The 72,089-nt window shown below is 34.3% G+C and overlaps 4 protein-coding genes across 8 annotated transcripts; 1 reads left to right on the top strand and 3 right to left on the bottom strand.

Annotated features, from left to right (window-relative positions):
• Nucleotides 1-22,861: 22,861 nt before the first annotated feature.
• LOC115954835 (protein WHAT'S THIS FACTOR 9, mitochondrial) lies at nucleotides 22,862-24,784 on the top strand. The gene has a single exon (XM_031072791.1). It carries the CDS (start codon nucleotides 23,135-23,137, stop codon nucleotides 24,389-24,391), a length of 1,257 nt encoding a protein of 418 aa, XP_030928651.1. The 5' UTR covers nucleotides 22,862-23,134; the 3' UTR covers nucleotides 24,392-24,784.
• A 369-nt stretch (nucleotides 24,785-25,153) lies between these two features.
• On the bottom strand, nucleotides 25,154-34,042 carry LOC115958292 (pumilio homolog 4). 2 transcript variants are annotated; one of them, XM_031076695.1, is made up of 12 exons: nucleotides 33,757-34,042; nucleotides 33,605-33,655; nucleotides 32,456-33,119; nucleotides 31,366-32,221; nucleotides 30,678-31,260; nucleotides 30,445-30,586; nucleotides 30,254-30,361; nucleotides 29,500-29,712; nucleotides 29,265-29,375; nucleotides 28,094-28,288; nucleotides 25,808-25,982; nucleotides 25,154-25,716 (listed from the first exon to the last, which is right to left on the bottom strand). In XM_031076695.1, the coding sequence occupies exons 3-12, from the start codon at nucleotides 33,107-33,109 to the stop codon at nucleotides 25,667-25,669; spliced, it is 3,087 nt and encodes a 1,028-aa protein (XP_030932555.1). In that variant the 5' UTR covers nucleotides 33,110-33,119; nucleotides 33,605-33,655; nucleotides 33,757-34,042; the 3' UTR covers nucleotides 25,154-25,666. The 2 variants fall into 2 exon arrangements, with proteins under 2 accessions (XP_030932555.1, XP_030932556.1); XM_031076696.1 differs by having other exon boundaries at nucleotides 32,456-33,110; nucleotides 33,757-33,783.
• Nucleotides 34,043-36,917: 2,875 nt separating this feature from the next.
• Nucleotides 36,918-41,086, bottom strand: LOC115954925 (thioredoxin-like 3-2, chloroplastic). 3 transcript variants are annotated; one of them, XM_031072928.1, is made up of 6 exons: nucleotides 40,646-41,086; nucleotides 39,848-39,922; nucleotides 38,226-38,292; nucleotides 37,629-37,646; nucleotides 37,435-37,545; nucleotides 36,918-36,981 (listed from the first exon to the last, which is right to left on the bottom strand). In XM_031072928.1, the coding sequence occupies exons 1-5, from the start codon at nucleotides 40,996-40,998 to the stop codon at nucleotides 37,441-37,443; spliced, it is 618 nt and encodes a 205-aa protein (XP_030928788.1). In that variant the 5' UTR covers nucleotides 40,999-41,086; the 3' UTR covers nucleotides 36,918-36,981; nucleotides 37,435-37,440. The 3 variants fall into 3 exon arrangements, with proteins under 3 accessions (XP_030928788.1, XP_030928789.1, XP_030928787.1); XM_031072929.1 differs by lacking the exon at nucleotides 36,918-36,981 and having other exon boundaries at nucleotides 37,467-37,545; nucleotides 37,629-37,677; XM_031072927.1 differs by lacking the exons at nucleotides 36,918-36,981; nucleotides 37,435-37,545; nucleotides 37,629-37,646 and adding an exon at nucleotides 37,688-38,077.
• Nucleotides 41,087-55,080: 13,994 nt separating this feature from the next.
• LOC115954924 (amino acid transporter AVT1C) lies at nucleotides 55,081-67,875 on the bottom strand. 2 transcript variants are annotated; one of them, XM_031072926.1, is made up of 13 exons: nucleotides 67,848-67,875; nucleotides 66,633-66,863; nucleotides 64,072-64,379; nucleotides 62,314-62,528; nucleotides 61,511-61,534; nucleotides 59,215-59,395; nucleotides 58,337-58,556; nucleotides 57,799-57,934; nucleotides 57,233-57,252; nucleotides 56,341-56,486; nucleotides 55,989-56,032; nucleotides 55,798-55,860; nucleotides 55,081-55,435 (listed from the first exon to the last, which is right to left on the bottom strand). In XM_031072926.1, the coding sequence occupies exons 2-13, from the start codon at nucleotides 66,821-66,823 to the stop codon at nucleotides 55,337-55,339; spliced, it is 1,647 nt and encodes a 548-aa protein (XP_030928786.1). In that variant the 5' UTR covers nucleotides 66,824-66,863; nucleotides 67,848-67,875; the 3' UTR covers nucleotides 55,081-55,336. The 2 variants fall into 2 exon arrangements, with proteins under 2 accessions (XP_030928786.1, XP_030928785.1); XM_031072925.1 differs by lacking the exon at nucleotides 67,848-67,875 and adding an exon at nucleotides 67,668-67,841 and having other exon boundaries at nucleotides 66,633-66,873.
• Nucleotides 67,876-72,089: the final 4,214 nt, after the last annotated feature.

The raw sequence follows: 72,089 nt of genomic DNA, 5'->3' as shown, positions 1-72,089 counted from the left end.
TCTTTTATCACTTTGATTCCCAAAGTAAAAAAATCCTAAATATGTTTCACAATATCACCATATTAGTCTCAGCAATGTTTTATACAGAGTATTTTTCAAGGTTCTGGCGAACAGGTTAAGATAGAATTTTTCCACATCTTATTTCTGAACATCAAAGCACTTTCATGACTGAACACTTAATTTCAGACAATATCATAGTGGCTTTTGAAACTTTACATTTTATAAGAAATCACTCTACGGGTAACACAGGTTATATGATATTGGATATGAGCAAGGCTTACAATAGAGTGAAATTGGAGTACATGGAAAAGTTTATGAAAAAAAAAAGGGATTTGCTAATACCTGGAAAAAATTAATGATGAAGTGTATTTCTATAGCGACTTAATCAATTTTGATCAATGGGGAACCACATGAGCATATTACACCAACTAGAGGTCTTTGCCAAGGTGACTCTCTCTCACCATATTTATTCCTCTTGTGCACAGAAGGATTTCATGGGCTGTTGAAAAGAGCTAAGACACTGGGAGACATAAGGGGTGTTTTTATTTACCGGAATGGACCTCGACTAACACATCTCTTTTTTGCAGACAGATCAATAGAGCAAAACCCTTTTCTTTTTCTTTTTTTTTTCAGCAAGTCAACACCACAGGATTTGCAGGATACAATTAAAATAGCTCTTGGGGTGTCAATGGTCCAACAATATGAAAAATATTTAGGTCTATCGTCTTTTATTGGTAGAAAAAAGAAAGAGAGCTTTGAGAACATCAAACAAAGGGTGTGGAAGAAGTTGCAAGGATGGGAGAGGAAACTATTATCTCAAGCAGGACGAGAGGTTTTAATGAAGGCGGTGGCTCAAGCATTACCTACTTATATGGTGTCATGCTTCAAATTACCTACTGGATTGTGCCATGATATAGAAGCTCTAATCCGAAATTTTTTTTAGGGACAGAATCTAGTAGATGAACAAAGAGTGAAAGTGAAGGAGCTAGAGAAAGAAGTAGATAGCAAGATAGTTCTCATCTCAGATGGGGCTGAGGAGAAAAGAGAGGTGATACGGCAGCTTTGTTTCTCACTGGAGCATTATAGAAGTTGGTATAAAGAACTTCGTCAAGCATTTATTAGGCACACATGCAACATGCAGTTCTATTCTTCTTAAGCGAACTTGGTTGCAGTAATTGAAGGGAATTTAACCGAAATCCCAACCTGTGAGAAACAAAAAATAGAGAAAACACATGCCAAAGAAACCAATCACACAGACAAGACAATATTTACGTGGTTCGGCAATTTGCCTACGTCCACGGAGTTGCAGGAATTTCACTATTATCAGGGAAAAGTACAAAGTGCGGCTACAGTTTTTCTCTCACTAAAAACACGGCAACAACACAAACCCTAATCACACAATTGCGTTTTATACACAAAACAAGCCAAAAAAAATTTTCCCGAGGGCGTTGCCCCCGAACCTCTAGGAGGCTTGTCCATGAGTGCTTCAACTTGGGCCTATTGGCCCAAGCCTTCGCTCCATGGACTAAGCCTCAATAAATCTCTCATTAAAAACCACGCAACATTATTCGAGTCGGGTCGAGTCGTCAATCGAATCAAACACAACTAGGCTCCACAAAACCCAACAAATCTCCCACTTAGAGACTAGTTCAATCACCAACATCAAACTGCAATCCTCCAAAAACAATCCCTCATCCCTGCAACTCATCCTCTTGTCCTCAAGCTAGAAGGCTAACTGAAACTGCACACAGCTTCAACTTCTCAATACTGACACCCTTAGTCAACATGTTTGCCGGGTTTTTAGATCCACAAATCTTCTCAAGTATCACTAGCTTATCTTCAACAAGGTAACGGATAAAAGTGGTATTTTATCTGTATATGCTTTGACTTTGAATGAAAAGCTAAATTTTTGGCAAGAAAGATTGCACTCTAACTATTACTGTGTAGAATGCCCATCTCCTACTTCTTACCCAATTCATCTAAGAAACCATGTAGCCAAATCATCTCCTTTCCAGCTTCAGTTGTTGTAACATACTTAGCTTCTGTAGTAGACAAAGTGACAATCTTTTGTAGATTTGAAGCCCATGATATAACTGTACCATCTAGAGTAAAAACAAACCCAGTAGTACTTTTTCTACTGTCAATATCACCAGCAAAATCGGCATCTATATAACCTTGCAGTTTCAAACTTGCACCTGTGAAGAAAAGACATGTATCTGATAAACCCTTCAGATATCTCAAAATCCACTTGACTGCCTCCCAGTGCTGCTTTCCAGGCCTACTCATGAATCTGCTCACAACTCCCACTGCATGTGCAATGTCTAGCCTTGTACACACCAAAGCATACATCAAGCTGCCAATAGTTGAGGCATAGGGCACCTTGCTCATATTTTCCCTTTCTTCTTCTGTCTTCGGTGACTGTTCTTTGCTTAGTTTGAAGTGACTACCCAAAGGTGTGCTTACTGGTTTAACTTCATTCATGTTGAATCTACTAAGAACTTTCTTCACATACTCTGATTGTGAAAGTTTCAATGTACCATTAGCCTTTTCTCTAATGATTCTCATACCAAGGATTTGCTTTACAGTTCCCAAATCCTTCATTGCAAACTGTTTGGATAATTGCTTCTTCATATTATTAATCTCCTCAATGCTAGACCCTACAATAAGCATATCATCCACATACAACAGTAATATGATGTAAGAATTGTCAAAAGACTTAACATAGCAACAGTGATCAACTTCACATCTCTTGAACCCAATTCTATGCATGTAACTGTCGAATTTCTTGTACAACTATCTAGGAGCTTGTTTTAGGCCATACAAGCTCTTTCTCAGTTTGCAGACTAGATTCTCTTGTCCCTGAACAATGAACCCTTCTGGCTGAATCATGTAAAGGTCTTCCTCTAAGTCACCATGAAGGAATGTTGTCTTTACATCTAACTGCTCAAGATGTAAGTTTTCTGCAGCCACCATTCCCAATACCAGTCTGATTGTTGACATCTTCACAACTGGAGAAAATATCATTGTGTAGTCAATGCCCTCATTCTGTTAGAACCTTTTAACAACTAATCTGGCCTTGTAATGTTTGTTACCATCATGCTCATTCTTTATTCTGTATACGCACTTGTTGTGCAAAGCCTTCTTTCCTACTGGCAATTTAGTCAGTTCTCATGTCTAATTCCCCAACAAGGAATCTATCTCATCCTTCATGGCTAACTCCTACTTGCTTGAATTCTCATCTTGCAAGGCTTCATCACTCTAACTCACCACCATCAGTCAAAAGGAGATAATTTAAAACAAGTGAATAACGCTGTGGAGGTCTAATGTTCCTGAAAGATCTGCGAACTTTGGCTACAAGTGTACTCAGATCTACCTGTGAATTTACATTCTCCTTATCTTCTTCACCCCTTCTCTGGACAGTACTTTCAGTCAATTTATCTAAATTGACATACTCAGATTTCTTTTGATCTATCTCTATAACATCTGACATTACAGTTGACCTGTCCTTGTACATAACTTGTTCATTAAATATCACATTTCTACTTCTGATGATTTTCCTGTTTTGTTCATCCCAAAACCTATAACCAAATTTCTTATCACCAATGAAAAAACATATTTTAGACTTTGCATCAAGTTTACTAAGAGCATCAGAATCAATATGAACATAAGAAATATAACCAAAAACTTTTAAGTTTGAAAACTTTACCTCTTTACCACTCCAAACCTCCTCAGGAAGTCTGAACTCCATAGGAATTGATGGTCCTCAGTTTATCAGGTAAGCTACAGTGCTAACAGCATCAGCCCAGAAAATTTTTGGTAGTTCAGCATGCAACCTCATACTTCTAGCACGCTCATTAAGAGTTCTGTTCATGCGCTCAGCCACACCATTCTGCTGTGGTGTCCCAGAAATGGTCTTCCCTGTGCAGTACAATACTCACTGAACCCTCCATCTATGTACTCTCCTCCATTATCTGACCTCAAATATTTTACTTTCAAACCTGTTTCTATCTCAACCATGGCTTTCCACTTCTTAAAAGTTTCAAATACATCATATTTATTTTTCAGAAAATAAACCCATACCGTTCTGCTTGAGTCATCAATGAAAGTGATGTAGTACCTTGAACCTCTAAGGGATGCAACTAGAGAAGGCCCCCACAAATCAGTATGTACTAATTCCAATTTTTCAGCCTTTGGTGTCCTGCCAGTTTTCAAGAAGCTCGCATTTTTCTGCTTTCTTAAGATGCAACTTTCACACAGGTCAAAATCAATGGACTTCAATTCTAGTAGTTTTCCTTTTGACAGCAGCATCTTCATCCCTTTCTCACTCATGTGACCAAGTCTACGGTGCCATAAGCTTGTATCAGTACTTGCATCAGCAACTGCAATTGTGTCTCTTGGACTTGAGGTCATATATAGAGTACCAGTTTTCTTTCCATGAGCCAATAATCTGGCTCCCTTTGTAACCTTCCAAGTACCACCAACAAATAGTATTACATGCCCTTCATCATCAAGTTGTCCAACAGAAATCATATTCCTCCTCAGGTCAGGAATATGTTGAACCTTCTCCAGTAACCAAACAGATCCATTGGACAACAATATCCGGACGTCTCCCATACCTACAGCATCCAAGGTTGAAGACCCCATTATATTAAAATATAAATTCTAATAATATTTTAATATTATCTAATTAAAACGTTAAACAAAGAGAAAAAAATTAAAGCTTATACCTTCCTTGAAGCCCAAAAACTCAGATTCTACCTGAATATTACCTCACTTCATCTCAGTTAAAGTCTAAACCTATTTTAATGGGTTTTGGGGGTGTAGAGCATGAATCAAGTATTTCATTAATTCATCCAACAATTTGAGTGAGAGTAATGATACAATACAATTAGAGATAGAGGTGATTCCATTCAAATATTGTAAACAATCCGAATTACTCTAAACTTCAAGGGACAATCATCTATAAATTTAAGCAAATATTGTGATGCAAAGATGATACCTGAGTCCAGGGGCGGAGCCAGAGGGGGGGCGAGGGGGGGCACCTGCCCCCTCTGACTCCTAAAACATCCTTGCATAGTCTACTCTAGTTAGTCCCTGAGACATTGAGAAAAAAAAAAAAAAAAAAAAAAAAAAAGGACACCCACTTGAAAGTGACCTAGGAAAAAGAAAGGAAGAAAAGGTTATTCTCCCGAACCATGTAACCTCTTCACCATTTTACTATTCTCATAAGCAGTTTTTGTCTGTCTTGCACCTATTTCACTACTTTTTATTTTTTATTTAATATCTTTATTTTTACCATTTTCACTGTGATACATTTCATAGCATTTTATTATTAAGTGATGCTAGAAATATTATAAATTTTACAACTTACGTCTTACAAATTAGTATCTCACCAATCACAAAAAATAATTTCAAACATATATTCATTATATTGTTCAAGTAACACTACTCACATTTTTACCACATCAATTTGTAAAATTTGTTGTAGCTATGACTATGAATTGGTTATTTTTGTTTGTTTTTTTTTTTTTTAATACTATGAAATATATTCATATTTTCTTACCATTGTTTTGTTATTATTATTGATTAATATTTTTTAGATTAATTTTACTTTTAATATATTTTTTTAATTTTGCCCCCTCTAGACTAAAATTCTAGCTCCGCCACTGCCTGATTCTTTTCCAATTCTAGACGGATGTGGTTTTCAACTCTATAAGTGAAGAACATAATAAATTATATTACATTTAAGTGAAGAATGGAATGTGTAATTGGAGGTTTTAGGGGTTACAATGGGAATTTGAAATGGCAACAAACCTTAATGAATCACACCCTAATGGCAATGCGATTATTATAATAGTATAAATTCATTACAAATTTACAATATTATCTTAACCAAAATTAAGATGAAACAAAAGGAATAAAAGATAGACTTTATAATAATTTATCACCCAAAAAATTGGTAGGCATTTTTAGGTGCTTTGAATTGTTTTTCTATCATTGAGTTTCTTTCTACTCTTAGAATTGTCCCTTGGGTTATTTTTTCTTTGATATTGTTTGTTGTTGTTTTGTTTTTTCTTTGGTTTTTTTTTTTTTTTTTCATCATGATAATATTACTCTTATTACCTAAAAAAAAACTAAGTATTAACCCAAATCAAAATTCAAGTGAAACTATATAAAAGGGAGAGAGAAGACTTTGTAATGAGAAATTAAAATAACATAATATCATAACACATTTTTTTTTTAAAAAAAGCCATCAACCTTAAATAGAATTATAAGAAAGAAAAAAATCCGAGAGAGAGAGAGAGAGAGAAGAAAATATAGTTCACCTTAGAAAAATATTAATCAAACATACAAAAAATAATAATATGATATATTTGTAGATATAAAAAGAAAAAAAATACTTTATAGATTTTTTTTTTTTTTTGTAAAGATAATACTTGAATTAATTATTACTTTTCATATACTACACCCAATCATATAATATTTATATATTCCCACGCATTGGTGGGTCTATGGCTAGTTTCTTTTAAAGCTAAAACTCGGGGGTATTTTCAGCTAAAATGCTTTTTAGTTTCTATTTCATTCTCAATCTCCAAAACTTTGCTAACAAATACGTTGTTTCTTGGCTGTGAATCTAGCAATTTGATTATTGGTATTTAAAAATTGAATACGCCCAATGTATAAATCAAGGGATGTTCTCAAAAAAAAAAAATCAAGGGATGTTGATATAACTTTAATATGCAATCATTATGCCTACAATATGAGACTTGACTCATATATTTTTGAAAATATATACACGTAAATTCCATCAAATCATTGACATACGAATGTGTGCTTTGCTCTAACTGGAACATGACACACTTATATACCCAAATCGAAAATGTTAATGCTACCATAAATTTTAACACAAAAAAACGTACAAATTGATGTGACAAGAATATAATTGTACAACTTAAATAACATAATAAATGAATATTTGAATTATTTTTGTGATTGGTAGCATGTTAGTTTGTAAAGTTTATGTTTGTAGCATCCTAGAATTACTCTAACCAATTGGTGTTTATTTTGGGAGTGATGTTAAGGATCCCTCCTTCTCATGCTGAGCCACCCAGCAGATCATAAGTTTTTAGATTGTAAATCTACCAATCATGTTTATTTCACATTAGTTTGTAAATATATTTGTAGTAAAATTGTTGTAGCTTTAGCAGTATTCAATTTCAATCACCTCTCTCCCTCACTGGATGAATGACGTCAAAACTTGTATAATAATCTGGATAGGTTAAAGAGGCTCCAAAGCCATCTGCTACCGCGCGCAAAACAGAGCTGGGAATCTTTCCAGTCAAAGAAAAAAATAGCAGCTCGTTGGTTTTCCTTGTGAAAAACATGGCTAATACGCCAAAAAGGAAAAGAAATTAGCACCATCCTAATTAATGTCAACCAAAATCGCATCAACATTAGGCCTGTGTGGCTGTGTGGTTGTGGTTGAGATGTTAAAGAACTTAAAGAGGATCAATAGCGCCAAGGGCATCACTACTTTTGTCTTTTAATCCATCCAATTCCAAATGAGTATAGATCAACCTTTATTTTCTTTTTGTCTGAACTTTGAAGGTCAACCTTTAATTGAAACTCTAGTAAACTTACTATTCCTGAATACCAAGACCCGAAATTCTGACCTCTTAAAAACTTCTTGTATCTTAGGTGACCCTATGGTCCTTGTAGCAGCATTCTGTTTGATCCAAAAAGAAGATTCCCAGTAACCCGGTTGTTTGCCCCTACAAATGGATGCTTAAAACATTGCTAGTTTAATAGCATTCAACTGGAGAATTTTATAGATTGGCAACAATTGGTGAAAAGGCATTCAAGAGGAAGAAAAAGAAAAGAAATATATTTATAATCTACCATAATTTTACCATTAGCTGTTCATCAAAATTCATGGGACTTTTGGTGGGTTAAGTGTAAGTTTTTCATTGCAGGCCAGACATAATTGCTTGTGGTTTGACTTTCACAGTTTCACTCTTTAAGTTTTTGGCAAGAGGGAAGAAATTTCTTATGGTCCATGACCGGAAGTCATTTATTTGTGTTCCTACTTCCTACATGGTTTATTCTATTTTCAACCTTTTCAATTTCTTATAAAAGTTTCTTAAAATGAATGATTAATGTATACATATACATTAACCAGATCCAATAAAGTTAAGCTCAAACTGAACGAACAAAACAAAACAAAACAATCATAGACGACACAAGAAGTTTGGTCAAAATGGCCATATAGCACTTTTTGGCAAAATATCTAACAATATACCATTGTTTGTGAAATATGTTAGTGTATAGCGTATAGCTTAGACTAGTTTAGCCCATTGGGCTTAGCCCAGTATACTGTACTTGTAGTTTACTCCATTTACTTGTACTGCACACATATCTAGCCTATATAAGGCTCTCTATTGTACATTATTTCATACATATTAATATACAGACTATTCAGTCTTTCTCTCTCACTTTACATTGTTAACATGGTATCAGAGCCAATCCTCTGACTTTCTGGTTCCTGTGGACATCTCCGGCGTTCTTCCGCTGCCCTCGCCTTCATCCAGTAGCCACTGTCAGAAGCGAGTCACCGCCGTCACGCCCACAGTCCAGCAACTCTCGGATCTCATTGTTCTGCTCATCCAACTGTCAAAGCAAAGGCATTGAGTGACAGAACAGACAATCCCGAGCAAAACCCAACCAAGAACGGCCAAAAAACACTTCACACGCGCCCCCACGCACCGCCTGAAGTTTCTGCCTCACGAGCACGCGCCGCCACGCGCCGTCTCTCTCACTCACGCGCCTCACGCGCCAGACCAAACGTTCTACACGCGCCCCACGCGCCAGCTGCGTTTCGCAAACTGCCACGTCAGCCCTAGTGTGACGTCACCCTGCCACGTCAGCACACGTCAGCCGTTGACTGGATCAGACCTGCCCGTTGACTTTGACCGTTGACTCTGACCGTTGACCGTTGACCAAGTCAAAAATTTTCAACAGGACCTGTCTTGCTCAGTTTTTCGCGTAGATTCTGATTTTGGGCTCCGTTTCTGTATTTGAGGTATCTAAATCTCACTTTTTGGTCATTTTCTTCATTATGGCTCAACAAAGTGAACGAGATATCATACGTCCTATCACCATCATGTTGGATGGTCCTACTAGCTATCATGCATGGTCTCAGAATATGACCGTCTTTCTCAAGGGTCGTAAACTGTGGAGATATGTGACTGGTTCAATTCCTAAGCCAGTACCAAACCCTAAGTCCAAAGCCACAGCTACTGAAGAGTCTTCCAAGACTGCTGTTCCAACAGATGATTATGAAGAACGTATAGAAGAATGGGAGAGTATTCAGAGTAAGATCTTATCTGGGTTTATCAATACCTCTATTCCCTCCATTCATAATCTTCTTCCTCGTCTTGAAACTGCTGAGGCTGCTTGGAAATTTTTGGCCGATCGTTATAACTGCACTAATGATTCAAGCTTGGAGTTTCACATTGAATCAAAACTTTATCAAATGCGCCAAGAGACAGGTCAGTCTATTTCTGATTTTTATTCTCAGACTTCTACTATGTGGGAACAACTCTCTGCTGCAGATCCTCCACTGGTGTGTTCTAAGGACATTGAGCTCTTTGTCAAATATCGGGATCGCCATAGATTTATGCACTTCATGATGGGTTTACGTGAGGATTTTGAGCCTACTCAAGCTTCTCTAATTAGCCGGTCTCCTACTCCTTCTCTTGATGCTGCAATAAAGGAGCTCATTTTTTAGGAGAATCGTCGGCCCACTTATCACATGACATCATCTGATCATGTCTTAGCTACACCCTCACCACAGCCTCCCATTGTTGCATTCACTGCTCCTCCGCGAATAAACTTCGGACGTCCCACCTCTCAGTCTTCCAAAGGTGCTCATTGCAAGTTTTGTCGTGCCAAAGGCCATGACATCTCTGTTTGTCGTAAGCTACAGAAATTTGTGCAAGAGCAGAATAAAGCTTCTCTTCCTCAGGCAGCTGCTGTATGTCCTTCAGATCCATCGGTTCCTACAGGTCCATCTTTGGCTTCCTCACTTACTACGGCTGATATTGAGGCAGTTGTTCAACAGGTTTTATCCCGCACTTCCACTGCCCTTTCTGTCACCTCAGGTAAACAACCTTGGTTTTTTGATACTGCATGTTGTAACCATATGACTCCTGATGAATCCCAATTTTCTGATAAGGCACCCTTAGAACAACCAATCACCATTTACACTGCTGATGGAACTCCTATGCCTGTTAGTCATAAAGGAACAATCTCTTCTCCTTGTTTATCCCTTAGTGACACTTTTCATATTCCAAAGTTATCCCTTAATTTGCTTTCTGTTGGTCAACTTTGCGAATTAGGCGTAGATCTTCTATTTACTAATCATGGTGTGGATGCGCAGGATCCCCGTACGGGTCAAGTGCTTGGGACAGGCCGTAAGGTTGGTCGCATGTTTGAGGTTCATGACTTGAAGATTCCTTCACAAGTTGTTTCTGCAGCTGCTACCACTGTCACCTCCTCACCTGATCTATGGCATGCTCGTCTTGGTCATCCATCCTTATCTCGTCTTCAATTGTTAGTTTCTCAAGGTCATTTAGGTTCAATTCAGTTTTCAAAATTTGATTGTACTTCCTGTCATTTTGGCAAACAAACAAAATTGCCATTTAATAAAAGTGACTCCTTTTCTTCTGCCCCTTTTGATCTTATACATTCTGATATTTGGGGTCCTACACCTGTTCCCACTGAGGGGGGATCTAAGTATTTTGTCATATTTGTGGATGATTTTTCTCGGTATACTTGGATTTAGCTGCTTCACCATAGGTCTGAACTTGTGTCTATTTACCAAACATTTCATAAAATGATTGAAACACAGTTCAATCGCACAGTTAAAATTTTTCGATCAGATAATGCTCAAGAATATAATGATAAATCTTTCCTATCCTTTTTAGACAGACATAGTACTCTTCCTCAGCGGTCTTGTCCTTACACCTCTCAACAAAATGGTCGTGCAGAACGAAAACATCGTCACATTCTTGATATTGTCCGCACCCTTCTCATTTCTGCCTCTCTTCCTGAGCGATTTTGGGGTGAGGCCGCACTCACTACTGTGCACACTATTAATCGTATTCCTTCACCAACTACACACAACAAATCACCATTTGAGCTTCTCTATGGTCAAACTCCTGACTACTCCTCTCTTCGGGTTTTTAGTTGTGCTTGTTTTGTCTCTCTTCCTCCTCATGAATGAACAAAGCTCCAACCTCGTACTCGTCTCTGTTGTTTCCTTGGTTATGGTGTGTTTCAAAAGGGATTTCGCTGCTATGATCCCATTTCTCATCGCCTTCGTGTCTCCCGTCATGTTGAGTTTTGGGAACATCGTCCTTTCACGAGTCTTCAGCAGTTTCCTACATCTTCTTCCTCAGAGTCTCCCATTTTTACTGATCTTTTCCTCCCTCTATATCCTGAACTTGTGGAGGATTCTTCAGCATCGACTGCCTCTCCAGACGACTCATCTCCGGTTCTGTCTCCGGCATATGACCCGCCTGTCTTGGATCCTATGGCACCACCCTCTCCTGAGTCTCCTATTGGTCCTGAACTTCGTCGTTCCACTTGGGTAAGCATTCCTCCCCCTTATCTCACTGATTACCATTGCTCTTTTGCCCTTGCCACTCTCTATGAACCTCACACCTATCGTGAGGCTCATACTGACCCTCTTTGGCAGCAAGCTATGAATGAAGAACTAGATGCCCTTCATAAGAATTACACGTGGGATATGGTTGATTTGCCTCCTGGTCAGTCTGTAGTAGGTTGTAGGTAGGTTTACAAGATCAAGACCAAGGCTGATGGATCTGTTGAACGATACAAGGCTCGCCTAGTTGCCAAGGACTTTACTCAGGAGTATGGTATTGACAATGAGGAAACATTTGCTCCTGTTGCTCGTCTTACATCTGTTAGATGTCTCATTGCTGTGGCTGCTGTTCGCCGTTGGCCTCTTTATCAAATGGATGTGAAGAATGCTTTCCTCAATGGAGACCTCCATGAAGAAGTGTACATGCAACCACCCCCTGGCTATCCACACTCAGGCAATCAAGTTTGCCGCCTTCGCCGTGCTCTTTATGGCCTCAAGCAGGCTTCTCGAGCTTGGTTTGAAAAGTTTAGCTCAGTTGTTGCTCAGTAGGGTTTCACTTCGAGTCCTCATGACACTGCTCTCTTTGTTCGAAGATCCTCTGCTGGTATCACTCTTATTCTTCTTTATATTGATGATATGATTATTACTGGAGATGATTCTGCAGGTATCTACTCTCTTCAGAACTTCCTTAGTCAGCATTTTGAGATGAAAGATCTGGGCACTCTCAGCTATTTTCTTGGGCTTGAGGTTACCTCATCCTCTAATGGATACTATCTTTCCCAGGCTAAATATGCTTCTGATCTTCTCTCCAAAGCCAGTGTCACTGATAACAAGACTGTTTCCACTCCTTTGGAATACAATGCAAAGCTCACACCCTTGGACGGTGAACCTATATCCGATGCTACTCGCTATCGTCAGTTGGTTGGCAGTTTGATCTATCTCACTGTTACTCGTCCAGATATTTCACATGCCGTGGGTATGGTTAGTAAGTTCATGGATGCACCTCGTTCTGTCCACTATGCTGCTGTTCTTCGGATTCTTCGATATGTCAAAGGCACACTTTATCATGGTCTGCATTACTCCTCTCGATCTTCTCTCGAGCTTCATGCTTATTCAGATGCTGACTGGGCAGGTGATCCGACTGATCGATGCTCTATCACAGGTTTCTGTTTCCTGTTAGGTACTTCTCTGGTCTCGTGGCGCAGCAAGAAGCAGGATGTGGTTTCCCGTTCTAGTACTGAGGCTAAGTATCGTGCTCTTGCCGACACCACTTGTGAGCTTGTTTGGCTTCGCTGGCTCTTGGCTGACATGGATGCTCCACAGCCCACTGCCACTCCTCTTTATTGTGACAATCGTAGTGCTATCTACATTGCTCATAATGATGTCTTCCATGAACGCACTAAGCATATTGAGATCGACTGCCACATCACTCGCCAGCATCTTAAGAAAGGAAATCTCCAGTTATTCTCCATCTCCTCTGCTGACCAGCCTGCTGATATCTTTACCAAGACTCACCCGCCTGGTCGTCTTCGAGATCTTATATCCAAACTCCAGTTGGCTTCCTCCTTGCCACCTCGAGTTTGAGGGGGGATGTTAGTGTATGGCGTATAGCTTAGACTAGTTTAGCTCATTGGGCTTAGCCCAGTATACTGTACTTGTAGTTTACTCCATTTACTTGTACTGCACACATATCTAGCCTATATAAGGCTCTCTATTGTACATTATTTCATACATATTAATATACAAACTATTCAGTCTTTCTCTCTCACTTTACATTGTTAACAAAATATTTAGTAATCTACCACTTTTTTGAAACTCAAATTTGCCATGTAACTCAAGTTTCAAAAACTCGAGTTCTTTGAAAAAATAGTTTTCATATTTGTCATGGTATTTTTTTATGGAACTCGAATTCCTAGAACTTGAGATACATCAAAATTTTTCCATGGAACTCGAGTTTTACAATCTCGAGTTTAAAAAAAGTGGTAGATCCCTAATTATTTCACAAACAATGGTAAATCTATATATTTTGCCAAACAATGATACTTGGTCATATTGGCACAAGAAGTTTATAATAGTCTATAAACCCAGTAATAAAATACAAATCTCATAAAATATAATATATAAAAATAAAAAATAAAAAAAAAGTACAAGTGATTAGAATACACCCACACTAACATGGGATCCGTTCAACTATGTCAAGCACAACAAAATTCACTGGCCAACAGCAATGCTATCAGTCCAAATGAACTAAAACCTACATAACTTTGTGAATTGAAGCCGTTAAAACTACTGAAGCAAAAGCCATTAAGACTATAAATTGTCAAAAGACTATTTTAGAGAAGCGTTACGTTTACAATATCTTCATAACATTTTCATAACAAATCATACGTAGTAAGTTGTTATCAATTCTAATTTAAATTTCAAAACCTAAATTACTTTTTTGTCCATCCGTAACAACAAATAATAATATATCACCTAATATTTGTTGCGAAAGTATTATGAAAATGTTGTGAACATAACATTCCTCATGTTTTTCCACGCTAAAATTTAAAGGCCAAAATTTTTTAGATTTTTTTTTAAATTTTTATAAAAAAATCAAAAATCAAAAATCAAAAATCAAAAATCAAAATGTATCATTATGGGTCAACATGCTTGATGCTTTCTAACCCGTTTATTAAGACAACCTGGCCCGACCCAAGCCGTTCGTCATGTGTACTTCCCAACCCAAAATGGAAACAGGGTTTGGGTAATAGAATATACAAAGATTCCAAAACTATACAACACCAACTATAAACAAAGTTTCTTTCCCTCTCATTATCAACGTATATACATGAACTCCTTTTTCCCTCTCAACCTTGCCTCTTTAAATTTGCTCTCTCAGTCTTGGGTTTGCAGCCAAATACTAGCTTTTTGAAGCCAATCAAAACCACTGATTCACCGTGAGAGGTATGTGCAGCTCACTGTTATCTCTATAATGTGCATTTTAAGGCTTTGTGTTGCTCTGTTCTCAAGAATTTGGAAATGGAATCTTTCTGTATCTGTGGGGTTCTTTATTGAATCTTGATGTGTTTCATTTTCTCTTTTGATTTGGGTAAAACTTTATTCATCCTTTGAGTGAGGAAAAGATTTTTTTTTAGTGGGAGTTTTTTAACTAACTGTACATTTCAGCCTTTAGGAAGAATTTGGTTATGCTGGGAATAAACATCCTTTTGTGTTGTAAGTAGTGTTCTACTTTATAGTTTATATTCTATCAATTGCAAGATGCCCACGATGATGCTATGGACAGAAGAGCTTTAACTCATACTGCATTTATGTTCCTCAAGAGAAATGGATTTGCATCTTGGATTTTTGCATCATTACCTCTCATGCATTTGTCTCTGTTCAGTATTCTAAAGAAGGATCATACTAGAATAATATGATTGAAATTCCATGATAAAAAGCCATACTCCTCTCTTTCTCTCACTTTCTGGAGAAGTGGGTTCCAACCTAATAGTGTTATAATAAGCTCTCCCTTCTTCTCCCGCTAACGGTGACACTAAATACCAACTCCTCCTTTTGTGTGTAAGTACAAAACAAATTGAATTAAGGGCTGAATAATGCCCAAAGTTTTAATCCTAACACAGTAACACAGGCTAAAAGAAACTACGTAGATTGCAGACACACACACACACATATGCTCATGGTTTTGCATATAAAACATCAACTTTCTCAAAGTATCTGACAACAGAACATACCACATACTATATGCCTAATTGGTATGGCGTACTTATCATGGTGACTATTCCCTTTATATGTAGTGCCCCTATTCCCTTCATAATGCTGCTGCCTCTTAATAATGCAAACTATAACTCAACTCTCTCTCTCTCTCTCTCTCTCTCTCTCTCTCTCTTCATAATTCCATAGTAGGCGAGAGATAATTTGACCCATAAATGTGTTTATTTGAAACAACTGGAGGGCCTAATTAATTATAAATTTAAACTCCTGGAAATCAAGCCCCCTAAATCAAATTTGAAGAGTTCAGGGTTTAAATTTATACAATGTACCACCGCGCACCCTTGATGCAATGGTTACTCTACAAGTATAAATGCTTGTGGGTGTAATGGGTAAGGGTCAGGTTTCAAGTCTCTAAGAGAAAGCTTCATACACATATACACTTAAATTAGACAAAAGTAAAAATTTTATCTTGTATAAAAAAAAAAATTAATACGATGTTGAAAATTCAAGATCGATTTGAATTTAGTGACACTATAAGATTTAATTTACAACAATCTTAAATTCAGGATTTAATTTGAAACTTCCAAAATTGTGCGTTTAGTTTGGCTCATTTGTAGAGTCTGTTTATTTATTTATGCGTCTCTCTCTCTCTCTCTCTCTCTCTCTCTCTCTCTCTCTCTCTCTCTCTCTCTCTCTCTCTCTCTCTCTCTCTCTCTCTCTCTCTCTCTCGTCCTATTGGATTTAACTAGTTGGCAAGGCAATCAATCAACCAATCATCAATATCAATATATATAAAAGCAGAGACCTCATGTTAAAGAGTATGAGATTATGTCATGTGGCGCATTTTTTGAAGTTCTTTTTATTTAGTTTTCTACTTCAACAAAGTTTGCATTTATATTAAAGTATTAGTTCATTGAATTAGCCAATAGAGTAAATGCATATATTAATTATTTATTGTTGTGCATTAATTATTTATATTAAATGAATTTATATGATTATTTTCATAAACTCTATATAGAAAATAATTTTTAGTTGGAATAATAATAATAAATTTAAAATATGACATTCTTACTCATGTTTAGTTGTTTTGACAACAATTTTCATTAAAGCCATAAAAAATAAATAAATATTTGTGAATCCACTAAAATTAATCTTAATCCTTTAAATTTCCTAACTTCTTTGTGTAAAACTAACACTGTAGTATGTATTCTATGTAATTAGAAAGATTACTAATATAATAAATATGTTTATTTTGTTATATTAATTATTTTAAGCATAATGAAGTTTTAATATCATTATTTTAAGATCTATATGAGAAACAATTAGTTTTTTTTATTTGAGAAACAATTGATTTGAAATATGGTATTTTTACACAAATTTAGTTGTTTTTGCAACAATTGAAACCATGTCCAACAAAAAGGGAAAAAAGAAATTTAGTAACACACAATCAATAATACAATTGAAAGATATATACATTTTTAAGTAGACATGAAACATGTCTATCTATATTAGCTACTATATCATGCAATTTTCAATTTATAAACACATATATATATAGAATGATCAAATCACCACTATACTACTCTTAGTGTATTTCTATTTTGTCTATATATAAAATAACTAAAGATTACAATTTTTACAATGAAATTTATTGAAATATCTTTTTTATATATCGATAGTTGGGGGTAGGGATCTGAATCCTGAATATTTTTATTGGAAATTGAGGTGTCAATCAGTTGAGTTACAAGATTTTTGGAAAAACTTATCGAAATATTGGAGAAAACTAATAATAAGTTGCACTGCACCTCGTACGGAAACTCAACTAGTTTATCTAATGTTTAATGATGCCCAGTTCAGCAGATATGGATCGAATAAGGAAGAGGAAAAAGGATTGATTCAAATTTGTATGCTGCATATGAATCCTTTTCGCATCCCAACTATGAGTTAACGTCAAAGAACTAGTTGGAGGAGAACACAGACAACTGGTTGAAAACGTATAATGCCTGGGGTGCAAATCGTCCCCATCACAGTGCATGTAAACTAATCAAAGCAGTTATTATGTTTGTTTCTGAGTTCCATGCTTCTAGGAGGAGGATTCACAGTTCACATAAGTTTGAAGAAAATTACTTATTACATAAGGATCTTGGAGGAAATTTCAATGTAATGCTGGTTCATAAGATAGTGGATGGTGACATTTCCACTAAAACACAGAAAGGGGACATTAAAGATATGCTGAGTATCATTTTTGACAAAATTTTAGCTGGTGTGCCTCAACAACATTATGCACATGATCTCGAGTTTTTGTGTGCTCTAATTGGAAATTGTGATGGGAGCGTTTCTAATTGGTTACATATTATCAAACATCCTTCTTTGTGGCATTACGAGAAAATGGTAGAATTTATTTTCTGGCTTCATAGGCTTTTGGAGAATGATCATGTTGATTACTACATTAGCTTGAAACTCATGGAGATGAATGGAAGTTTGGGGGATTGGAGAGAACTTCTTCCTTCTAATGGTCCCTTTCATAACTTTCTCCACACAGATGATGAGGGAAATTATTACATCCATCCAAAATTTGGAAAAGCAGCAAGGGAGCATCTCAGGGTCTTTAGAAACTTCCTTTCGCATTTCAGGAAGTATCACTATGATACACTAAAGAAAAGGAGACATTGTTATGCTTCAGATTGGAATGAAATGTATGTTGAGTTTCAGCTCTCAGAGATATGTACTAATTTTGTGCTGGAGATATTTGAAATGGTGTACAGCATGGCAGACACAGATTTAAGGGGAGTTTTCCTTTTTTTAAATAATCAAATTCATGTATATTAAGTTCAAGCTAGTTTAGATTCCTACAAATTTTAGTTTGAAAATGTATATTGCAGATTGGAACGAAATATATGTTGAGTTTTAGCTCTCATAGATACACACTAATGTTGTGGTGGAGCTATTTGAAATGGTATACAGCATGGCAAACACAGATTTAAGAGGAGTTTACATTTTTTTAAAGATCCAAATTCATGTATATTGAGTTCAAGCTAGTTTAGATTCTTACAAATTTTAGTATGAAAGTGTATAATGCAAACAAAGATTACATTTTACTATGCAAATGTCTATGGTGGTTTTCATTTTTGTTTTTAAATTCTTGGATTGTTTTGTTAGTAATTCTTGTAAATGCTTGCTTGTGTTTCAGATATCTAGCTACCAAATAGTTATAATGATGTACTCCTTTTTTTTTTTTTTGATACTAATGCTATAAGCATACAAAAAGGCAAGCATTACAAAGTTCTGGGTGACCCCAATTGTGATTAATTGGAGTTTTGGCTGCTTGTACAGCTAATTCAAAAGTAGGGTATAAAACAAAATTGGGTACAAATATGGTAGGCAAGTTTAGGCCCTAACTTCTGAGGCATTGTAGATCTGTCAACAGCAACCTTTCTTGCCATTGTGGTTTTTTGTCACCATTACAAACCTTTGTCAAATTATCATAATTAGTAAGAGCAATGATACTGCCAAAGCCAAACTCCTTAGCCTTTAGCAAAGCCTCCACCAAAGCTTCTTGTGCTGCTAAGATTTGAGTGAGGAGCCAAACTTGCACTCAAAATCACCAATGCATGTATGATTTCTCTTGGAGAAAAAAAGAAGAAGAAAGAAACAACTACAAGGACAAATTTTAGAGGGAGAAAGCTGTAGTGAGGAAAAGTGTGGATTTCAGGTAAGCCATAAAAAGATGAGAGGATTTCGAAGAAAAAGATAAGGACAAAAAAACCAAAGAATGATTATACTGAAGCCTTCTCAGATTTAGTGTCAAATAGGTCTAAATTGAAGAAGCTTTCTTAGATTTATAACTTGAAGAATCTATCTGCTTTCTCATAGGCCAAGGGAAAAAAAGAAGGAGAAGATAACAAAAGGAGATGGAATTTTTTTGACATTTAACATAATTTTCAAAATCATTTAGTTAGCTGTCAAGTTTGCAAAACTATTTTGTAGACTGGCATCTCAAGGCTCTAAAACTCGAGTTTAGTAAAGGAATTTGAGTCCTAAGCATCGAGTTCCAAGTGGTGGCAATCTGATGTGGAACAAAAAAATCCACGTGGAACTTGAGTCTCTGATACTCAAGTTCTTGCTGTTTGTTATGGGTTTATGAGTGCTAGGGTTATGGGTCTTCTTCTTCTTCTTCTTTAGATCACGCTGGGTTCTTCTTCTTCTTCTTCTTCTTCTTCTTTAAATCGTGCTAGGTTGTGCTAGATTCTTCTTCTTCTTCTTCTTCTTCTAAGACTTGAGTTTCTTCACTGAACTCGAGTCTCAAAGGCGTAAATGCTAGTTTACTAAAATGTTTCAAAAACATGCCAACCAACGAAATAGTTGCTAAAATCATGGGAAAAAAAATCTCCAAAGGAGATGGGTCTTGTAACATTTGTTTGCTAATTTAACTAATTAGACAAGTGTCTAAAATATAAAAGGGGAACTTAAACAATTAAGGTACCATATCTAAGTTCTGCCCTTTATTCTCGTTGTTACCATTACTATACATAATAGAGGGGATCGACCACTTTATAGTATATTTGTCGAGCATTTTGTTTTGTTCAGCACATGACAAACTTATATTAATGTCCCCAAAAAGTAAATAGGTTGATCTTTTGGGTGGGGTTCTTTTTTGTCTTTTTTTTTTATGAACAGAAAATTTTATTAACAAACACAGAGAAATAAGGTCCAAGTAGTAAATACAACATGGAGTTGGTCTAAATTAATTACATCCATAAAAGGGCTAGGAGCATAACCCTGAACAAAACAACTAGATAAATTTTTCCCAAGGCACCAAGAAACTAGTACATGGGCTGCTCTATTTGATTCTCTCAGGCTCCACCTAAAAACAAATTACTGGCCATGGGATGCCCAAAAAAGAGTATCGGCAAATATGGTTGCATATTTTTCTTGGTTGCATTTTTGTCCCTTTTTAAGGACTTCATAGCACAACCAATACACTTTTTTTTTATAGATTAAATTCTATAAGGATGTGGTGTAAAACCAATGGTTTACCCCTCCTATCAAAACATCCCACATCATCTTTCACATATTTAAGAATAAGCACAACTACACACAATCAATTCTAATACCCATATATAAATCCAAACAAATTGGGAGTTTATTGAGATGTTATTAAGTGTGGTAAGATGCATTTAATTTTAAGTAAAATGCTGATATGGCAATCTTTTATTGGATGGTATAAAACGTGGGTTTTATACCCCATCCTTACTAAATTCGGACTCATATCAGAGGTTTTTTCATCTCTTGGCCATGGTACCTGACAGGATGCACCTTTTAAAAAAAAATAAAGATAAAGCCATTTTGGTCCCTATATTCGGCTCACTATCAATTTGATCTATGCATGTTAGTAGAAGCTAATTTGGTCTTTTTATCTTTTTAATTTACAGTTAATTTGAAAATACCTTATTGGACCATACATTTTGGAATCACTAACCATTTGATCCTTTTTATTTTGGAGTCACTAATTTGAAAATACCTTTTTATTTTTTTATTTTTTAATGAAACACTTGAAGCAAGAAAGAAGAAAAACACTAGAATGTGTGAATGACACAAGTAGGATGGTTTGTGCAACTATTCTAGGGACACATAGTTTACCACAAACTTTACCACAACTTGCACATGTGTCAACTTGTAATTAGATTACATCACTTACATATGGGATTACCATTGGTATTTAGTGATAAATAATCCAATCATCAATTAACACATGCATGAGTTGTGGTAGTGTGTGTGGCAAATTTTGTGTCCATAGACTCTCTTTTTTGTATGTGTGTTTTGTGTCTGAAATCTAAAGAACAAAAGATTTGAGGGAAAAAGAGAGGCAAGATTAGGTAGGAAGATAATGGATTCTCGATAGGAATTCAGAACTTGTGAATTCACCTCAACAAGTTGTGATATCTCTATCCTCCATTGCTATCATTGTACTCTTCTCTTGCTATCTTCTTCTAGTAGAATTTTTTTTTTTTTTTTTTTTCATATTTGGGATTTTGAATAAATTTGATATTTGGGTTAAGAATTTTTTCCTCAAAGTGTTTTCTAGGTTTTTTAGGCACTTAGTTCTTTTTCATTTCTTTATATACTAGAATCAAGCACAAAACATCAAGATCCACATTCACACACAAATCTCTCTCTCTCTCTCTCTCTCTCTCTCTCTGTTTGATCACTACAAATTTCCAGGTTCATTGGATCCATCAAAGTTACCCTTGAGGTTGGGTTGTTTCTAAAATAGATTATATAATCTGTGTCCTTATTCTCTCAAATCTATTATATAAATTTGCTAATGTTGTAAACCGTATTTGGTTAATTAGATTAGCTACCATTTTTTTATTTGAAGAAATTCTGAAATTAAAGAATTGGATATCTTAGAAAACATTAATAGTTGTTGTCTGTGCCAGTTTCATCTGGCAAAACTCGGTCCATTTATGTTGACCTCATTTCAAGTTATCCTGATATATTTGAAATCTAATCGTATTGGGCATGATTAGGACTCTAACTACAACTCTCATTTGTACTTTTTTACATGTTTAAATTAATGGAATTTCAGACAGGAGTAATTTTGTTCGCTCAAGAAATTGGGAATAGTCACTCGAATTTTTAGCAAGATTATCAATTCTCTTTGTTAGGTGATATGTTATGTTCAACTTTTGGTCACTTAGTAAGAGATACCTGTCCTTAGTTAACTATTTTCAGAGTTTTTCTTTTTCTCATACTTATAGATAAGGTAATATTGTAGCACATATTTTAGCTAAGAAGGTAAGATTTTTATTTATTTTTTATTAATCTGGATAAAATTTGTTCCTCTAGACATTGGTAATCTTGTCCAAGCTAATTTACCAACCCACTTAAATAAAGATCATGGTGATATTAAAAAAAAAAAGAGGGGGGGCCGTTAATGGGCTTCTGTTTATTTTTACTATATTTGTATAGTTTTGTTAAGTGGTCAGTCTTTATACATATATTATGTCATTGGCTTTGTAGATCATGGCTGATCCAGATTAATTAGGATGACCTATGAATGCATGAAGAAGACGAGGCCTAACGATTTGAAAATGAATGTTGAACAGCTGAAGCATACTTGTGAGTGGTTGAAAGAAACCCACTTAAACAATGTCCCAAAGTAAGTGAATTGTGCAACGATACTAATTACATAATTTCTCAAGTGATCACACATTAACCATTTTTTTCTTTTTTGCTGAATACAATTATTTTCAATTTAGATTTTGGGGCTATCCCGGCGGGTTTAAAAACGCCGAGATAGTTCTAGTTTTTTTTGCAGTGATTTGTCGTTTCTAAATAAAAAAAATAATAATAATAAAAAAAAAAACACAATGCATTGTTTTATTTGATGTGAAGTAAAACTTTTAAAAACAATAAAAAATAAAAAATAAAGAAGACCTGTCTAAGATTGTCTTCTTCACCTTAATTACACTGTATCGAGGTATAAGTATAACCCTAGCCGTTTAGAAAAGAAAACAAAAACAAAATCTAGCGTATCACGCTTCTATTCTATGATCTTGTTCTCGACACGTACAGCTTTGATTCCAAACACGAGGATCTGAATTGTGAACTAGTGAACTCCACTCTCTGTCTGTCTATATTTTCTCTCTTCTTCTTCTTCTTCTTCTTCTTCTCCAACTCCTCTCGCCACCCGTCACTGCCACCCGACCCCTCTTGCCTCTTCATCTGCGCCATCCATTTCAATCCCTTTCTATGTTTCTCAACAACCCCACCTCCAAAACCCTCAAAAAACTACTCTCCCACTCTCAAAAACCAATCTTTTCCTACCTGTACCACCCCCAAAACCCTCCTTATTCACACACCCAAAAATCCCACTATGTAGATGTTTACATGAAGTGGAAAAAAGACCCATACTATGATTCAATTGACCACATCCACAAGTCCATCCAACTCAAACCCGTCATTTCCTTGAAAAACTGCATAGCCCAAGACCCCAATGGCTGTATCCCAATCTCTCAAGTCTCCAAAAGGGGTCTAGAGTTTGATGTGCCCATGAAAGTTGCTAGGTTCTTGAGGCAATACCCAGCAATCTTTGAAGAGTTTACAGGTCCCCAATATAACTTGCCTTGGTTTAGACTGACCCCAGAAGCTGTTGAGATTGATAGAGAGGAGAAAAGGGTGTTTGAGAATTGTAAGGAGGATTTGAAGGATAGGCTGAAGAGGTTTATATTGATGAGTAAAGGAAACGTTTTGCCTTTAAAGATTATTCAGGGAATGCAGTGGTATTTGGGTTTGCCTGAGGATTTTTTGAGGTGCTTGGAAGTGAATCTTGATGGGTCTTTTAAGTTTGTGGAGATGGAAGATGGGTTGAAGGGTTTGGCTGTTGAGTGTGAAGAAAAAGTATTGTCTGTGATACAGAAAAATGCTATGAAGAAAGGGGTGTATTTTGGGGAGCCAATGGAGGCAATTGAGTTTCCATTTTTTCCTCGTAAGGATGCAAGGTTGAGGAGGAAGATTGACGATTGGTTAAAGGAGTTTCAGAAGCTTCCATATGTGTCACCCTATGAGGATTTTTTGCATTTGGATCCAGGTAGTGATATAGCAGAGAAGCGTGTTGTGGGGTTTCTTCATGAGTTGCTTAGTCTTTTTGTTGAGCATTCAGCAGAGAGGAAGAAGCTTCTATGTCTTAAGAAATATTTTGGGTTGCCACAGAAGGTCCATAAGGCATTTGAGAGGCATCCCCATATGTTTTACTTGTCTTTGAGGAATAAGACTTGTACTGCAATTCTAAAGGAGGCTTACAATGACAAATTGGCTATTGAGAGACATCCATTATTGCGGGTGAGGAATAAGTACATTAATTTGATGAAGCAGTCGGGTGTGATTTTGAAGAATAAGAGGTTGAGTAATCGGTTTCTTGATCATGGGAGCGTGAAATTGGATTTGGATTTGGATGTTGTGGATGAAGAGAGAAGAGAGATGACAGATTTGGATGTGTCCCCCGTATGATTATTTGAGGAGGAGAAGGTATCTTTTACGACATACATATCAAATCACCCGTGTAACAGGTCAATGAGTAAATGCCATGTGATTCAATTTTATAATTCTATTTATCTGAATTTGTATCTAGTTTGTTAGATACTTCCAAGTCAGGGTCTACTACATACTACAGTTAGCTTTCAGGAAGAATGCACCACTAAATGAATGAATTATGATGGATTTAGATTAACTTGTATAAATTACTTTAACAAATTCAAGGGATATACATTCTTGATGCCTGTGGCTAATTGTACACACAATTCCAGTTTCTGCCATTTTCTTGATTGGTAGCATTTTGATGTATTTCACGGTTGAGCTTTGAGCTCTTGTTGGTGTGTTATTTTGCTCTGTTATACAATCCGTTTATTTACACCTTGCCCATCTGTGTATAAACTGTCGTGTTCATCGTGATAGGAAGATTGTAAATTAAATTTCTAAAATAGGTTTATACAGCTGACCACAACATTTAGTTGAGTTAAGCTGAGTTCATTTATATAAAATTCTCAGTTGAAAAATTCTATATAGTGCAGGATAGAAAACCTTGTCATGAAGACTCTAGATGTTATATTTGAAAAATATATAAACTGGATTACTTTTTTTGAAATGAAGGCTGAGATAATTCATATTGGCACATCTTCACTTGGGAATTTATAACTGATTAAGGCAAGGACCTTATGGGTTCCAAAAGTTCTAAAAGCTTAGTAACAATTGTTTCATATAAGAATACAAGAAAATATCAACACCAGCACAAGTTCAACGATTTTATTCAATTCTGACCACTAGAAGCATTACAGGCCGAGGAAAGCAAAAATATATGCCTCAAGAAAATAGCAGTCAGTATATATACATATATATGTGCAAGTTCCCAATGTCAGACTCAACCTAATATGGACTCCAGTACACTCTCTCTTTAACATTGCCCTTTATCATTTACAATTAATTTTTCTTTACAAACTATGAACCTTTCTTTGTGCATGTAATCCCAAAAAGACTAGGCAACTATAACATGCCGTCTCCTGTATCTTGACTTCCTAGAATGACCTCTTTGGAGCTTGCAGTCAATGGTGTAGAAAAATTTTCTTATTCCAGTGGGCCTGCTATTTCGTGTTTATTTACAACTGCTAAAGTCTCAGTAGAAAATAAAGACTCCAGATGATAGCTTGATAAAATCACCATCCAGGTTAGCTGTACAAAGTGTCTTTGGTAGTGGCAGAGGAAAAATGCCTTGTCTGGAGTTGTGATTCCTCAGGAAGAGGATGGGGAAGAGAAAGAGGTTGACAACCCTATTCGCCTTTCTGCAAATGAGGGGATTAAAATTTATGATTTGTCATGATGCTTAACAAAGGAAATCTAAAATCTCTGTAGAAAACTGTTACAATTCCTCACCTCCAGTTGTGATGAGCTTCTCAACACGAGAAACTATATGTTTACCATAGGTATACCTCTTCAAGGCATTCAAGTGAACCTTGATGCGTGAAAGAATCAACTCAAGACTCTGGTCATCACAAGTCTCAAGAACCTTTTGTACAACATAGTTTCCAAATGGGTCCTTCATCATGATCTAAAATTTTGCATTTTATAATGGTCATGCAACAAGTACTCATCAGTAGGCATATAAAAAGAATATAGTAATGGAAACTTTATATTAGACAATTATTGACCATGAAACAAACAGGTGTCAACTGCAATTTACTCTCTTTTAGCTAGAAAGAATAGAGACTACAAACATAGAAAGTAAAGAGAGCCAAATGAAGATAAAAAGAAAATGCACTTCATACAACTACGGAAATAGTAAACAGTGCAACTATTCATGCTTAAAGCATAATTTTGGGATTTTTCAGAGTACTTAGTTGTTTAAATATGCTCTGGTTCAACTTAGTTGTTTACTTGTTTATCCTGTTCCTTAATATCCGTGCATATTATATATGGGTATGTTGTGGGTTCCAGTTAACCCAATTGGTAAATTCTCTTATTGTTAAGCAAGAGATCTAGCATTCAAACACTGTCTACAAAAACCACTTGGAGCCTTGGTCTGATGATAATGAGCAATTATCATAGAGCATACGCCATATGTTGAGAATCCTATCTTAGAGAGAATTGAGCATAAGTTGGCCGGATGGAAGAAGATGTATTTGTCTAAAGGTCAAAGACTAACGTTGCTGAAGAGCACTCTATCTAGTCTTCCTACATATTTTTTATCTCTCTTTACCATCCCTATGCACGTGGCCAATAAAATTAAGAGGTTGCAAAGGGATTTCCTGTGGGGGATTCCAAGACATATTTGGTGGGAAGGGACAAGTTGTGTGCACCTTTGGAATGTGGTGGGTTAGGGGTAAGAAAATTAACTACTTTTAATAAAGCCTTACTAGGGAAGTGGTTATGGCGGTTTGGGATTGAGGAGACAAGGCTTTGGAGAAGGGTGGTAGCTCTGAAGTTTGGGGAAGATTGGGGAGGATGGACATCCAAGCTAGGTAGAGGGGTACACGGGTGTGGCTTATGGAGAAGTATTCGAGTGGGTTGGGAGGCATTTAGCAAAAATATTCGATTTGAGGTAGGGGTGGGTGATAGAGTTAAGCTTTGGATAGATCAATGGTGTGGGGAGTCTCTACTTCAATTGTCTTTTCCGAATGTGTTTGGGATGGCTTCCGATAAACAGGCATCGGTGGCCTCTTCTCTTGAAAGATTGGGGATAGAAGAAAGGAGAAGCTGGGATGTTCATTTTATTCGGAGACCAAATGATTGGGAAATAGGTGGGGTGGATGATTTTCTCCACACCTTGGGTTCAAATCTACCTCCCACTGAGAATGGAAATCGTATACGATGGAAATTGACAAAGAATGGAGACTTTGATGTCCGATCGTTTTACAATAAGTTAAGAAGTCCTTTGCCCATTACTTTTCCTTGGAAAGTCGTATGGAAGGTTAAGGCTCCTCGACGTGTTTCCTTCTTTGTGTGGATTGCTGTGTGGGATAAGATCCTTACAGGTGATAATTTGAGGGGTAAAGGAATGGATTTTGTTGACTGGTGCATTATGTGCCGTTGTAATGGGGAAACGGTGGATCATTTGCTTCTTCATTGTGGTAAGGCACATAGGTTGTGGAGTTTGGTGTTTAGATCTTTTGAGATTTCATAGGTCTTGCCAAGAACGGTTGTAGATACTCTCTTTGGTTGGTGGAATTGGCTTGGAAAACATTCGTCTAGCATTTGAAATTTAGCTCATTTGTGCTTAATGTGGTGTTTTTGGAGGGAGCGAAATTAGAGGACTATTGAGGACTTGGAAAGCTCGGATGACCAATTATTGGCCTCTTTCAGTGGCTCCCTTTTTGATTGGTCTAGGGCTTGGGGAATCACCTCTAGTGACTCTCTCCCTATGTTCCTTAGCTCTCTACTATATATTTAGTATTTTTTCCTTTCTTTTTTCTCTCTTCTTTTTCTTTCCTATCTGTATTTTTCTCGCTGCCTTATGTTTTTCTGCATAAGGTAGTGTTCTTGAATATATATCCTTATTACTTATCAAAAAATAAAATTAAAAAAAAAAATGTTGAAATTCTATTGTATCTAACCAATATATATATATATATATATATATATATGGACATGTTGAACCCTTTTATATTTAATAATACAGCAGCATGTATAAGCCGCTTTAGAAATAGGAAGAGGGACACAGACCTGCAAGGGTTCATTTTCATCAGTGGAACCAAGCATCTCATTCACCAAAAGTTGACGCTCATCAGGACCACCAAAAGTCAAGCACTTCTCCACCACATTAGAAGCAAATTTCTGCTGACTCATCTTTACAATCTGTCCTGCAAGCTTGCTAATAATAGCAGACCGTTCATGTGGTTTACCATGTTCAAGGACGTGCTATCAAAAAAAAGTATAAATATTAGGTGCACGACTAATGGATGCAATATTGTAGTAAAGTGGTAATGATTAAACAAACCACAACACTTGAATGGGCACAAAACTGGTAAGCAAGTAAATATTACAAAATAAATAAATAAATAAATAATGTGTTAATGAAAGTTAACCATTAAATCTTCCAAGAAGATAAAGTTAGTTCAATACTCCAGAAGCCAGTGTAGTATAAACGGTTCAAAATAATCCACAAACAAGATGTAGCCCCAAATAATTGTCAGCACATAAAAACATCTATGGTAGTAATTCAATGGATCTTTTTTGGGGTGCTTGAAGTTCAATTGATCAATAATAAATAAACTTATAATTTCAATGAAAGATTATTATTATTGGTAAGTTACACATATCTAGTGTGTCCTTTTTTAATTTATTTTACAGAGAACATCCCGTGGGTCTTGAATGCACAATTTCACCTTCCACCTATTTTTGTGGGAGGAACCATCATTTGAGCTAGAGTTCATTGGCTAGAAGCAAAATACTCATTGAAGATAGTGAACAAAGCACTGCTTGAAACTGGCAAGTGTGAGGACATGTTGAATAATCTTACACAAAACCAAATGCCCCTTGAGTAAATTGAATGGCAAAATTGGAAAACAACATGACCCCCAAGTACCTAACACTTGTCAACTTCATCTAGATAACATTTTTGGCAATGGGGACGACATTTCTTTTTCTTACATTCTCACACTACCTGCTTGTGGTGCATTTTCCATTTTCAAGTTCAAGTTAAAAACATCAGACATTATTGGAACATAATAGTTCAAACCCATAAACAATATACCTCTGATCCAAGGAAAAAAATAAAGTCAATAGTAATGACCAAAAATGGAAAAACCTATCAGCTTTTTCCTCAATATATAACTAGGACCTCATTTGAATCACAAAATATGATGGAACCAGGTTTAAACGGAAAACTGAATACCTGAATAACATAGTTCCCATATTGATCTTGTGCAAGAATACATACAGATTGCATGATTTCATCCATGATAATCTGTTGAGTGTTAGGATCATTGCAATGTTCCAAGACCCTCTGTCAGCATCAAATGAAATAAATCAACACATGCCATACATCACTGTCAATGAAATAAACATAAATTGCCTTATAAAAAATTTAAAAAAAAAAAAAAAATCTAATTTTGTATGAAGCTTTGAACCTGAATAACGCGGCAACCATAAGGGTGGGTGGAAAGTGCCACAACTTGCCCATAGAAGGCTGAGATGATAAACTGAATTCGATCTTGAGGGACGCACTCTATGCACTTTTGAATAACATGATTACCATTTTGATCACGAACACATTTCATGATTGAACCATCAAGCTCTGCCACCATTTGTGTCTGCTGATCTACACCAACCACCTCCAAGGCCTGTCATCAAATTTAGAGTATTAGGCCCTTTCCATAACTATTACTACATCATAATTCACTTTGCACTGTGCCCAAATGAATTCATAAAGGAAAAATGTTGAGCCTTTTTATTTTCAGTAAAAATTTGTACTACTGCATGCATAAGGACATGGTTTAAATACACTCATGATAATACTTCATGTCCTTTTTTCAATAAGAACGTAAAATGAAAGCAATATATGCATTAAAAAGAGAAATAAAAGCTATAGGCACAAATCAAATGTACCAAATAGGTCATTTATGCATTGCCATCAAGAATCAAGTTGATCAAACATAACAAATAGGTACTTACTCATTAAATAGCGCATTTATGGTGGTAAGAATAATAACAGAGAACATGTCATTTGTAAACAGAGCTCAACAAGGCAGAAATGGATGAGTTCATATTGAAATTGTGTAAACTTCAAGCAGAATAAAAAATGTGAAGCAAGAAATACTGACTGGGTGTGCTGTCCATGTATTAATATGGAAGAAAATCAAGATGTAAAATATACAAAAGTACCTTCTGAATCACTCTGCAACCATACATTTGGAGACTAAGGGTCAAAACATGACCAGTCAGTTGGCTCGCTAACTCCTTTCTTTGGCTTTCCAAGCCATGCTCAAAAAACTACAAATTCAAGCACCACTATTCAATTAATAACTTAGAGAGTATAATAAGACTGTTGAGTATTTTGGATAAATAATTCTGACCTTTTGTATGACATAATTCCCAAAGACATCGGTCATCAAGATACGAGCATGAGGAGTGATCTCAGGAAAAATCTTGGCCTTTTCTTCTGCTGTGGCTGTTTCTAATTTCTGCTGAATAAAGCGACTTCCATACTGATCCGTACTGCATTGTAGGCAGGAGACACTAAACTCAGTACTCCAACTGGGGCTAAATGAGTGGAATTAACACTGAAATAAAAGCCTTACATGCTTACCTGAACTCAACCACATGATCAATAATGTCTGAAAGTTCAAAAGACCTGGTCTTGTTGGTCTTGAACTCATCTAATAATAAGGGTGACGCAAATCTTCCTTCCATATTACCATCTGAAAGCCATGGCCCAATGGATCCTCCCATTGAGCTTCTCATCATAGAAGTAAAGTGTGAAAATTGCTCATTCTGAAACCCTGGACTCCCAGATCCAACAGAAGGAAGTACAGCATTTACCATTGGGTTTCCTGGATATGGCATGCCAAAACCATATGATGGATTCCCATAGTACCCATGATTAAAACCACCAGATTTACCTAAATGTGACAACTCATATTGTTGTTTCTGTTTAGCAAGCAATGCCTCAAGGTACGCTTGCTGAGCTCCCTCCAAGTCTCCATGTGAAGTGCCAAAATAATTCCTCCCCCGAGATGGATCACTTGGACTAGCTACAGCATGCGTCACATAATCAGAAGTTCTTTGCAAGTACTGAATAAAACGTGGGTCCATAGCTGGAGAATGAAGGTCAGGCCCTACTTGATTTCTTGGTCTATGCAATAATTGTCCATCTCCAGGAGCAGTCAAAGCTGAAACATAAGAAAAATAAAATTTTCAATGCCAACTAAGCCAATGAAAGTTTTGATATGCCAGACAAGATTATATGGAGCTTGAAGAAGAAAAAAGAGAGTGACCTGCATCAATATGGCCATTAATCGCAGAATTGAACTTTTCATTTACTGTATAAGCACCAGGAACATGGCTACCAAAGTCCATACTTGGAATATTTGTACTTTGGTGATGAAAATTTGATGCTTCTGAACTTCCAAATCCTGAAGAATTGACATTTGAGTAAAGACTGGCAGCAGAAGATGTTTGTTTGGGTAAGTTAACATCGGAACTTATCTCAGAATTGTTAAGGTTTGTTACAATTCCATTTTTCCTAGCTAAATCTATGTAGTTGTTAGTCAAAGAAAACTTTTCAGCATTAGACTGGTCAGTGAGTTTCTGCTGCAGACTCTGATTATGACCATTGGGCATGTTGAGCATAAAATCAGGCTGATTGTCATAATCAAGCTGAAGTAGAGACTGCAAATGACTAACTTCATTTGCATTTTTACTTTTTGAGAGGTTCAAGCCGGAAAAATTGGCCACAATATCAGTAAGGTCAGTCACACCAGAAGACCGATCATTTTGGACAGCCAAGCCAACAACATTCTTTTTCTCAATAGGGGAAACTCTACTGCTCCCAACTGGGGGAAGTCCAGGACAAGCTGTCCTCCCAACAACTTGCAGTTCAGGGGTTTTGCTTCTTGACAAAGATGAACCCACAGCAGGGGCAAAAGTATGAGAAACTGTAGTATTATGATTTTTAACTCCAACCATGGGAGCAGCTCCAAAATGCAAGCCCTCTATAGACTCCACTCCATTACTTACCCCTGCTGGATGGGGATCAGCCATTCCTTTAGTGTCCAAAATATCACCAAAAGAATTACGACTTGTGGGACGTGACAGGCTCCTAGGCAAGGGAGTAGGTCGATCCAGTCCTTCCTGCACACACATTCTAATTTGAATTATAAATGAAAAAAAAATGTTGATATAGAAGAAAAGGAAACACAGTGATTAGCATTTCACCATAGTAACAAATGCTCTATTCAATCAAGTTGCTTTTATCAGGAAAAGCCAAAGTGATTCCAGATATTTCAAACAATGTGCAAAATTGAAGCCACGGGATTGAAACTCAAAAGAAACAAACAAAACATGGTTAGGATTATTGTATATTACCTGAAGAATGTCAGCGAAACTCTTCCTCCTTGCACCAAGCCCAGTGCTTGAGAATCCAGCCGAACTATCTGGACTGCTATTGAGCCACTGAGATGAAGACTGCCTAGAGAGATTCCTTCGACTGGCATTCCTCAATTCCATCAGATCATTCTCTGCCTGTTGCACAGACACACCTGGCTGCATTGAAAACAACGATGAACTATCGCCATTATCGGCCAACTTCTGCTTCCTCCAGTCCCCAATTCCCCCTAACGAAGACCCACCGGCCTGAAACCTTTGTGCAATCCGCCAATCCTCTTTTGACATCAATGGCGGGGGCAGTCTCGGGTTAATATTCTCATGAGAATAATAATACGAAAGATAAGCAGGATGGGAGCGAATCTCATCCTCAGATAAACCCCCAATCTTATTACTTATACTACCACCAATCTCTCTAAAATCAGGGTTCCCAAAAAGACTACCAACAGCAGTTAGCGACCCCTCAACTGTTGGCGGAGCACTGCCACTCCTATACATATTCATAACCCTTTCTCGATTCATAACATTCTGATTCCGCTGCTGATGCAGAATCAATTCAAGCTCGCTCTGCAAACCATCTTCGAAATTCCCATCAGCTCCTTGCAAGCCATCATCTATGCTACTCCCAGTTGCCATCCTGAAAACTCTAATTTACCCACACAAAATAAAATGAAAAAATAAAAATTAACAGAATTCAATAAACAACAACTCTTACCCTAACCCTAACCCTAAACCTAAACCTATCCAATTTAACTACTTTGAATTTTTTTTTTTTTTTTTTAAATAAATTTTAGGTTGCTATAGTTTTCACAAATTGTAATACAACCAAAAATTAGCCAAATTGTTAATATTTTAGGCAAACTTGAGTGTTCATTTTTGTGGGTTTGATTGTTTCAAACTGAAACTACATATGAAATGAAATCAAAGATTAAAATTCTTTAATTTTTCAGGTTGCTTTTTTTCTCAGCAACCAAACAGAGAGTTTAATTAATCATCGAAATTTCAATTACCCAACAAAAATTTAATTTTTTCAGGTTGCTTTTTTTCGCAGCAACCAAACAGAGAGCTTAATTAATCATCGAATATCAATTACCCAACAAAAAATTATTAAAATAATAACGAATACCACACCTTTTAACCTGAAGCTTCACATCAATACCAACAAGCCCTTTATCGATCCTCCTGAAAAAAAAAAACAAATAATATTAAAAAAAAAAAAACACACAAAAATTTGACAAATTGAATCGAAATTAAACGACAGCGTATTGTTGCAGAGCACTTACGAGTGGAAATGAAGCTCAACAAAACAAAAATCAAAGTGCGGCTCTTTCTTCTTCTTCTTCTTCTTCTTCTTTCTTTATTTATTTATTTTAATAATAAATTCGAATTATTTGGATAAGATAGAGGAAAATTGTTATTATTCTGTTAAGACAACGTAGTCCGAGCTTTTAAGGGAAAAAAAAACCGTCTGAGGATTTTAGAAACAACATTTTGTGAGAGACAGAGAGAAAAATAGATTAATGTAGAATGTAGAAATGTTTGTGTGTGTCTGTGTGTCTGCGTGTGTGATGTGGGAGTGGGGCTGAGATTGTAAGATAAAACGGTCGGCTTTTTCGGTGGGGTCGGAGATTAATGTGGAGCGTTTGATTAGAATTATTTGGACGGTGATTGGCGGTCGGTGGTTGGGTGGGTTTGATTTACGTGCATGGGCGTTACATGTACACACTTCTTTTTTTTCTGTTTGGGTTATGTGTGTATGACTTGCGTGAGTGGAAAAGGAAAGAGAGAGATTATTTTGGGTTTAGGTAATGGTCACCAAGAAAATTTTTTCTTTTTTTTTTTTTTTATTTTCTTTACTTACTTACCTAAAATAGTTTTTTTTTTCTTTTTTTTTGGGGGTGTGACTTGGGAGTATCTTTTTTGAAAAGTTTATTTAGCTTAATTTAATAAGTACAGCTTTTTATCTTTGTTTTTTATTCTAGGCATGGATATTTTTGCACAACTTATTTGTTGAACAAAATAAGTTATACTAAGCTGTACTTCAATGAGAATAATAAGCAAAGTTATATTGGGTTTTTTCCTTTCTTTCTTTTATTTCTAGTATGTTTTTTTTGCTAAATATTAGAAATTATAAGTGATATTAAAGAGAAATATTTACATGGAGATTTTTTTTCCTTTTTTTTTTTTTTTGGTTTATACGCCATGAAATTTTGCTATAGTGCTTCTTCATAATTTTACAAAAACTCATACTCAAAGTAATATTTTGATACAAAAGAAATTTTGATGCATTTAAAGGAAGAGAAAGATCCATTCTTTGGTGGATGGGAAGGTAATCCTGAACCCTGAGGTGGATAACTCTCAACCTTAAACACAAATCACAAAAACTCAATTTTTCATTCAATATCATAATTTTTTTCTTTTTTTATAATGACTATGCATAAAAACGTTTTTTTTTTTTTAAGAAGGAAAAAAAATTAGTTAATTAAATGAATTAATCACATTCTAAAATAATCATAAGCTATAGCTAATAAAACATTTATCCCACTTGTTTAAATCAATTAAGTACATGTCTAACTAACTTATAATTCAATTATGCGCAACAACCTTGTCATTGCTTGCCATTCTTTCCATCAAGATCTCCTTCTTTTTCCATGCTTGCGGAAAATCAACTTTGGGGTCACTTTGGCTTTTTGTTTGGGGCTTAAGACACTTTGATTATTTTGTTTCCCCATCTTGTGTCCACACCTTTCGATAGAAAATCCAAAAGAAGTATCAACACTCTTTACTCGAGGAGGATACAAGTGTTGCACCATCTTGGTCAAGGCAACAACTTACCTTCTCAATTGCTCAATCTAATTTTCTTGAAGTCGAGGCTGATTAGTGTCTTTTAGTTCCATGTGAGGAGAAAATTTATGCATCTTAGTTGGAATTGATAATCCACTCCAACAAGTTATGCTTCAAGTTCTTTGATAATCCACTCCAAAACACTCGGAATTAGATAGAGGATGTAAGCGTAACAGTTTGGTCAATAAACAAACTGTAGTATAATTTGCCGACAAGTGCTTATTCCCACCAAAAAAAGAAAAAATGATATGCGAATATTCAATGACAAGTTCAAGTGTTGACTTAGTGTTACATTTAGTTAGGATATTTGCCAGCACCATAAATGATTAGTTGATAGTCAACCAATAATCAGCTAATTGATGTGAGTTTTTCAACTAGTCTTGAGGGATGCTTTAGTTGCTTACTCAACAATTAAATCAATTAGCCTATGCAGAAATGGCCTAAACATAATGAACAATGAATAGTCATTGAACTCTTCGCTTATTTCCTGATGTAATGGTTTTTCCAAATCATAAAATTGTGGCCATACAGAGTAGCCAGACAATTTGGTAGCATCAAGAGAGTTTGTTGCTTTTGTGCCTCGCATTCTCTGTTATTTCAGTTCCACGCAATGCACACACACATTGAATGATGTGGCCCGGCAAAATGCATGGAAACTTTGTAGCTTCACATATTTTTTTTCTCCCACTAGTCAGATAGATTAATCCGGCAGTGGCATCAATGTGACAGCAACGTGGCTAATACCACCACATCCTAAACTCCAATTCATTGGGGATATGGTTTTATGTTAAAGACTTACAATATTGTCAACTGTGAAAAGGTGGAAGGACATTGAATGAGCATCTTGGGGGTTCTGATATTGGGATAGATTCCTGCAACAAAAGCTTAGAAAGTGACAAAATCATCTGCCACTAACATTTTAACGGATACAAATTACCAAGAGCCACAGTCCCCGAATAGGTTTATTCTTATTCTTTAGGATAAGAACTAGTTCACACACCCTATTAGACACACTTAACACACTTGAAAACTATGACTTCAAGTCACAATTTTTGTGTAGTTTGAGTGTGTGTGTGCGCGCATAATAGGGTGTGTGTAATAAACACCACCCTATTCTTTAACCATCAAGACTCAAGCAAGAAAAGTGACAAATTCATCTGCCACTGATATTTGCATTTGGCTACTTGTTTCATAGGGTAAAGTTTGGGTCCAGTTCACCTGTTTGTTTTATAGAGCAAAGCTTGGATCTAGTGCTTCAGCACAAGTCCTATTTTATATTACAACTATTTGTTTATTTCTCACATGATTGAACCCACAAGTATGTGAATCCAAACGTTTAAGGAAATGCTGACAGCCTGAAACTCCATATATCAGTGCTCATTTAGGATTAGAATCTAAGGCCTCAGCAGGTCAATGCAAAAGTTTATAATCCTGATACTGCCATTCACAGGGTTCTGCTTCTTGAAATGTTTGATGTCCGTTAAAACTTTCATCACAGTAGAGAGAATAAAGTCACAATTGGCTTTCAACTTTGAAGTATAGGAATCAATCAACAAATATATAAATTGCATCTTTTTCTCTCCATTTTTTTTTTCTTTGATAGTTGGTTTTTAGGGCAGTGTTCCTTCGCGACTATCATGCTGCTGGCATACGGCAAACTAGTCCTGGATAGCAACATACATACATAAATGATAAAACAAGCTTCTTCCTTTTTTTGATAAGTAACATACATACAACAAGCTCTGGGGTCCTTATTCAGGGAAAGGAATGATACAATAAACCACAATCATGGTCTAAACCTATTTAGGTTGGAAATCAAAGGAAATCTCCATACCGTATATGATATAATATCCAAAACACCTCCTGTTGCATGCACTTTACATAGAGCAAGTAGCAGCAAACACCAAGTCAATTTCCTTTATTTTTTTACTGAAGAAATTATAACAGAACAAAATTTATGAGGGCAAAAAAAGGATTACAAATTTGATTTTTTTTTTTTTTTTTTTTTTTGGTTTTTTTTTTTTTTTTATATTAGTGGGTTACAAATTTGATTTTTTATCAACATGAAACTTTAAAATGAAGAGAGGGAGAGAGGGGTTGCCTACTTTACTACTTACTATGACTTACACAGTACCCTCATTTTCAATCATTTGGCGGACTTCATTGATGACTAAATACGCTTTGTGGCCACCGGTCACTTCAGCTTGAATCTTGCCATCCTTCCACAGCTGTGACATAATCATTGTTTATTACTAGGGAAGAAAGAACATACCGAGTTCCTCGGAGACATTCAATTGTAAGGGAAAATTACCTGTATGGTAGGCATCTTCTACACATATTTGGACCCCCGATGCACACATATGCATGAAAAAGATAAAATAATTAAGTCAAAAGTCTGCACAAATGTATGACAGACCAAACACAGAACAATGGTATTGATAAGATTGACCAGTGCTCCCATTTAGACAGACAAATACACCCAAAGGAAAGAAGAGAAAGGAGGAAGAGCCAATTAGATAATACAAATTTTGGCATTTTTGCTTTGGCTGACAGAGTTCAAAACCCTGACATATTTTTCAACCCCCCCTCCCAAAAAAAAAGAGAGAAAAGAAAGTCCAGCTTCCCTTTTCTCTCTCAGTGCCCCATAAACTCATCAAAACTAGTCAACACAGCAAACATATGAAGAATGTGGATCATCAATTGACATATGAACCAAGTATTGCTTGGGTAGATACTCCTTGTAAGGCAAACCTTTGAAGCCTACACAGTCAATAATTGCTAATATACATTCAGTTTCTGCAGATGGTGCAACAATCAAACACACTCAAGTCATTTCTCATTTTACTCTTAATTTGCCTCTACACCTTTCTAAAACACCAAAATTATTGGAGCCTCATGAGAAACTTACTGTTACTCCAGCACGAGTGACAAGCTTGTGTGGAACAGTATTGACATCAACACAGTAGAACTTCAATCTGCATCAAATCAATTCTCAAAATTAATCTTAATTATGTAGTAACTACGCCAGCCTGTATGATACCATACACTTCAATTATAACACATAAAGGCACAAACACACTGAGGAAAATACACTACCAGTGCTTGACCAGTCTCACTTTACTGTCTTTATTCCAAATTTTTTTTCATAATTATTATTTTTATAATTACTATAATTTTTAAGTATACAGCTGCACATGTATTTATTAGATGTTTCTTGCTTTGTTCTTCAGGTTTTTCATATTATTTTGTGTGTAAGACAAATATAGCATGCAGGGCAACAAATGATATTGGTGAAACACAACGCATAATGAGAACAAGAAGCATGATTTGGAAAAGAAAGTGGGAAGCCTAGTCTTATTCAGATATATATATATATATATATATATATAAAGTAAAGTGGACAAGTATTCTAAATGAAAATAGTTTGCATATAAAGAAAAATGGAAAAGGATTCTGAATGAAAATAATATGCATAAATATCCAAACATTCAATATAAGCATTTTCCCCTTTCCAGTCCAGCTCTAGCTCATGCCTTATGTAGTGAAACGAAAATTTTGTTTTCCTACATAAGGCTCTCTCAGGACTTGGGAGACCATTGAAAAGCATAATGTGTCCACACACACAAAAAAGACAAGGAATATGAATGAAAATAGTTCGGACCTAGATGATCAAAGTGCTTTCACTCTCAGCCTAGGCTCTAGCTGGAAAAGTAAATGAGGAAACAGGGGCAGACCTATTGCAATGCTTAGGGGGGCCATGCCCCCCCCCCCCCCAAATTTTAAAAAATTCTTTTATATTATGTGTAAGTATTAAAATTTGTAAATATTTAGCTACAAAAAATAGAATTCCCCCCCCCCCCTCTCAAATGTTTGAGTTAGCCCAATGATGCTCATAAAAACCAATAAAATTTTTCAATCGATCTAGTAATTATAGAAATAAGGTAGTTTTTGTTTTCTCAAATTCGTTTTTTACATGTTTAATATCAAATGAGACAACTTTTGTATGCTCATTAGAACTTAAAAGATGGTAAGTTCCCCTAAAAATTATCTTGCGAAGATACATATGTGAAATTTGTTAATTTTATATGTATATTTTATAAATTATGACCAAATCTAGTATCAAAATATTAATGTTTTTATATGTGTATGTGCATTTACGCATGTGAGTGATGATTTATCTTGACTTGCGACTACTATATTAGTATCGAAATTTGGCCCTCCCAAACAAATAATCCTAGCTCCGCCCCTGTGAAGAAAATGGACAAGGAATCTGTTACAATTGATGCGACCAAACTACCCAAATTGCAGTATCGTGTTTGTTGGAACTTCCAGAAAACAAAGGAAAAGAAAAACTTAAGCAGCTGAAGGAACAAATCCATATATCGGAAAGACTACAGTCAGATGTGAATTTTCTAAGTTTTTTTTTTTTTGGGGGGGTGGGGGGGGTGGTGGGGGGATTCTTCCATTGTGACATTATCAATTTGATCATGTTAGATAGTCATTAAACCAAAAAAAAAGGGTCAATCTAACCTTGGATAGTAATCTGCAGCCAGCTTTTCCAGTTTTGGTTTCAAATATATGCATTTTCTGCACCAGCTTGCCATCCTACAAGTTCATATGCCTCACTTTAAAAACCCATTCAAATTAAATGTTTCATATGTAGAAAGGAAAGAAAATGTAGGATTTCCAATTGCATCTTTTCATATGTGCACAAATCAAACTGTAACGCTCAAAATTCAACTATTTAACAAGGAAAGTAGAGACTCAATTTACAATATCAATCCTTTACAACAAAAACCGAGAAAAACAAAAGAAGTTAAGAGTGGTATGAAGCTCATCATGACCTTCACTCCACAATATTAATCCCATCACCTTAACCAACCCAATATTACATTAACCAATAAATCAAAACCTTTCCTAAAACAACCCACAAAGAGAAAGTACAAACCTTGATAAGTTTCAACAACATATAGACCTGTAAATTATAGACTCAAGTTTCAATCTTTTGTTTCCAGAAAATGAAAAAAACCAACCTAGCATTTTAGTAACCGGCCCTGTTTGATACCTATTTTAAACACATATTTTCAATTTTTAAATAATATTATATATATTTTCACATACTTTCTACCTCCATATATTTCTAAAAAAATTAAAAACCGTTGTTTAAACGAAAATATCAAACGGGCCTAACCATTCCATTTTCTGTTCCCACACTTTAAACCGCAACTCAACCCAAAACCAGCAAATGGAACTAAAATCCTCATATAAAATGGAACAATAAAATTTAAAAAAAATATATATTAAAAAAACCCAGATTCAGAAACGTACCAAACGATGATTAGGGAGTCCTCGAGCTGTTGAGCCTCAGCGAGGACCCGATCGAAGTGGATATCGGTGGAAATGGTGTGGAGGTCAACGGACACGGGCGAGTCATGGAGGTCCTGCAATGAGGCCTCTTGGGTCCAAGCGCTTAGCTTTGAAGTTGAAGATGAAGACGAAGATGAAGAAGGAGATGATTCACTTCTAATTACATGAATTTTCTCGGGAAAATGTTTTGTGGGCAGAGAATTAAGTACGAGGTTCGAAGTACGAGGTAGTAGCCGGAAGTCACGTGACGTGCCACGTGGGGTCCCAAGTCTCAGGGGTCTGGGAGTTGGTCGGAACCGTAGAACCTCTGACATGTCGAGAACACCGATAATGTGAGAGAGAGAGAGAGAGGTGTTTGGTTGATTGTGACGTGTGAGAAAGTAAGAAACAGTATTTTTAAGTAGCCACCAGCGTTGATTTTAATGAATGAAACCGGTAAATGTATTTAACTACATATTTTTTAATTTTTTAATAATATTATACGTATATTTATTAGGGGTGTCAATTCGGGTTAACGTGTCGGGTTCGTGTCATGTCGAAGTAAGGGTATTCGACTAAATAACTCAACCCTAACCCGACCCATTTAATAATCGTGTCATAATCCTTCAACCCTAACCCGACTTGTTAATAAGACGGGTTGACCTGACCCAACGCATTTGACACGCTTAATAAACGAGTCGTGTTGGGTTGACACGAATGTAACACAACTCATTTCAACCTGCATAATATTAAATATAAAATCTATCTAGAAATAATTTTTTTTACATCCCAACAAGCAGTGCATACACTTCAAGTTTTCAACCTACATTCAAAATAATATAGTTCAACAAAAATATAACATTCATCTAGAAACAAGTTCTTTACACTCCAAATGAAGTGCAGCATACACTTCAACCCAAATTCAAAATAACAAAGTTTAACAAAAATAAAATAACATAGTTCAACAAAAATATAATATCCTTGGAACTCGTCAAATGTTAAGTATCAATATTGAAAAAATTTAAGCAAACAGTAAACTAATCCTGACTATGACCGCGATTATCATTCATAGATTCTTTGTTGATGCTCAAATTCATAACATTTTCCACAAGCTCATCCAATTTCATTTGTGCAAGTTCTATGCGCAAAAAAAAAAAAAAAAAAAAAGTATTAGTAGTTCTAGGGTTTGCAAAGTTTCAATTTCCAATTATATCCCTTCTAAATTTTTATAATTACTCACTTTTCTTTTTGAATTTAAAATATATGTTGGATATAAAAGGTATTTGACAAATCTAAAATAAAATAAATATTTATTTGTTATACGAGTTAAACGAGTTGTGTTAAATGGGTCATTTCAGGTTGACACATATAAATTGGCATGTTAAACGTGTCTATTGCGAGTTACGCGGGTTGACCCGCTTATGACACGTTTCTTATCTTGTCACTTTCGGGTTAACCCGTTTATGACCCAAACCCATTAAGACCCAACCCTAAACCGAAAAAACCCGTGTCGTGTTCGCAGGTTGGGTCGACCATTGACACCCTTAATATTTATACAATTTTTTACTTATATGTATTTTAAAAAAAATTGAAAACTGTTATTTAAACACACATACTAAATAAACTCTTATAAATAAAAATAACATTGAGTCAATTTTGCCTAAATTGTCTCAAAGTCGGAGCAAAACCAATTAACTCAACATATATAGGCATAGTTATTAAGCATGACCTGGACATTAACCTGATTTATGAGTTGGGTCATTGGTTCAATTAGTGGGTTATCAGTTTGACTGCATGGTCAAATAAAAAAATTATATATATATATACATGCCTAAATTAAGAAGTGAGTCTTGGAGGTAGGTAGAAAGACTAAGAAATGCTTTTTTTTAAAAATTCTTTTTTTTCTCTTCTTCAAATTACCATATTATAACCATGGTTTTAAAAACTAGTACAGTGAAAGAACCGAAAAATGACCTAATTATTGGTTTTCTAATCAGATTGGGGTCCGACCGATGATTGAATCGGTGACGTCATAAATAATTTAATTATTATTTATTTAAATTATATAAATAATTAATAATATTTTAATATACTAAAACTTACACACCAATAGTAATAAATATGTTTCCTTAAAAAACATACAAGTATATAACATCTTTTTAAAGAATTTAACATAACAACATTACAAAACAATCATCCTTAACATAATAAACTTTCAACAAAACCAAATAAATAACTTCATTATTCATTACGTTTACATCCAAATGGCAAATAGCAAATAAGTTCATTACATCCAAATAGCAAATAAGTTTTAAATGAAGAACTAAATAAATAAGTTCATTACATCCAAATAGCAAATAAGTTTCAAATAGAGAACTAAATAAATAAGTTCATTACATTCAAATAACAAAAAAGTTTCAAACAAACAACTACTAAGTTCTAAGGTTCATTTGATAACACAAGCCTCATTTGTCATGAAGAAAATCGAAATCAATATCCTCATGTGAACCCAAATGCTCCACCACTAGCATCATTATCATCATCCTCATCCTCATCTTCTTCATCTTCAACTTGAATAGGATGTTTTTTATCTCTAAATCCGGGAGGAGCATCAAGCTCATCACCAAATGATTCCAAATTGATGTCATCATCATCCTCAATCACTTCATTGTCCATATTGTTAGAAAAACTAATTTTGCATCTCATACAAAACACATAGCGAAAGCAACAAATACGGATCTACTTCATTCAAAAAAGATAACATGTAACCTTGAATTCTAGAACAAAGAATAGAAAGCGTACCTTGATACAGTGAAATTCAAAAACAATACTTAAGAATACATCTAATCAACATCCTAATTCCACATGGTGCCCAAAAAGAGTGGTCTCTCAATCAGTCTTTATGTACGTTGATTCTCAAAGAAAGTTCTTCTTCTTCTCATTGTAGAGAAAAACTGTTTTCTTTTCTTTTCATCATACGTACATTCTTGACTACCTTTTTAGTTACTTTTTTTAATAATTCTTATTAAATAAAAACTGATTATCTAATTGGATTAGCTTTTTGGGTCTGCCCAATTGGGCTTTAGTTTATGACTTGAAATGGGACCAAAGGGAGCAAATAAGACTCTAGCTCCAATGGGTCTTGGGCTTATCTGTCAACTTTTGACAAGTCCAAAGTTACAATTAATTATATTTAATACCACTATATAAATATAATTGCATTCTAAGCCTTATTAATAAATTATATCTCAAGACTCTAATGATATCATTTGACCCCTCCATGAAATATCCATAGTGAACAAAGTTATAATGAGTGTCACTTTGTAAACAATTATTTTATCCTTGAGTACCTGGTTTAATCTTTTAGTTATTCATATTTATTGAAATCCAATTTCAATAAATATAAACTTTAGTAACTCCTTACTAAAGTGGGTGCCCTGAATAACCAGTTCCCATTAAACTTATCTCAATGGGATATTTCGTGTCTCTATAAAAAGAAATTATGGATTCTATCTTGAGAATATGTGTTCCCTCAACACTACGTGTGGTTACCCCAACATACTGAGGTTTTGACCTTGAATATTATATCTTACTCCTGATATATCAAAGTAACCTACATTTCATGATTGGGTTTACTATCCTCTCAGGATTGAGAGTCTATAAAATTAGAAGTTGTGAGATTAATTATTCAGGTGACAGTTGTTGATTGAATAATTAATCTCACAGCGGTCATGTTCAATGTGTCTTAACACTTAAAACACATCAACTAGAAGTCTCCACTTCTATGATCAAGACAAACCATCTTAGTTGATGCGTTATAGTCTTCGCAGATGAAACACCTAATTTCATCACCAACTACGAACTATGTTTTGAGTTTACAAGTAACTTGTGATTCATATCTTCTATGACTAAATCACATAAATCACATACAATGCATCTCAAGGACTATGATAATGTCTCATTAGTTCATTTATAAATAGTCTCATACAATTAACCAATTTAATTATGGCGTAAATGCACTTTTAGTCCCTATATTTTGATTTCTTTCCATTTTGGTCCCTACATTTTAATTTTACCACTTTTAGTCCCTAAACCAAATGTTATTTTTGTCCTTTCCGTCAGTCAACCGACGAAAATAGCTGAGGTAGTAGCCAGAGCAATTAAAATATTATAAAAAATGCCACATCACCCATGACACATTAGCATATAAATTTAAAAAATTAATTTACTAATTTTAACTAAATAAAAACATAATTAAAAACCAAAATTCACATAAATTAAGATCTCAAAGTGCATTTAACAAGAACACCAACCCAAAAATTTTAAAACCCAAAAAATTAACATAAGATCCAAACCTGAACACTATTATGGGTTTAGGTATTTGCTCAAAGTCAAAAGCGACTCCAGCAGCGGAGTAATGGGTCCTCCAACAACAACAACAACAATAATCTCAACCAACTTGCTCCGGCGACGTGTGAACTCTACATGAAGACGGCGGAGTCATTGAAGAAGCTATTGGTTTCAGAGCTTTCATCGTGGTCTGGGGATGTGGAAACGATGGTGGCATCGACGAACAGGGCTTTCGAAACCTTGGATTGGTTTCAACCAGACTGCATTGAATTCTACGACGCCGTTAGGGCTCTCCTCTCTCGGTGCGCTCAACTCTCATCCTTAGAGACCATGCTCCAAACCCACCAAAATGAAGAAGAATCCGACGCCGGCAATTTTCAAGCTCGGTCAAAAGAAGCACCGGCTAGATACGAAGCCGAGTATAAGAAACCCAAAAAAAATACCCAAACCCAGAAAATCAAACCCGAAAATCAAATACCCAAACCTAAAAAATGAAACCAGAAAAAAAAAAAAAAAAATCAATGAGCCAAATTTGATTCAATGAGCTGAGTTTGGCTGGGTTTATGTGTTTGTTTGATTCAATAAGCCGAGTTGGCCATGTTGGTTGATTTTGTTGTTGATTGTTTGAAATAAACTAGGTTTTGTTTGAGTTTTTGGGTTTCTGGGTTTTTGAGTGTTTGAGATATCTGAGTTTTCTTTGATTTTATGATTTTGGCTATGAATCTTTGGGGAAGAATGAGAAAAATTGATGGATTTTCAGCATGGGTCTTTCAGCATTGGTCTTTGTTGTCTTCTCAAATTTTATTGCATTATTGATTTGATTTTAAGGGGGAAAGGAAGTTGATTCAATGGGTTTAATTTTGAATTCGTGTTCTTGGGTTTGATTTTTTGGGTTTGTGTTCTTGTGTTCATAGGTATTTGATTTTATTGTTTTTAATTATGTTTTATCTTTTTTTTATTTAGTTAAAATTGACAAATTATTTATATAAAAAAAAAAAATTAGATGCTGATGTGGCATTTTTTATAATATTTTAATTGCTTCAGTTGCCACCTCAGCTATTTCTATCGGTTGACTAATGGAAATGATGAAAATAACATGCGTTAATTAGTTTAGGAACTAAAAATGGTAAAATTAAAATGTAGGGACCAAAATGAAAAAAAGTTAAAATATAGAGACTAAAAGTACATTTACGCTTTTAATTATTTATGACATGCCAATAAATTGGATTTTAGAGCATAAATCCCAACAATCTCCCACTTGCCCTCAAAGACAATTTACCATATATCCAACACTTATTTTCCTTTAGAGTAATTCATAGTCACTCTAAGGCAAGATTTGGAAACAAGTTTCAACCAGATTTATTGCATAAATTATCTTTTCTACTACTACATCTCACGTACTCATATATTTCTAATGAGATAATACTTACACTTAATGTATATTTTCACCACCTAGGATGAACATATATCTTGAAGTCCAACTTCATGAATCACAATCAAACTACACGTCAATATTTGTACAACCAATAACCATCAAATCCTCACTTAGGTGGACAAGCATATAATCCCTTATTCTTCTAAGATATTTGAGTATATGATTTACTCCCACTAAATTAAGTGATCTTAGATTCAATTGATATTTGCTTACCATGCCCACCGCAAAATAGATATTTAGCCTAGTATATAGCATAGCATAAAGACTTCCTATTGATATGGTATAAGGAACCATCTTAATATGCTATTCCTTTTATATGTTTTAGGACTATAGTCCTTTATAAAGGAACTTCAAACTTAAAAGGAAAGAATCTTTTCTTGAAGCATTACATGCTATACTTGGCTAGAATCTAATATATTTAAGCAGTTTGAGATAGACCCAACATCCTAATTTCTGAATTTTAACAAAGTTTAATTCTTAGGATGTGACCAGTCTTTCCTAAGTACTTTATATCAAACTAGACGAGACAACAAAAAACTCTATTGATGACAATAACTCTATATCATTCTAAATGATTAGAATGTCATCAACATACATTAAGAGATTAATTATTCTATATAGCTTTTATACATATAAAGCCTTTTAATAATTGATCAAAATAAAAAAACTTGATTGTTAAATCAAATAACTTGATTGCTTGATCAAAGATGATATTTTATGATTCAAATGCTTGCTTTAATCCATAAATGGACTTTAAGCAACTTGCATTCTAAACACTACTAGTTCTTTACTATGAACAAGTCTAGTAAAATCATATAGATGTCTTCCTCAAGATTGCTACTAAAAGAAGCTTTCTTGATATCTGTTGACATTTTTCATCTAAATGAAATATAATGAATAAGAGAATCTAGATAGAATCAAACTTGACTATTGGTGAAAAAATATTTTCATTGTCGAACCATTTCTTTCTAAATAAATCTTTTTGCCACTAGTCTTGACTTTGAAAGTTTACACCTTCTAATCTATCAATCTCATTTTCTTGTAGACCTATTTGAAAACAATAGGCTTAATGTCACTAAGCGCCTCTACAAGTTATAGACTTTAAATAGAATTTAATTCCATCCAGTATCCATATTCATATCATCTATTGCCTTTACGTAAGACTGAGGATTAAATTCATATCCTTATGGAATGACTTCAAAAGTTTATCCCAAAAGTTTGAATTTAATTGGTAATTGATAATCTTCCCACTACGATATTGTACCGATGTAATGGTTATCTATAGAATAATGTCTTGTGGTGTATCTAATACAACCATCTCATTTCTAAATGTATTTTACAGTTGTCCTACAACAAATTCTGACATTTTCTTCTAGAACAATCTACCTTTAAAAGAACTCTATTCCTCTTTTATGTATGCACTAACTTAAAGAAGTCATTGGAACTTCATTCCTTTACAAAAAGGAGCCCTAGATCATATTATCCTCTAAATAGAATTCATAGACTGAGAATATAACAAAATAATGGTTCTAAAAGCCCATCTCTCATCAATTTTAAATATCATTTAGATTAATAAGATCTAAACATAAGTGTCAAAACATACAATACCAAATGATGAAAAACTTTCTCTTTAAAAAGTAAAACATGTAAAATTTTCATCTAGAAAACAATCATGGACAATGATTAGCTTTACCAAAACGGAACCACTTTCCTTTTAATCATACTTTTGAGTCTAATTTCCTTTTGGCAACTACTAGGGCAACTAACTTGTCCAACTATTGGTATTATAATTCCTCTTCTTACCACCCTTACCTTTTGGTTCAGGCTAAGAATTTGAATTAAATCATATTGATCCTAACCTTAGCTTTTAGGATGTCTTCCGTTGCATAGAACTCACTTATTAACTCAGATAATATAAAAAGAACTTATTTTCAAAACAATCTAAATTGATCAAATGATTCTAACAAGGACTTGCAGATCATATCCATATGAGATTAACATTTAATCTCGACATCCAAGAATTCCAATTCATTTAAAAATAAAATATTTTCATAAAATGATATAGAATTGGAACTCCTTAAGCCTTTCTTAGCACTCAATATGATTCATACCAAACATCTCATCTGGACTTAATATAAAGTCTAAGTCTAGTACTAACTCTTGCATCTCATGCTGTAGCACAATTGAGATAGAAGCCAAAGTAACATTTTAGCATTTCAATGGAGACTATGATCACATCATAAGCTATCTTCCATAAATGCGTCATGTATAAGAAATTATGACAATGATAAATCGAAACATATTTATGTACTCCAGCTCCTTTAAGCACTATGTCCAAAATTATTTCTTAGTTAATAGGATTCAATTAAAATAGTAGTTAGAAAACAAAAAATTATGACAACTTTATTTTGAGACTATGAACATAAATACAAAAACATTATAATTTTGCATCCATAACCATATAGTATGGGACTCGAAAACCATACTATATTAGGTGCAACGACAGCCTAATCCCGCAATTAATATTCTTCAGCATAAAGTGAATACCAACCACTATGATCAAGCAAGAACTATTCTCATTATTAATGCTATCATGGTAACTTTTACCAAACAAAAATAATTTGCCGCTCTTCCTTTAGCCTCTAAGTAATAATAACATAGCTCCTTTGGGAGATTAACATTACACTTAGTCTAGTGTACACCATTATCTAGAATCATGTGTAGCCACATTTCATCTCTCTTATAGTGTTTAAACTTGTAGTACCATGAAACAAAATACCCTCCTTTGGGATCGCGAGACATATACGCCAAGACAAGGTGCTTATTCACATTACTTTAAACGGATAAGTTTAATCTTGTAGTATTATGAAGTAAACACTCTTCTTTGGGAACGCAAGGCATATACGTCAAGATGAGGTGCTTACCTACATTACTATGAACTGATAATGGAGGCTGTGAGATCCAACCCTTGTATCTCTCTCCCACTACAAATTTTAAAACAAGTGGATTGTCTTGAAAACATTGTGATCTTATCACAATTTTAACCTTACACATCAAATGTGTTTAATTACTTAAATTCGATGTGATCTGACTAAATTACGTCATAGTAACATAACAAACATTTGTGTAATCACAAAGAAGTTTAATCATGTAATCCATGAAGTAAATACCCTCCGTATGGAATGCAAGGCTTGAGGCTAAGACAAGGTATCTATTCACATTACAATAAACTTAACAAAAGGGTTATTTCAGCACTCCCACTCGTTATTTGGGTTTTTCTTTAAATAATTGTGATCCCATCACAACTAATAACCTTGCACTTGTTGAAGACTCTAATCTCATTAGAATCACTAACTAAAATGGAAGTCCTAAACAATTTAGGATTCCATATACTAATGGATCAAAAATTAGTTATAAAGAACTCTATCCTTAATTTACTAGATAAAGTATTCTAATCTCGTTAGAAACTATATAACTTTAATTAGAATGTTTCTTAAAAGACAAGTCCTAAACTATTTAGGACTAAGAGTTATATTTAAATAATATCTTTGATCTCATTAGGTCTTTTAGTTAGATAGTGATTAATATATGTCATTAACTTTTAAGGACTATAAAAATTAATTACTTTATATAGAATCATGTGTAATCTTATCACACACAACCTTGCCTTTTTTCAAAGTCTTAACACTTAATCAAAAAGCAAGTGAAAATTCAAAATTCAGTGCCTTCAATTGGTCGAACCTTTTTCTCGATCGATCGAAAAAATGAAGAAATTCATCACAAAGCCATTGCCTTGTTCGATCGATTCTCGATTCCTGTTCGATCAATCGAAAGGAATTCTCGATCAATCGAGACAATGAAGAATTTCATCATAGAGTTTCTGCTTGAATTGATCGGTTCTCGATTCCTCTTCGATCGATCGAAAAGAACATTTGATTGATCGAAAGGAATTCTCGATTGATCGAAACTCGTAAAACTGAATTTTTCTCAGAATTTTCTGGTAACCGTTTTTGACGTTTTTGCTATTTTCCATTAAAAAACACCTTTTGATTTTATGAATGAAGATTCACATATCAAATATTAAGGTTTTCAAGATCATTATCAAAAACCCTAATAATGCTACAAACCTTGAAAACATAATCTTAATCTCATTAGAAATAAATTTCATTAAAGGATTTTAACAAGTAACCAAAAAACTTTAATTCTAGCATTAACATACTGTTTGATCAATATCAGTAATCTGTATCATTACTGAAAAGAGAATCCTTGAATGTATACATAGTTAACTTTCTCAAAGTCACATCATGCATATATTAATATATATACTATCATACCAAGGATACAATCTCATCCTAATGAAGTCAGATCATCAATCATTTATGATGTACCTCACTAATACAAAAACTAGCAAAGGCAGCACTGTAACTAAAAGATATACCATGGTCCACGTCGAAAAACTGAATCCAACATATATATCTCATATATAAAACATAGCATATGGATTCAAAGACACAATTATGCAAAAACTTTACTGTAGAAAATAAAAACACCAAGAAAATGGTTTTTCTTTAATTCTAAAACTCAATCACATGTTATACAAGCATGATATTGAAGACCACTTTAATACCAATTGTTGAAAAAACTGGTTTTGCATCTCATACAAAACACACAATGAAAGCAACAAATACAAATCTACTTCATTCAAGAGAGATAATATGTAACCTTAAATTCTAGAACAAAGAATAGAAAGCGTACCTTGATGTAGTGAAATTCAAAAAAAAAGACTTGAGAATACGTCTAATCAACATCCCAATTCCACATGGTGCCCGAGAAGACTGGTCTCTCAATCAATCTTTATGTACATTGATTCTCAAAGAAAGTTCTTCTTCTTCTCATTGTAGGGAAAAACTGTTTTCTTTTCTTTTCATCATATGTACATTCTTAACTACCTTTTTAGTTACTTTATTAAATAACTCTTATTAAATAAAAACTGATTATCTAATTGGGTTAGCCTTTTAGGCCTTCCCAATTGGGTTTTAGTTTGTGGTTTGAGATGAGACCAAATGGAACAAATAAGACTTTAGCTCTAATAGGCCTTGGGCTTATTTGTCAACTCTTGACAAGTCCAAAGTTACAATTAATTATATTTAATGCTACTATATAAATATAATTGCACTTTAGGCCTTATTAATAAATTATATTCCAAGACTCTAATGATATCATTTAACTCCTCCATGAAATATCCACAGTGAACAAAGTCATAATGAACTGTCACTTTATAAACAACTATTTTATTCTTGAGTACCCAGTTTAATATTTTAGTTATTCATATTTATTGAAATCCGATTTCAATAAATATAAATTTTAGTAACTCTTTACTAATACTAAAGTGGGCGCCCAGAATAACCAATTCCTATTAAACTTATTTCAATGGGATATTTTGTGTCTCTATAAAAAGAGATTATAGATTCTATCTTGAGAATATGTGTTCTCTCAACACTATGTGTGGTTACCCAACATACTGAAGTTTTGACCGTGAATATTAGATTTCACTCCTGATATATCAAAGTAACCTATATTTCATGATCGGGTTCACTATCCTCTCAGGATTGAGAGTCTATGAAATTAGAAGTCGTGAAATTAATTATTCAGGTGACAGTTCTTGATTGAATAATTAATCTCACATCGGTCTTGTTCAATGTCTTAATACTTAAGACACATCAACTAGAAGTCTCCACTTCCAATGATCAATGATAATACTAACATAAGGCTCTCATAATCTCTTCCTGTCCTTGAAACTTTTTTTTGATTCCATCAATTGCTCTATACATGCCATCATATACATAACCCATAGCTGGCTTTTCATCAAAATCAACAATGCGTAACAAACAAATCAATGGTGACATAATATGCACAACTACATGACAATCATTCCAAAATTGATTGTTAAGAATGATTTTCAACACTACCTTTGCTTTCTTATCTTTTGTATATCTTGATTCAACATAAAATTTGCTAGTCACCAATGCTTGTAAGTCATGCTTATGTTCCTTAAAGCTTCCTAAGGCAATGAAAGTAGTAGCAAACCTAGTTGGCCCTGGATGCACAATTTCCGTCCAATTTTTTCTAGTCCTCAACCAAGCTTGCAAAGCCATATGGTTATAAATGAACATTGTGATCTTGGATGCACACTTTGCAAGTTTATCTACATGATCCATCTTCCCAATATTCTTTAAAATTAGGTTCAGGCAATGTGCTACACAAGGTGACCAACTAATGTTCCTATATTTTCCACAAAAAATTCTTCCAGTAGCTACATAATTTGCAACATTGTCAGTGACCAAATGAATTATATTTGCACGACCAACCCAATTAACAATTTCATCAAAACAAGTTACTTAAAGTAATATCATCCTTAACCAAGTCAGAAGCATCAACAGAGTGTATAAAAATAATTCCTTTAGGACAATAGACAAGGAAATTAATCAATGTTCTATGCCTAGTATCAATCCACCCATCAGCTATTATTATACAACTAGTGACAGCCCAATATGAACGATGAGAATCAACAATCAATTGGACTTCTCTTTTTGCTTCTCTCAACAAAGGCACTCGAAGGGTGGTGGGTCACCGGATTTTTGGTATGACTGGTTGGATCGGTCTGGGTTTAATAACTATGAATGTAGGTGTACTATGTAATCCTCAATCCTCATTATTTTATTTTAATTAAAAAAATTGCAATCCAGAGTTGTAATTCTGAAGATTCCAAGTTTTATTCATCATATTATCGATTTATAAAGTTTTCAAAATATTTTATATTCTCAAGTTTCATTAATCACATTATCTATTAAGAAATTAGGATATGTTTGGTAAACTATAATAGTTATTCCTATATTTTAGCTATTCTTTAATTTGGTTTTTTTTTTTTTTTTAAGAGTTTCAACCTATGGCATGCTCTTGATAATAACTTTTTATCATCAGACCAAGACACTAATACCAGTTGAGCTAACTAGAATTCACATATTTTTATTCAATTATAAGAAATAATCATTACTTATGAATAGCTATTCTTCAAAATGAGAAATAAATATTTCTCTCTAAAAAGGTTGTACTTGATATTTCTTAAAAAGTGCAATAATTTCTAAAATTAATATATTTGCAAATAAACAAACTTTCCATATACATGTAACAATTATAAAAATAAAAAAATCATAAAAAATAATTCATATCTCTCTCAAATTTAAAAAATATTATCTTTAAGGAAATATAATTGTATGAGTAAGATATTTCCTAAAATAAATTTTAAGTTTTATTCTAATGTTATAACTCATAGCCAAACTTATGAATATGTTTAGTTATTACATTACAACACATTTTATTTCAAGTAATAAAGATTATATTTCCTATCGTAATTCCCATTCAGTGTACCAAATGTGCCTTTAGATTAGAACATTTTGTGAAAGGAATAATCGTTTCCAATTAAATTAGAAAGTCATTCTTCTAAGCTACTTGAATCCCGAGTTTGAACCAAAGATATAAGATATCACAAAGGAAGACATTTTCACAATATTTTCCAAAATGTGTAGTGTAAACAACTTAGTGAACCAAGATCGGCTTGAAACTGTTGGATTGTTTTACGCAATTAAAGTAGGCTTTCACATTGGGTTCACAGTACTGGACTGGATTCACCCCCATCCAGCAGCACTGGATCCGTAGGCCGTAGCAGCACTGGACTAACCCGGCAACAATTTAGGAAGTTCATATTCCAATTCAATTCTTTTCCAACCACAACAAAATCTCACAAAAAATTGGCAACAAACTGAAAAGTCAACACACCATAAGTCAAAAAAAAAAAAAGATTACGCCCGGAAAAAGATATAAGTTGTGACCATCTTACTTTCAGTTCTTTTATGACCACAACCAAAATCTCACAAAATTTTTGCAACAAACTGAAAAGTCAACCCACCCTAAGTCAAAATAAAATTAAAAAGATTACACCCGGACTAACGATACAAGCCGTGACCATCTTACCTTAGCATGGTTGATAACTTGATAGTAACTACAAACTCCTCTACCTATTGAAGAACTAATACTTGAGGCCCCTACAGGTGCCCATTACTGGACTTAGGAGTTTAATTATGCAATTGAGATATATATATATATATATATATATTTATTATGTGATATTTTTATTAGAGGTCTCAAGTTCAACATTTCATCTTCCCTATGTCAATGACACACCAAAATTAAGCTATTAAGCACCTTATCCGATAGTTGCTAGCAAGAGAAGAAACAGTGCAAAGCTTATCCTACTGTCGATGAAATTTGAAGCACAAGAAGTAGATCCTGACTTTCTAATTGGATTTTTGAGCCCTTTTTACGCTTAAAATGGAAAGAAGGAAAAAAAAAAAAAAATTGTTCTCAAATGGGTCAGAATTACAAGCATGACAAAGATGAGGGGTAAATGCAACTCCTGTATTAGATAGGAAACTAAATTTGTGGCATAAAGACGATAGAAAATGTTCACCTGTACTATAAATGTTATGATTATGGAGTTACAGTAATTAGACCATGAAAGAATCAAGATGCTAAGATTGGTGTTTCTGAGTTATGACTAACTGCAACATCCCACTTATGTAATGATCTCTTTATAATAAGGTTGTTCATAATACAAAGCCAATAAGGACAAAACCGATAAAGTCATTTGATGAATTGTATTTGTAGTAGATTTTTTAGTACTAACAAAAGGTTCTCTCATTGGAAAATACATAAACACAAAACGGAAGAGTGATGCAAATCCAAAATTGGGAAGGGAGAATGAATAAATATCATACGAATCCAGAGTACATGATTCGAGTTTCTCTTGCTGTTGGAATGCGCCAAAAATTTCAACGCTTCAAACTCTCAACAATTTTGGAGAGGGCTGAATATGTCCCAAAGGAACACGATACAGCACCTACTGAAATAATTATAATACAAAGTGCTCCCTGAAAAAAGAAGAACCATATAAGTAATGGAAGTGAGAAGTAAATATGATAACCAAGCTGTCAGTATTGCCCACAAGAACACAACAGCTTTGATATTAATTAGCAATGTAATGATTGAACTTCTAGTTTAAGCTCCATAAACCATTTGCATGCATTTATAAATCCTATTACCCTTCAACCCTCAATGCAAGGAGGTGTTAAAATTCAAACAGAGTGATTCAACATCACAATGGTATAAAGGGGATTGTTAGCTATTGGCTTCAAACAAATTCCAAAATGGTTAGAGCTGGAAAACCATGATTTACAAAGGACATACATAACTATAGTTGTAAATCAATAATAATAATATGTAGATACCATACCTGCAACCGGGTTATTTTCCCTCTCACAATGCTCAGGAAACAAGCGCAAGGAAGTATCAAGGTCTGCCATAGAAATAAGTGTTAATATAATAAAACAGACATACTGCTTCAGAATTTTATATCCTTGAACCAAATGCGACATCACTACCACTATAAGGGACAGACAGATGAGTTTGCAGAAAAAAACTTACTACAAGCATTGTGAGCAAAGATCCAATCAATGACATTACCAGACCTGAAATAAGATTAACAAAATATAACGATAATGTAGCACTGCAACATTTAACAAGAGAACTTTCAACTTTCATATAATGCTACAGCAATGAAGCATTGAAGCCACATTAAAAAACTAAAAAATGGGGTTTCTACTGGAAGTTTCACTTGAATAAATTTTTTTGAGAATTTAAGTATCTAAAACTCTTTTACCTCCTTCTTCCTTTCTGTTGTCCATATAGTTGCCAACAGACAAAGAAAGGATGGAAGACAGTTCTCTTGGAATTGAAACAAACAAATAAAGAAAGAAAGAGAGAGAGAGAGACTTACCGAAGAAGGGGACACTGAGACCCACAATCAAGGTAGATACCACCAGTGCTGTTCTAATCAAGATGGAATATATATACGACTTGCTGTGATTTGATGGTATCAACTCCTCCAAACACATCGCAACAGGAGACATAGTTAATGCATATGTGGGTCTAATTAAGGAAAACTGTCTTTATTTATCTTGAGCAATATGGGCTCTAAAGTATTGAGATAATCAAGCTCCTTATACTTTGCAGTTGTTATCAGTAGAGAAGATAAAGGAGTTCCAATTTGGAACCATGGATTGCCTATCAAAATGGAAATGGTGCTATTTTGCTTTATGCTATATATCTTGGTGATTTCTCAAAATTTCTTTCATGGTCCTAATTGAAACGATGAATTGGGACTTCAAATTCTATGGAAGTATAATGGGGGCACTCAATTTTGATGGACATCTAAACAGATCTTAAAGAAATGAAATTAATTTCATTTATCTTGTTTGTTTTCAGAAAGGAAAGTAAGGCTTAGGACATTTGTCAACTCAAGGTTCACTGATTTTTTCAGTTGAAAATAGAGAGGCATAGTGCATATTAAGAAAACCAAGTTCATTATGCTTTGAGAGCATGGTACCCCAATACATCTTTCATCTTTGCATGAGTAGTATCATTGAAGTAACACTTTTAAATTTCCAAATTGAATTCGGCAGGATTTTCACCTTTTCCACCAATTTATCCTTTTACACTTTAAGTTTTCACAATGGTAAACGAATATTAAATTGAAAAGTTAATTCTTGAAAAATCTAGCTCCAAACAGAACGTCCACAAAGAAAAAAGAGCCATCCATCCATTTTGTAAGAGATTTTAATTCAAACAAGCTAGACTGTTTGCACATTACCTACTTATTAAAAGGATATTTGGTAAAAGGGTTTACTACCTGCAAAAGAACCACAAAAATAATTTCAGCAATTAGCTTGTATTTTAAATGGATGAAGGTAAGAATCACAATACTCAGAAACTTGAAGTTTGAAGTGGTCAAGGAAAAACAATTGAGCCAAATTCAACCTGGCTATTGGGTAGCTCTAGCAGCCGGGGACTGTGTCCCCAATTATTTCAAGGCTGAATCAAATTGAGCTAAAGGTTGCTCGACCAAGGTTGAACTCAACAACTTCCTATGAAACCAGCTAACATGCCAGTTGACAGAAATAGACCTGTCAACTACCTATGTTTAACAATGAGTCTCCTAGATATATAGTGGCACCAGAAATATCTGAAGAGAGTTAACTTAGATTCCTGTGCAGGAGGATGCTCGGGAGTGACCATTTGTTGTACTAAATGAGATATACTAGATAAAAACAATAAAAGGACACTATTGTTACCTGTCAAAAATACAACTAGGTGTTCAACCCTGACGAATGCAAACTAAAAGAAACAAAGCTAACACATTAAAAGGAGATTCATACTGAAATTATAGCAAACATACCGTCGTCCACACAGCAATCTTAGTGGCAACCAAATCCTGGGGCAAGTTAAGAGTGAACTGTGACTGTATTGAGTCTCCAAACATTTTGTACCCCATAACAGCAACCCCGGCATACAACAAAGTACAAATACCAAAACTGCATAGATAACAGGTCGAGTTATATAAAACGAGGGATATCTACAATTATTGGGGATTTTTATTTACAACAAAGATGAGGTATGTAAATAGCAATTATGATTTACTCTTCCATGGATTTAGGCTTGGTGAATGCTTAGTGGCAGGATCAGGATGCACTATGCACCACTGCTCTTCACCATTATAATGTTTTTCTTATTTAGTGATAATTAATGTGGGATGTTCACTCTATTAAGATATTCTTGTAGGTCTTATTAGACTTGATTAACATATTTTGAAATTTTAAATAATATCAAAATGTTAAAAAGAGTCAAGAATGCACATGACTTCCTTGCCTACTGTTTGATGAAATTAGACAACTTGGGAGTCTTTGTGATAGGATAGTAGAGCATTGCGAGTTTACCATGTTAAGAGGACAGCAGGAAACTGATTTGGTCTTGCCATTGATGTATATATGTTGGGGAAAACAGCATGTCCTGAGTAGCAGTAACCATAGAGACCAACAGCAACAGGAAGAGTTCCAAGGTTCAGTGTTGTCCCTTTGTTATGAAAGCCAACTCCATCTACCAGACCAACCCAAAACAAGCAAAGGACCACCAAGACTGATGCAATAACTCCACCAGCTGGAAGGAGAGAAAGCATGATATAAAAATCTCTCAAAAGACCATGGATTTGGAATGATATTGTAATCGTTGTGCATTGCAATGCACACCAGCGACTTAAAAGAGGAAACACAAAACAGTTTTAATACAAATCAACCATTGAGCTGTTTGTCAAGTGTCAGCCACCAACACTCCAAGATTTTGTGGCTGCATATCTATCTTTATATTTCATAAAACACCGTTTGGGATTATAGAGAAAAAATTTCAATTAAACTTATACAAATCCATCCTGCAGAGTGCAAATAACTTCAGTCATGATTATTATATTGTTCAGTTAATTGAAATGCAAAGAATGATTCCATTTCTTTGGTACCTCAATATCAGTGCTGTGTGGCCAAAAGCATGGCATGGATCACCAATCAGGTTTAGCAATATATTTCCAATTGCCACATCGGCCAAACATACTATGTTTTTTGGGTAATGCATTATCAAAATGCACCTTTTCAAAATACATCTTTTTATTTTTTTAAGTGCAACTTTTTCAAACCCCATTTTCAAAAAGCTGAAAAATAAGTTGTACCAAATCAGCACTAAGACAAAGTACTACTTGATTTACAAATTGTTGAAAAAGATAATGGAAAAATTTATATCTGACTTGCAAAAAGTGTAAGTTACTTACCAGATATATAACTAAGAACTCTGAGGTCCCGAAGCCAAACAGTAGGAAGAACAGCCAGGGTTGTCATCAATGCAAACAGAACGTGCGAATTTAACTCAAACCCACCCAAACTTATATTTGCATTTGGAAACAGTGAGGATAAGTTGTCGCTCTCCAAAATTATATATTCAATGCAACAAGCCTGTATGTGGAGAAACTTTCACTGAATCACCTGAGTGTTATAGAAGTAGAGTGATGCAATGTAGGCATGAAGAAGCAATATCTTCTTCTTCTTTTTTTCTTTTTTTTTTTGATAAGTAAGAAGCAATATCTGAAACACACAAAAATTATAACTCTTCCACAGAACCAAAGTTCTAGAAGAACTCTAAGCTAGCATGCAAAAGAATACATAAAAACTGTCAAAATAAACTTTTATAGAAACTTTAAAAGTAAGTTTTTTTTTTTTTTTTTTTTTACTTATAAAAATAAATAAATAAAAACTTACTATGATCACTTTTTGTAAAATAGTAATTATCATAAGTATTTATAAGGAGAGATTTTCTCCTACTCCTTTAAGAAAAAGAAATAACAAAGTCCCACACTTCAATTAGAGAAAGGAAAACAACTTATATTTTTCATAACTGATCTGCATAATAGAGGAGTAGAGATAATTCTCGAATTCTCTAGGAAGCAGCTAAATGTTGCATGGTGTGCTCAGTACCTTGGCTATAGATCAAGATTAAAGAATGTTTTTAGCAACCATTTGAAAGGGGAAAAAAAAGAATAAAGGATACATGATTCAAAAACAAAAGTTCATGGATATATTAAATCAAATGGCATTTCCCAAAGTTCTTCCCATTTAATCCTCATCTGAGATCTTTCAAATATTTTATGTTCATATAAGTAGTTTTGGTACCCAAGTGGAAAAAATCTTCCATGTCATATAAGACTCATAGCATAGACTGATATGGTCATGTTTGTAACAGTGATATAAGCAGTACACATGATACTATGCAGTCAGAGTGCAAACATTGAAAATATGAGCCAGAAAAATTTATTCAGTGCCTCAATGCAGTGTAACTAACTTAAGACTCAAAATTGAAGCTCAATAACCCTAACGAGGAAAACTCTGTCATGAGCTAAACAATCATTCGCTTATGCCATTTTAGGCGTTGACTCTAAAAACGAAATGCAGATCATAACACAGAAAACATTTTGCAAATGGAAGAAAATGCAAGTTTGGGTACAATATAAAAAGGTCACCACATTTAGGAGAAGATTACTCATTGAAGAGGACTACACAATTGGTAAAGTGTTTCAGATTTCTTCAATGGTTTGTGATGTTAACATGAATAAAAAACTTATTCCATATTGAAGGATTTATTATAGTAAAAGAAGATGATATTTCAGATATTTATTACATTAAAGCCCTTTAATGGTGGATCATGTAGTGTATGCTAAGAGCGATGAGGTTGGTAATCTTGTTTCTCCTCTACTTTGCACTAAACTTTTATAATGTTAGTATGACAAAATTAGGAGCCATATCACACCCTTTATCTCAAATCCATGATTAAATTTGGCACAAACTTGGTGCAAAGAAGATCAAGTTGAGATAATTTCTTATGCACTTGAATAATGTTGTAGTATCGGATGATATTGATTGAGTCCACAAAAAAAGAGGGGGGAGGGGACCCAACAGGACAACAATACAAAGTGAGGAGAGCTGTAAGTTAGATACCAGTGGGAACTGGGATGCAAAACCAAATGAGACTACCAATAATAATGCAGCATGTAGACAAGTGAGAACTGTAGTGATCTGGTATTATGGTAAAGAAGATAGTTGGCACCTTGTCTTTGGTCATTTGTTGTCTACTGTAGTGATCTGGTATTATGAGAAAGAAGATAGTTGGCACCTTGTCTTTGGTCATTTCACTAATGGACCAGTCAAATAAACAAGAAGGGCTCAGTCAATAAGGGCCCGTTTGATATGTGTGTTTAAACAACAATTTTAAGTTCTTTTGGAAATACGTGTAGGTAAAAAAGTGTGTGGAAATACGTGTAATGTTGTTTAAAAACTGAAAATATGTGTTTGAACTCACGTACTAAACGGGACCTAAGTTCCAAAACGTGGACCCAGAACAATTGGGCATCAATCAATGAAATCTATGTCTCTCAATAATATATAGGTGGGCCCCACTGGAATCTAGTTAATTGTTTCCATTAATCTATTTTCATCAATTCTACATAACTATGGTTGGAAAAGTTACACAAACACCAAAAAAAGAAAAACTCACTCAATTAAATCAACTGTACTTACATATAGTTCCACGTACAATATTATCTGCACCCACAAAAAGAAATTGCATAAAGCAGTGTTAGCAATCAATCAATCTTGTGCAATAGTGCTTTAATAATTTATTATTTATAATTACTATATTATTAGTTTTATCAGCTTTGCTAAATCCACAAAAACAAAATTATTCAAACTTACATGAGTATAAGACAATATATAAAGAAAGCTATATACAACTTGTAGAGGGAATAAGTATCGATTATATGAAAATAGAAGCCTTTAGAGATATAGGAGTATCTAGCTGTTTTATCAAACCTTTGCATGTATAAAGTTTAGGCTAAAATACAAATTACAAATTGTCATTTTCATTTTCATTCTTTAGGTTTCATTGTAGTCCTAGAAGTTTATGTATGTTGTTAACACTAACCCTTCCACCATAAACTCCATTAACTATTAAAACAATGTTTTTTTTTTTAATATTAAAAATATTTTTTAATGAGATTCAATAAACTTAAAAGGTATAAATTGTATTTTTGCAAAAATAAAAAGAAATATATTACTTTTTTAGTATTAAAATTTTTTTTTTTTTTTTAATAATTAATGTAGTTTATGGATGGAATGACTAAGGTTGACAGCAATTATAAAATTTTAAGGACTAAATGAAAAAAAATGAAACTTAAAGGACAAAAATGACAAAACACCAAACTTAAAGAGTGTAATTTGTATTTCAGCTTAAAGTTTAAGACCCTTACTTATTTTGTGCTATATTTCATTGGGAGAATTAACTTTAGAAAAAGAAAATAAATAAAAAATTCAACTAGACATACCGAGATGGCAACCCGGCCAAAATTACCAAATGCAGCTTGACCAATGTCTGGGTATGTCTCAAGCCCAGGTGCACTATCCAAGCAGTAGCGCAGGAGAATTCCAGTATAAAAAGAAAGAGCTGCAAATATGAACAAAATAGAGAGCCCAGCCCATCCTCCTTCTTTGGCAGCATAAGAAGTTGAAAGGATTCCGACTCCACATAGAACATTTATACCTGTATAATTGGAATTGATCAGAAACTTTTGATTTAGCTCAGGTAAAACTTCAAAAATGCTTTTGTATACACTGTTTTCAATTACCAAATAGTTACTTAAATTCATTATTGTGGACAATCCCACACACACACACACACACACATGTATGTATGTATGTATGTATGTATGTATACACTTGTAAAAACAGTTTTACAGTTAATGAAGTGTAAGTTTATCAGGCACATAGTCTTCTTAGTCTGCTGATCTCTTCATGTGCACCATGTGCAATTTGAACAAAGCAACCACACATTGTTTCATGCCAAAGATAGGAATTTTTGTTTGATAGTTCATTAGAAACTACTAATTAGCTACAGACAAAGGCAATGAGGCAGATCTGTATTCAAATATAATATTTACAGATATAGAGTTATAGACAACAAGTGAATTGTCTGTCAAGTTTGAAGACAGTTTCGCTTTTTAGAGGATACTACACATCCAAGTAATATTTTATTATCCAAAATAATATGCAACAACATGTTAGTCACGTTAGCTGAAATAAGAGGTGTCTATATTCATCTTATTGGAGTAAGATAAGAGTCACACATTCTGTCCATGAACTGATACAAAGGCAATAACAAGCAGGTGTACAGATCAGACTGAATTCTGAGCTATGTGAGGGAGTGGAGGTGACAAAGTGATACTAACTACTTGTGTTTGTTCATGAGAACAGGCAAGAAGATTTAAAACTACCTGATTGCCTGATTGGCCTATGTGGTCCCTGAACATGAAATGTCGACTTATGATTATGTTCCATGGCCGTAGCAACTAGCAACCCTAAAACGACTGATGGCAATGCAAACAGATAGGATAATTTTTATACTCAAATAGGCCACAAGTAACCTCTCTCCATTTCCCTAGGTTCCACCTATTGCTTCCCTGTACTGCTTAATGTGTTTTGTTTCTTCCATATGGAAACATAATGCCACTAGTTCAGTTGAACTGTTATTAGTCTTATCATATAGAATGTGACTACAGGCTAAAAAAGGAACAACCAATCCATTTCAGTATAGTGCTACATAATGATAGATTTGCAAGTAAAACAGGTTTGAAGTTTCACTTCACAAACATACACAAAGGCACCCTGATTACATTTTCATGATTGAATTTTAAAACTCAAGGCAAATGTCAATTCAGCTAAAAACAGAGGTGGATGCAGGACATTTATACAGAAAGGGATAATGGAAGACCTTATGTGTGAGTAATCTCTAGAAAGTAATTGTTTGAGGTTAATTAGATTATCTGAAGAGAGAATTTAGGGTAACTAAACAGAATGTTTTAGGATTTCTAGAGGATACAACAACAGGATTAAAGCATATATGTCATGCCTGCATGTCTCTATCACAGATTGTGAGTCCTTTACACATTCACATTATGTGAACCAAACCATGTGAACTATAAATATAGAGGATTAGCATGTTCCTTATTTCTCTTCTTTGTTTCTTTTTTTTTTTTTGGGGGGGGGGGGGGGGGGGGGTGGGGTGGGGGGAGAGCGTGTTAACATACCATTTAGCACAGCTTGCCCAAATGAGCACTGGCGAGAAAGTGGGAGTTCATGTGCAACCAATGGTTTCTCATCTTTCCTTATGGAATATCTCCTCGTTGGAAGAGGAGGAAGCAAAGCATGTGAACTACGTCTCTGTTGCTGCTGTTGCTCATCTAACAAAGGTTTTGTGACAGTTGGTAATGTTTCAGGAGTGTGTCTTCTCGTTAGGGATGAGGAAAGAAATGAACTGCCTAATCTTGACAGTGTAGGAGTGCCCAGAAACCCAATGCTTGGAGATTGTACACTACTATATAAATCGATAGACTGCCTGAAAAATTGATTGAATAGCAATGAGTATTTTAAACCAAACACACAAGAAATGCATAAAAATAACAAATAAATACATGTAGGCTTTCATCCCTTAAATAAACCATTGACAGTGTGCATTCACATGGATTATTACAGTCCTGTACTGATAGTGGATTTTACATCAGCTATTCCCCCATTATGTACAAGCTAACAATATGCACATTTCTTTTCAAGAGGGCAGGTAGTTTTGTTGAAATTAAACATCATAAAACCTGTTCGAAGGCAAGTGCAATTATAACGTATCAATGTAAGCTCTCATCTCTTAATAATTTCATTTATAGCTTTCATTCACATGGAATATACCAAGAGTCGATTTTACATCACCTACCTCACCTATTATGTACAAGCTAACAGTCTGCACATTACTTGCTAAGAAGGCCGGACCGCAGGAAATTTTGTTGAAACCCACCATCATAAACCTTTTCTAAGGCAGATGCAATTATTACATGGAAATTTTCGGTGCTTGACCGAGCCAATTTTTGTTTTTTAGAAATTACAATTTTGGTACCTGATTAGATTGAACTCCCAGAATTGGATGAACAAATTAATAACTAGTAGACTAAATAATCCAAATCCCAAGTTAATAAACAGACTAATCAATCTGAAATTCTGGATGTTCCATTTGTAGGTCCCAGGTAAGAGATATGTCACAAAATCATCAGAACATTATCCAACACTTAAAAAAAAGAACACAAAAGCCATGGTCATGTAGACCAATCTCTATTGATGTTATGGTCCATAATTATCCAACGTTCAACATTTTTGGCCCACAATAATGGTCAGGAAGAAAGATCAATGAGCACATCTCAATAGATCCACAGGCCTGACTAGATTGAACTCCCAAAATAGGATGAACAAACTAATAACTAGTAGACTAACTAATCCAAATCCCAAGTTAGACTAAATCTGAAATTATGAATGTGCCATTTGTAGGTCCCTTGTAAGAGATATGTCACAAAATCATCACAACATTATCCAACAATTAGAAGAGAACACAAAAGCCATGGTCACGTAGACACACCTTTATTGATGTTATGGTCCAGCGTTATCCAACATTCAACATTTTTGGATCACGATAACGGTCAGAGAGAAAGATCAATGAGCACATAACAATACATCTACAGTGCTTTAGCCATTTTTAGAAAACTGATTAAAGCCACCCCACACTCCTTCAGTAACCTTCCATGGAATTCTCTAAAAGTAAAAATCACTCTCACACTTCAAATTTCAAAACATTGATTCCCATTGTTCCCGCAAAACCAAAAAAGTAAACCAAAATATAATTGTCTTGGCCTACTGCCCAGCCTGGAAATTGTACTTTTTCACTCTATACGAACTAACCTATATATGTGTCCAAAACATAGTACTTATAAAGCTAAACATATTACTTATAAAGCTAACCAAGTGTGCGTTTGAAGAATCATTATAAGCTTGCTCCTGATTCTCAAAAAAAAAAAAAAAAAAAAAATTATATATATATATATATATATATATAAGCTAGCTTTTTGCTTATTTTATGTATTATTTGCAGGTCCCACACAACTTTTTGTTTCAGGTTTATTTCCAATAACTCTCTGTTTTTAAAAATTTACTAGTTTTTTCTATCACTAATAAGCTATAAGAAATAAGCAATTCCCATACAAACACCAAGTTGGACAAAAACACTATAGAAGTATTTGAGATCCACTTATTTTGTTGAAATTAAAATTTTTTTGCTGAAAGTACTATAGATAAAGGTAAAAATTAGTTGAAATAGTACAGTAAGACTCATGAATAGTACCAAAAAACGTAATGAGACTCATGAATAGTAGAAAAATAAATTAAATAATAAAATAAGCTGACTTTTTAATCTGAAGCCAAAGGCATATAGCATACTCCAACTGTAAAATGAGATATCACTACAATATATGTGTTCAATTGGTACCTGTAATTTCTGTAACTTATTAGTGACCCAACAAAAAAAGATAAAAATGAATTTATTTTCAAAAGAGTTAATTTTGAGCTTTGAAAAAAAGAAAAAGAGAGAGACAAAAAACGAAATAACTTTACAAATAACCCCATTTTCAAAAAGCTAAAATAAGCTGACCAAGCGGGCACATATTATTTTGAGTAAAATAAACTAACCCATCAAGGAAAATCAATAAACAAACAGCTAAAAGAAATCCATGAAACCAAACAAAGTGGAACAGAGAAAGAGAGAGAGACTAAAAACCTGTAACTTTGAGGCCAAGAGGTATTGTAAGAACCGGGTTTGATTTGTTGCTGGTGATCAGCCGAAGAATCCGACGAATCCGAAGCGTTTCCTTCGTTGTTTTCTTCAGCTTTATCGAATTCCTTTTCAACTTCCTCTTCTTCTTCATCGCTCTCAACGTAAAAACTGTGATCCGAGACAGAGTTCTTCATCTTCCTCTGTTTTCCTCAGCCTCTCTCTCTCTCTATCTCTCTTTCTCTCTCTGCAAAACTCACAAACCTCACTGTAAAGACCAAAACTTTCTCACAAAAATAACCTAAATAAAAACGAAAACAAAAATATCTTTAAGAAAACGATAAAAATGCTGGGTTTTTGTAATAGAAGCTGTGGCCCAGTTGGAACAAAACAAAATAAGCAGGTTTACATTAAAACCAAAAAAATAAATAAATCACTTTCTTTGTACGGAGTGAGCAAAACATGAACCTGAAAAAGCATACGGGTTACGTGAAATTCGGAGGAGAAAATGTTTGTTTTTGGTTTTGGTTTAAATCTGGATTCATCAAAATTAGAAAAAAAAAGATTTACGTGTGCTGCCCAAATTTTTTCCATTTGTTTCAGCAAAGAAATGGAATAAGAATCTTCCTGAGTTTTAATGGCTTATAAAGATTGACTAGAATTTTGAATGAGAAAGAATTCTACTTTTAAAGACTTTGTTTATGCTCTGTTTGGTTATTGAGAAAGTACCCGGAAAGGAAAAAAAAAATAAAATATTAGAATTCCAAAAAACTTTTAACTCATTTGTAACGTGAACGAGTACCCAAATAAAGGAAATTGAATTCTCAAGTAAGCAATTTAAAAACAACGAGTTAAACACAACACAGATAAGCCAAAGGCCATTACATGTGAAATTTTCTTTCTGGGCAGTCAAACAGAACGTATTGGAAGTGAAACAAACTACGAGTTAAAACATAAAACAAACACACAGACACATAGTACACAGAGAAAGAGAAATGGGAAACGTTGTTGTCAGTGTTAAAGTACAAAAAAGCATCATACCAAAAGTGCAAAACAGTCTGGGATTGAAGATCCAAGGGAGACTGTGTTCTTTGGAACCAAACCAGCGAGAAAACAGTGGGAAGGTTTTTTGCCAGTTAACTTGTTTCTCTGTGTACTTACTCAGTGACTGCTCAGCAAAAATTTGTACAGCTTTATCAGCTATTTAGCCTATTTATACACCTCTCTCTCTCTCTCTCTCTCTCTCTCACACACACACACACACACACAACGATAAGTGAGTGACTGTGCTGGTTTTATAATACGAAGCATACACGCGCGTGTGGATGGATGTTATTAGCCTTGGTTCTTTGTTTTAGTTTCTTTTAAGCATAAATGTATTTTAGTCCTTACATTTTGATTTTTTTTATTTTATTTTAGTCTCTACATTTTATTTTTATCATTTTTAATTTCTAAACCAATTAATGTGGGATATTTAAGTCCTTAAAGCATTATTTCGTCATCAAACTAACAAGAAAACTGACGAATTAATAAAATAATAATAAAATTTCTAACCTCTTTTTTTTTTGGGAAGAACATGGAAGTTCATGTTCTTTGTATTCTTCCTTATAATCAATTTCCAGCAAAAAATAATCCCTAAACCCAGATCCTAACCAAACCCCAAACCCATATCCCTAGTAAAGCAAACTTTAGCCTTCAAACCCATAAATTTTCTTGAAAAAAAAAAAAAAAAAAAAACCCAAATCACCACCACGGAATCAAAGAACATGAAGATCAAACCCAAGCAAAAGAATAGAAACAATTGAAATCTGCCACTAAAAAGAAAGATTAAGACCCATGAAAAACAACCCCACCCACGCCATCCATCAAGCCACCAAATCAAACAACTGAGACCTAAAATCCATCAACCAAAAACTGTACAATCTTGATCACCAGATCCACCTTCGACACACTAAAAGCAAGTCCCACCACAACCCAACCTCTAGAAACCCAGCTAAATAATATTGAAGAAGGAACAAGATTGATAGCGACTGCTGCTGTTGTTATTGCATCTAATACAGCGGCATCTACATCATCGGAGCCACATCGAGAGGCTGAACGCTAGGGTTTTGGTAATTCGGTATCGGCAAGAACTGTAGCATCGACGGTGGCACCACGCAGGGCACCTGTTGAGGCTGAGGTTGAGGCTGTAACTGTGGCTATCGCAGCGACGGCGGTGGTGGTGGCGGAGTGTTCGAATTAGGGTTTACAGCGATCGACATAGATGTGGATGATGGTGGAGGAGTTGACGATTGAGGTTGTGGATCGGGTTGGGGGTTTGGGGCTTTGGGTTCGGGTTGTGGAGGATTGGATTCTAGGGTTTCGGTAGTAGAGTCAGCCATAGTTGCAAAAACACAAAGTGAAAAAAAAAAAAAAAAAGATCTATATGTGTTGTTGTTGTTGCAGTGCGTGACTTTATCAAAAATGATCTTGATCACCAGATCGACCTCCGACCCACTAAAAGCAAGTCCCACCACAACCCAACCTCTAGATTCTTCATGTTCTTCCAAAAAAAAAAAAAGAAGAGAAACAAAATTAATTGAAAATATTTTCTTTTCTTTTAAAAAAATAAGAAGGTTAGAAATTTTATTATTATTTTATTAATCCGTCAGTTTTCCCGTTAGTTTGGTGACTAAATGGTGTTTCAAGGATTTAAATGTCTCGCGTTAATTGGTTTAGGGACTAAAAGTGGTAAAAATAAAATGTAGGGACTAAAATGGAAAAAAGTCAAAATGTAAGGACTAAAAGTGCATTTACGCCTTTTTATTCTGATGGAGATAATTAGAATTTGGAAAATATATGTAGACCATATTTTTATACTACTTTTGCAACAAATCTTAGTAGACGAGTTATTACAGGTTTTTAATTTGAATTTACAATTGCTATTAGTGGATAAAAAAATAATTTTAGTTGTGAATTCTAATTAAAAACTTGTAACAATCTGCCAACTAAGATTTGTTATGAAAATATTATGGACGTAGCATTTCTCAAATAAACACGGCAGGCCTCTACTTGCCAAAGTATATGGTTATTTTCTAGGGTAATTTTTTTTAAAGAATTATTATTATATTTTTCTCAAAAAAAAAATTATTATTATCTAAACAAAATACTACAAATATTATTAAGAAAAGTTACAAAATTGAGATGTGGAGAAACATTTGTTCACATAGTTAAAAGTTAAAACAACTATCATGTTTAGCCAAGTTATGAATTAAAGAGTTAATTTTATAGGAAAAAATAACAACACATAAGGCCTTTATAAGAGATTTCGTTTCAGCAAGTAGGTGACCAAAAGAAGTAAACGACTCTTCCTTGCTATAAAGAGCTTTACATACCCCATTAGAATCACCCTCAAGAATGATAGAGGAGAAACCACATTCACTAGCAAATCTAAGAGCATGTATAGTTGCCAAACATTCCACAACTGTAGCAGAAGATGGACGAGCACAAAAACCCTAATTATATGAAGTTCAGTAGTTTATGATAGTTTATTTGTTGTTTGAAAAATGTTAAAGTTATTATAAAGTAGTTTGTAATCTTGTGCATATATATGGATGTATTTAAGAATATTAATGTCATGTTGATTGTAGTTACCATTTAAGGGCCCCTTAAAAAAAGAGTTGTCTAATTGTCTTAAAATAAATGAAAATTTGAAACTTAAATTTCAATTTGCAATAAATTCTTATATTTAAGAAAGAAAAAGAAAAAAATCTTATTGAATGTGGTGTTATATTTAATACAAAAATAATCAATTTCTTGATTTTTGCAATGAGTAATAAATATCTTCACTAAAATTAAGAAATTGAATTGACACATAGTACAAAATTAGAGTCCAATTGAAATCTAATTTGAAATTTAATTGAATTTTCTCTCTCGTGTGTGTGTGTATATACAGGAATAGGTTTAAGTTACACCTGGTATAACTTTAAGCAATATTACACCACTCAGTATTTTTTAATTGGATGTGAATTTTGACAAATCCACCGTTAGATTACATTATCTTCATATATTCTCCATACTTGCAAAATTTCAAGGTGATCAGCACTTAATATTTATCTCATCAATCAATTGTTTAAATTCAAGTTTTTGTAATTTAAAATAATGCATAAAATATGAGTTTATGGATCAAATGGTAAATAACATCCAATTGACATGAAAATTGGCATTAATGTTAAAAACATATAGAACATGTAATTCAACAGTGAGATTTTCAAAATATGAATTATATAACAAGTTATTAGTTGGTGTAATATTATTTAGAGTTATACCAGGTGTAACTTGAACTCAACTCATATACACACACGCACATACATATAATTTTACTACTATTAAAAAAAAACTACACTTTTTGTCAATAATATAATTGAAACCAATTCAATAATATAGTAAATAAATGTTTGAGTTTTTTTTTTTTTTTTTTTTGTAATTAATGACACATTGGTTTATAAGATTTGTATCTTCTAAAAAAAAATTATAAGATTTGTATGGTCAAATTTGATCCACCCTTGACATTATTATTGTTGTTGTGTTGGGAAAAGGTGAAACAAATAGTAAAAACACTTGTTCCCAAATGAAATTAATATGATCAATTTCAGAAAACTGCTTAAAGTTGCAATGTAAAATTTAAATAGCGGTGCTATTATTCCCCCAAGGGATTTTACTCTGTAATAACTTGGTGTGTATGGGGGAGAAGGGAACAAGATGATAGCATATACCTAAAAGAATAACCATATACTCAAAAAAGTCTAGATAGTAGATACCCCTTGTTTGTAAAAGAAGAAGAAAAAAATACTTGTAATTATACCACAAAGTGTTTGAAAGACTAATTATTCTATATGTCATTGAGTGTTTGAAATCTGCATTAATGTTTTTTTTAAAGTATTAATGGGATATTGCAAAAATAGGAATACAGTTAATGGCCATTATTCATTTATTATTATAATAATTACAGTATTATACTATTATCATTTATCACGTTTATTAATAATCCTATATCTTTTTTGCTAACCATTAATAATTCTATATCTTATAAATAGTTTTCTTCTCTTTTAAATAGATCTATGATTTGATTTTCATAACTGTAGATTTATAATAACTAATATGTAACTGCTTACGCACGGAAATGATGAATTGTAGTGGTACTATTAATGTTAGCTTGGGTCATAAAATATATAGGATATTAGTTCAACCAGAACATTTAAAGGTACTAAAATAGTTTTTTCTTGCAATTTTCATAATATTTGTTATACCAAGTTTCTCATTACATTGCTATTATTTATATAATTTTGAAAATCACTATTAGATACTACATATACAATATCAATTCACAATTACTGTATTTGAAATTCTACTAAATACATCATAAAATAAAATAATAAATTGGTCCAATAGTATCTCCTAAATTGAACGAGAATAGGTGCATGA

Source organism: Quercus lobata, chromosome 8 (genome assembly GCF_001633185.2).
Source record: "Quercus lobata isolate SW786 chromosome 8, ValleyOak3.0 Primary Assembly, whole genome shotgun sequence".
Lineage (NCBI taxonomy): Eukaryota > Viridiplantae > Streptophyta > Magnoliopsida > Fagales > Fagaceae > Quercus > Quercus lobata.
This window is presented reverse-complemented; position numbering and strand designations above follow the sequence as displayed.

What these genes read in the sequence shown, in the direction of transcription:
- LOC115954925 (XM_031072927.1), bottom strand. Translation starts at nt 40,998, where the DNA reads ATGTCAGAGGTTCTACGGTTCCGACCAACTCCCAGACCCCTGAGACTT. An exon ending in GCTGCAGATTACTATCCAAG is followed by an intron (nt 38,293 to 39,847) that starts GTTAGATTGACC and finishes GATTTGATGCAG; the next exon opens with ATTGAAGTTCTACTGTGTTG. An exon ending in TCACTCGTGCTGGAGTAACA is followed by an intron (nt 38,078 to 38,225) that starts GTAAGTTTCTCA and finishes TTGACTGTGTAG; the next exon opens with GCTTCAAAGGTTTGCCTTAC.
- LOC115958292 (XM_031076695.1), bottom strand. Translation starts at nt 33,109, where the DNA reads ATGGCAACTGGGAGTAGCATAGATGATGGCTTGCAAGGAGCTGATGGG. An exon ending in GGAATTATGTCATACAAAAG is followed by an intron (nt 30,362 to 30,444) that starts GTCAGAATTATT and finishes TTGAATTTGTAG; the next exon opens with TTTTTTGAGCATGGCTTGGA. An exon ending in GTTGCAGAGTGATTCAGAAG is followed by an intron (nt 29,713 to 30,253) that starts GTACTTTTGTAT and finishes ATTTGATGACAG; the next exon opens with GCCTTGGAGGTGGTTGGTGT.
- LOC115954924 (XM_031072926.1), bottom strand. Translation starts at nt 66,823, where the DNA reads ATGAAGAACTCTGTCTCGGATCACAGTTTTTACGTTGAGAGCGATGAA. An exon ending in AGATTGCTGTGTGGACGACG is followed by an intron (nt 57,253 to 57,798) that starts GTATGTTTGCTA and finishes GTTCTTTTGCAG; the next exon opens with GTAGTAAACCCTTTTACCAA. An exon ending in CTTTGCTCACAATGCTTGTA is followed by an intron (nt 55,861 to 55,988) that starts GTAAGTTTTTTT and finishes TTTCTATGGCAG; the next exon opens with ACCTTGATACTTCCTTGCGC.
- LOC115954835 (XM_031072791.1), top strand. Translation starts at nt 23,135, where the DNA reads ATGTTTCTCAACAACCCCACCTCCAAAACCCTCAAAAAACTACTCTCC.